Genomic DNA, 72,089 nt, shown 5'->3' on the forward strand with positions numbered 1-72,089 from the left:
AATAAAATCCCCAAGAATGGAAAGAAATTGCCTCTAAGACAGGTCATCTCCAAGCAGCATCGCAGCTCTGGCTCTGAATCATCTGATACTGACCCAGAGGCTGAAGAGCAGTGGGATCTACTGCTGCTCGGGCCCTTCATCCGCGCAGCCTCCTGCCTCCTGCGCAGGCTGTGGTGCCAAAAGTGAGAACGTGCCTTTTAACAACACACTGATGTTTAAGAAAAGTGCTGGATACATTCTATCTTTTCAAATAGTCAGGGTTAAACCTTACCAAGAGTACAAAAAAACTGGTAAGGGCCTGAACTATCTCACTTTTTTTGCAAAATCTGTAAAACGGGGTTGAAGAGGAGAACTCTATAAATATAGTCATCTTGGAAAGGTGCTCTGCAAGCATTTCTCTGGTGGGGTGAGAGCAGCCAGCATCTAGCATTCCTCTTGAGCCTGTTCATGCTGCTGGGAGTCAGCAGCCCATTGCTCTAAGGGCCTCTTCCTTGAGGAGATTAAAACCCTCTTCATCCATTGATATAACAGCTTTTGTTAATGACATTAGCTGAGATATTGCACAGGTTTTTCACTTCAAAGCTGAGTAAACCTGCTTCTGATAACCAAAAATAAGGAATAAGCAGAATTAAATCATTTTCCAAGAAGCAAAAATATGGAATAAACACTTCCATGTATCTGGTTGCTCAGAAGTCAAGGACTCCTGCCCCAGTGAGGAAACACCAATATCAGTACTTTTATAATAAAACTTACTTTAGTCATTTTAATCTCTCTGTAGGGTTACAGAATTAACTTTAATCTGAGGTCTATTAGCACTTAATGCACCGCTTAATATAAGAAAAGGTTTTACATAAAATATTTATGTATTTGCCTTTTATCTGACATTGGTGATAGCCGTTACAGTTTTGCTAGCTACAGGAAAGAAGGACAGGTTTGTGTTTTGATGAATTAACAATACAGTGAATCATGGTGTGCTGGAAACTCCTTACAGCCTCCGAGCAGTAACTTTTGAAACCTATCAGCTAGGATGATTCAATATTGGTAGGCAGTCTGATGTAGAAATGGTAGACGAGAGATGGAGAAGAAGGCAGCAACATTCCTGGCAGAAACTGTTGCTTTTCAAATGTCATTAACTCTTCAGGATTAGGATCATTATTTTAGAGTTTGCACGAGAGAGGAATAGCAAAGAAAAGGTTATATCCTGGGAAGTCTGCAGCTTTGTTTATAGTTCTCAAAGCATGTTTTATACTATTTCCTTTCAAATGCATGACTCCGATCATCCTACGTTTGATTTGCTGATTTGCTGTGCTTTGGAAACAGTTTTGGGGACAAAAGTTTTGGTAGTCACACATAGAATTACTGGATTTATGAAGAACTACCCTTGGGATGGAAAGCACTTCAGTCCGAAGCAGGATGTTTTCCACAGAGGGGTGCATGGCCTTGGATTTCTTACACGTGCCTAGCTTTAAACCTCAGCATGTATCTTGTCTGAGCAGAGTACAGGTCTGTGTTCGAACGTGTCTGCTCAGGAATTCTGGGCTTTTGTTGAGGAAAGAACACGTCAGTGACTTCACTGTTATATCCATATCCTGTGATTGCTTTCACTTATCAGGGTTCACTATTTTCCAAGCTTTCTAAGGTTGTATTTAGATAACTCAAGCTTGATTATTTACAGACTTAGAGCTAAATTACTTTCTGATGAGATTCCACCAGTACAAGTGGACTTCCAGCAGGGCTGATGGATTTAGCTGAATTATTTGAGTTTTGACTGTGGAGAGCTCTTAAGATACGAAGGGAGCATTAAGGTTTTCATGGCTTTCCAAGGCTGGATGCAGACCTAAAGGAAAAAGAAATGTTCTTTTATGGACTTCCATCTCCAAGACGTGTTATATTCTGAAAAGGAAAAAAAAATTCTCCAGTAGTTCACTGACTAAAGATTTCCCTTTTGGGGACTTTTTTTTAGTGTGTATGTCAGGGAGAAGGCAAAGCTGTCACAAAACCAAGTGCAAAAGTACTTGGTGCAAAACCAAGCTAAGCAATACAAGCCCCGGCGACGCTGATTGCTGGTCAGTGCGTTACCATCACAGACGCTCTGGTACATGACCAGTGCCTCCTACCCTGCCCTTCACTCCATCCATAACAGCTCCTGCAAAATTGCAGCCCTAAAATTGATCATTCGGCAAAGCCAGCCCCTCAGCTTCTCCTTTTTCCTTGCCACTTGCCCTTCCCCTCCTTGCTGATTACTTGAAGTTTATAGCACTTCCGATGGTGTCATAATCCTGCTGAGCATGAGGTCACCATCTCCCTTCTTATCAGCGAGGCCACGGGAGAAGAAGAGAAGGTGCTGCCGTCCGGGCACTGACCAACACACCCGAGACTGGCAGCTACCTGGGGCCTGGGACCATGTGCAAAGCAAGATCAGAAAGCTGAAGCCAGCAACGGGTGGGCAGACCTGACCGCTGCTGCAGGACACCAGCATCTGCTTAGATGCGACACTACCAAAACTGAGACGGTCTCATAAAGAGTCATGTCACTCCTGTCCTAAGAAACTTTTCGTGGGGTAAGGATGACATTCCTCCTTTTTTTTTAAAGTTGTGTATGACTCGAATTTTTAAGCACCTGCCATTGAAGACAGTGAGAACAGTCAATCCCAGGAATAGAAACAAAGCAAAATCAGCAGGACAGACAAAATTGGCATCAAAAAAGGGCTCAAAACATTTTAGAAATCTGTAAAACTAAATGGCTTTTTGTTGTTGCTGTTTTCATGTTTTTAAGAAATTCTCAAATAAGAAAGGCACTAAAAACCTGAAAAAATGCAGGATTTAGACACTAACCAGCACTACTCTGAGATGAACCAAATGAAGGACAAAAGGTAGTATTAGACCATTCTGCTTGAAGAGTTGAAGAAAGGGAAATTTGAGCCAGACAGAGGGATTCAGCAGACGATCAAAGATACTATATAAGAAAGTCTAGTAACTTGAGTTAGGAGAATGACCATTTTTTAGGTGGTTGGACATTTAATTAGGCAACTGCAAAAACAGAGACCATTTGTTTTCTAGCATTTACAGTGGAATGAAAATAGATCAAGCAGCTGAGCTACTCTGGATTTCACAGGCTAATGCAGGGACTGTCAGCACCAAATTCTAAAGCCATATATGCTTATGAATTTACTGTAAATTAAAAGCTTATCTTCCGTCTTTAATGAATCATTTTCACATGCACAGTGTGCCTGCATTGCCAGTTGCAATCATTCACAATCCAAGCACTCTGTGCCTGAGGATGAACTCCAATTTTAGTGGGAAAAATGCCGGACATTGTTGATAATGCATTAAATAATTAACTTTTTGGTTTGCGTAGACATTTTGCTCACTAGCAGAATATTTGCCAGGAAAATCTAGTGTCCCACGTTGGAATCAAAGGGTTTTGTTTTAATTTTTCTATGAGTGTATGTACTGCTCTGCAGTAAACTACCTAAGCTTTGATAAAGTTTTCTGTTCTTTATATTTTTAACCTGGTTTTACTATCATAAAAGTATGCAGTTTAACTTTGTTACCATGCATTTGCATGGTAATTATGAACTTAGACCATAGACAGGAACTCCACTGCACCAGAAACTGTGCAAACACAAAACGAATAGATAAATTACAAATTCTTAGGAGAGGAATCAAGAATTAGGTGAGAAATAACAGTTGGATACACACAGACCACTGCAAGAGTCAAAGAAAAATGCTTGGATGAGTAGATGAGCAGATTTTTTTTATGTGTGTGGAGTTTGAGAACCCAGTCTTTGGAAACAAGCCAGTGTTGCCCAACACACTGCGTCCAGAAGGAAATCAGGCAGAGTAGGGAACATTACAGAGTGGCAAAACTATGTTGGTTCGGGATTTCATCATTAATGAGCAATTTTAGAAATGACGCTATCATGGACCGCTCTCTTGCAACTGCATGGAACACGTCATGACCACAGAGTGAGGCCTCTCAGCCACCTAGTTTTGTAGGTAACTCCAAACTCTCCTAGAAATGGTCCCTGGCTGTGCTATTTTCCACACTGTGCCCAGGCACAGGACTCGGCCAAAGCTGAGCCAGGACCATGCCAAGACTTGCATGGGATGGCAGATGAAGTACCAGAGCTTAGTACTGTAGCTACGTCGAGCTGGTGAGAGCAGTTAGGAGCTAAGCGCAGTACAACATGTGGAATTCAGAATCCATGGGTAGATTGTTCCAGGGAAGTCATGTGAGGACTCTCTCCCTGTTGCCACCCTGTCAAAAAGAACAGAATATAAAAGAAAGAGGAAAATAGTGTCCTGCTGCTAACAGAAGGCTGCAGTTCCTGTACAAGCATTCGGCCTTCTCCATAGCATCTTATCTGCATCATGGCCACACTTGCACTGTAAAACAGCAAAACATGACCTAGCACAAGGAACCATAAAAAATGACGAGCATTGTTTGGTGGGTTATTTTATGTTGAGCAGCAGATGGTTGGATGTGCTAGACAATTGAACACAATATAGAACTTTCTGAAGCTAAGAATCTAGTTTCAGGATTTCCTAAGGCAGAGAAAGATGCATGTTGTTGAGACCACGGAAAGACAGCAGTTCTGCTTCAGTCTGTTCTGATTATGTTTTTATTTAAGTAGAATAGTGAAAGATGGTAGTGAGGCAGTATATGAGAGCAGTCCTGGACTGTTACAGTGGGAGGATTTGCACAGATACCCATTTACTAAGAACACACGATACAGGATTGTATTCTACACTAATGCATTAAAGGGAGCGCTGGTCAGAATCTGCAGCCAGTACACAGCCAGCTAGCTGTATTTATCTGTATTTATGTGGACAGTGAGGTGGATTAGGAATTGGCTGGACGGCAGAGCTCAGAGGGTGGTGATCAGCGGTGCAGAGTCTAGTTGGAGGCCTGTAGCTAGCGGGGTCCCCCAGGGGTCAGTCCTTGGTCCAGTTCTGTTCAATTTATTCATCAATGACCTGGATGAAGGCACAGAGTGCTCCCTCAGCAAGTTTGCTGATGATAAGGAACTGGGAGGAGTATCTGATACCCCAGAGGGCTGCGCTGCCATCCAGAGGGACCTGGACAGACTGGACAACTGGGCAGTGAGAATGCTTACAAAATTCAAGAAGGCCAAGTGCAAGGTCCTGCACCTGGCGAGGAATAACCCCAGACACCAGTACAGGCTGGGGACCGACCTTCTGGAGAGCAGCTCTGCGGAGAAAGACCTGGGTGTCATGGTGGATGACAAGTTGACCATGAGGCAGCAGTGCCCTCGTGGCCAAGAAGGCCAATGGGATCCTGGGGTGCATTAAGAAGAGCATCTCCAGCAGGTCGAGGGAGGTGATCCTGCCCCTCTACTCAGCCCTGGTGAGGCCACATCTGGAGTATTGTGTCCAGTTCTGGGCTCCACAGTACAAGGGGGATGTGGAGCTGCTGGAGAGAGTCCAGCACAGGGCCACAAGGATGATCAGGGGCCTGGAACATCTGCCCAATGAGGAGAGGCTGAGGGAGCTGGGCCTGTTCAGCCTGGAGAAGAGAAGGTTGAGAGGGGATCTAATCAGTGTCTATAAGTACCTCAAGGGAGGCAGTGAGGATGGTGCTGGCCTCTTTTCAGTGGTGGCCACTGACAGAACTAGAGGTAATGGCCACAAACTGAAGCACCAAAAGTTCCACAGGAACTTAAGGAAAGTTTCTTAACAGTGAGGGTGACAGAGCAGTGGAACAGGCTGCCCGGAGAGGTTGTGGAGTCTCCTTCTCTGGAGATCTTCAAAACCCACTTGGACGCAGTCCTGTGCCACGTGCTCTAGGTGACCCTGCGTGTGCAGGGGGGTTGGACTAGATGACCTCTAGAGGTCCCTTCCAACCCTAAGCATTCTATGATTCTATCATTCTATGTCAAATATGGCATTATTTGCTACGGCCTCTCACTTCCCGGAATGACTGCCCAATGACAAGAAATTGGATGTGATATGCCTGGGAAACAAAACTGCAAGTATTATCAGCAATCCCTGGGCTCGGTTGCACGTTGTTTTCTCTTTGGGATTAGTACCCATACCCTGATAGCAACTGCCTTCACTGGCTTGGTTTTTTTTTTTTTTTTTTTTGCTTTGTTTTGTTTTAAAACTGCAGTGAAATTGTTATTGTGATTTTGTAATCGGAAATGCAGGAGAATAAAAACAAACAGGAACTCAAGCTTGAGATCGTATCAGGACCAGCCAGACATTTTGCTTTAGTTGTGAATGGTACAAAAAGCAGGACATGGAGCGAGGAGAACTGCAGAGAGACTTTCAAAATATAACTGGAAAGTTAATGCAAAATAGAAGGATTAATTGCCAACTGCTCTGAAATGAGCTCCTGGCTGGGCTCTGCTGTGTGTTTGTGCTGGGGACCAGCCCATGTCCCTAAACCAGCTCTGAAAACCTGCTCTTGAAGCCTGCAATTGGCAGCCTCCTCTTTAACTTATTTTAACCAATTCTCCTTTATCCCTTTTCTTGCCCATTCCGCCCTCTTGCTCCAGCACTACTTTTGTTACCATTAACTTGTTTTGAACTAGCACAGCCCACTTCTGCTTTCTGTGAAGAGACTTCAAAAGTGTAGCAGTCTTCCTCAGTTCATTTTTATCCTGGTCATGCACTTTCCTACTGTGCAAGGTAACAGGTGTAAACAGGTACTAAAATACAATTTTAGTGGAATCACTGACAGGTGGAAATAAAAAAAAAAAGATTTCATTACTTTTAATTACAATGATAAAACAAACAATGCTGTGTACAGCATTGCTGTTTGAACTGAGGGGCTTTTAATTCCAGGCTCTTTACAATCACAAAGTCCTTTAGAGAAACGGAGTCCCTCTCCCGATCTCTGGTTTTCCAGTTTACAAAACAGACTAGACACACCCTTTTGGCACCTACTGAAAAGAGTTGGGGGCCAGAAAAAAAAGCGAGGTATTTTCCGAGATTGTCGTGTCTTGAAATGACGGTGTTAGACTACGGCAGGAGCCACGGGCGGCCTCTCCCAGGGCTCCGCGAGGGGAGCGGAGCGGAGCCGAGGGGAGCGGAGCGGAGCGGGGCGGGAGGGACCTCGCGGCCGCTGGCGCAACCGCCGCCCGCCTCCCCATTGGCCCGCGGCGTCACCTCAGCGCGCCGCCCCCCGCGCTGAGTCACGGCCGCGGGGCGGGGCCTCCAACGGCTGCCAACGGGCGCCAACGGCTGCCAACGGCTCCCGCGGGCAAGGACCGCTGTGCGCGCGTGCGTGAGGCCGCGGCGGCGGCTCCCCGCCACGGCCCTGTGCGATGTGAAACGCCCGCGCACCCGCCCCGCGCTCTGTCCGCCCCGCCGCCTCCCGGCGGTCCCTCCTCCGGGGCGGCACCGGGCGGCGGGGCGCGTCCCGTCCCCATCCGCGTCCCCGTCCCCGCGGCGGGCGGCGCGCACAAAGGCTGCGGCGGCGGCCGAGGCAGCGCGGGTTCTGCTTGCGGCCCCGGCAGAGGTTCGTGACCAGGGACGGTGGGAGAAGCGGCGGGGCTGGCGGCGTGGGGTGGCGGGAGGGCAACACGCCTGAAACGCCTAGTGACAGGCTGGCAGGGGTGGCCTTTTCTGTGTGACAGTGAGCTTTCATATATGTATATACATAATATGTTTATATGTGATGAGTGTTATCTCCTTTGAGAGGTTTTTGAATTATTTTTCAGGTCTTCAGTAAAAGGAGTTATATTTTGTAGGGAGGAGGAGGTAAAGCCAAAACATCTGAAAGCTTAGTTTTACACACTGAAAAGGCTGAGTGGTATTTTTATTATCTCTGTCAAAAAGAGAAATGTATTTTATGAGTGGGTAGAGGCCCCTGCTAACAGGAGGGTTTCAGTGTTTATGTTCCCGACTAACCAGCAAATCTCTCTTCCTTTCCCCTCTATCGTCATCACCTCAGTAGACCCATTAACCTCTGATGTGGTTCACAGTCTGGAAGGAATTTTGGGGTGGTCAGTTTGTCTGTTGTTATTCTGTGTGGTTTTATCAGTGTCATGGCTGGCTCAGGAAGCTAAAATTGGCAAATGCTTCATATGTATAGTTAAAGTTTTGCTGTTGCTTGTGTACCTGGTCAGAAGTCAGAGGGATATGCACCTATTACAATAAAAGGGGCCTAATTCCCAGAAACCAACCTAGGAAAAAAAGTGGAGAGAAGGTGAAGGAGATAACATAATTGAACTGAATCTTTTCCATTGTATGATTTTAGGCATAAAGCCATGAAAATTATATCTAGTGATTTTACTACATTCCGTTTCTCTAGTAGCTGTGTTTCACTAAGGTAGGGATTACCTGATAACATCTACTTTCTGACTCAGGTAAGGGAGTTGGGCAAGATTTAGTCTTTGGTCTTTTTCCATAACTATGGGTAAGCAGGTATATCTAATATATCTGTATATCTCTACAGTAAAACACGTATGCTCAGCAGTGATCAAAATCACTCCAAATAACGTAAAACCTTACTTTAAACTCTGAAAATGCAGAAAACATAGAGTTAAAATCTAAAGAAGAAATTTATTTTCTAACCCACTGAAAGAAAGCATGCCAAGTCACACAAATGCCAGCACAGAGCTGAACTGCATCTGTGCCTCCACTCTGATTTATGTTCCCTCTCTGACATCAGGACAATAGTGCCGGGCAGCCCAGTACATCACCTGCCATATATTCTCCTGTTCTTTCAGTAGTTCCCAGATTTCAAGCATCAGTTTGTACTTTTTGATTCATTGTAAAGTTTGATCCTGTTTGTGTGGTATGAGTCCAAAGGGATGTCTGTCTTTGTTTGACTTCCTTAAAAGTACCTCTGTGAGAAGGGAAGCATTGTACAGTTGAGTACAGTGAATGGTTGAGAGGTTGCTGGCAGACCACAGGCTTAGAGAGACTTAAACTGACCATGAAGGGGTCTCCTTCTGAACCTGAGAATTCATTACTAGCAAGTTTTGAGTCTTTGTGATTTCAGCTGCTCTCAAGAAAATATTAATGAAAACCTTGTGGGGAGTTGGACCAAACAGTGTTTTGCATATTTAAAAGACAATAATGAGAGCACTTTTTTTACCATTGCTTAAGTGAATAGTTACCTGATAGTCATAGTTTGTATCCGTATAGTGTGTAAGTGCATGTGTGAGTGGATGAGTCGTATTGGCAGATATTGGAGGTACTGGCAACTTGGAAGAAATCAAGTTAGACGTTTGATCCATTTGACGCTCTGCAGAAGCTCTGTTTTTTGCCACTGGCCTTCGTTAATGAGAATAGGAGTCAAATAACTCCTAATAGAATCAGTAGTCCCAACCCTAAAATATTTATGGAGATATGACTGGCAGGAAGCAAAATGCTTTTTTTGCTGGGTGTTGAGCCAGACACATGCTGCTTGTTGCTTTCTGATTCGGGATGCTTTCTGATTTGGGTTTCCCAGAAGTATTTGTCAAATCACCTGCAGGCAGGTGGTCTGTCTCATACTGCTGCAACAGTGGGAAGGTCCAGAAAAATTATGCTTATAACGAGGTTTGGACTAGGTCCAATAGCTCCATGGTCCTATTTACAGGACTGCCAGAATCACACAGCTCAACACAGTGCTCTGGAATTCTCTTCTCACAACTGGTCGCAATCAGGGACATGGCTGCTCATTGCTTTCTTCCAGCTCATGTGTCCAGGTTTCCTTTCCCAGGAACATAATGTGTGGGCAGGATGCTTGTCCATCTCTGTCTCATGTGCTTGGCATGCTGAGGTTCAGATACAGCCAGACTGACAGAGCCCTCTTGAAACCAGACTTGGTTGACTAACCCTCCTTTATGTTTAAGTGTTAGTGACTTAACCAAGATCATGCACCTTGTAGCAAAGTATGAGCAGAAACCAAGGTGTTCTGCAGTCCTAACATAGTGCCATCACTGCTCCTCAGCAGAAAGACTGAGTGTTTGATTTTGCTCTGAGAGATGCACGAGCAGTGACTTTGGGGTTCTGATCAGGAGCTTGCTCAGAAAACTGTGATGGGGGTTCATGGCAATGGCCCTGGGATGGACTGATCTAGGAACTAATCAACAGGTAAAGAGCAGGACTTCAGAACTTAGTAATGATTTTCAGTATCCAGCTTGAAATGAGTTAAAAAGCCAAGAGATTTGAATGTGCTGGTCACATAGCATTATGTGACTGCATAAAATGTTAGCCATTTAATAAGAAGTACCTCAGTTAAAGATATGGAACAATATTTTTTCTTGAGCTTTTGTAGTTAATCATTTCTGTAGTTGCTATACAGACATATAACATTAATTTTAATTGGAAAATATCCATCAAGGGAATCTTCATCTGAAATACTTCCTTCTCTTCCCTATGGTTTTGTCATAAATCTTCCTGGAAAGCAAATGTTTTTCAAGACAAAGAACAAGTCAATGGAAGAATGCCATTAATTACTGTAGAAGGAGTTGATGTTTAATAATGCAAACAATATTGAATTGCCCTACAGTCAAGAAAATAAATGTTTGATGCATAACAAAACAGTAGTGGTGAGTCCTCATCTAAGAGCTTTTGAATTGCCAACCATTACTTTCTTGTGGATTAGGAATAATTCACTTGAAGGCCAAAATCTGATCTCCAGGGGTAGTATGGGTTCCCTTTTGTATCTTCAAAACAGAAGCTGAGGGCAGTTCTGGATACCAATGGATCAGGTTTTCAAAGTTGTTGCGGTTCCAATGTCAGCAGCAGTACTGCAATGATATATTTTAACGGAGAACCAGCTTGTCAGACTTTGGCTGTATACCACAATTTCACAAGTTGTATGGAGAAATTTTTAGGAAGGTCTATTGGTTTTATGCTTATGTCTATCAGTTCAGTCATGGACCAGGGTCTTAGCATGATGTCGGGTATTAAAAGACATAATCAAAAAACATGTCTGTATGGATAGGTTTTCACTGTGCTAAGCATGTTTGGGTTGTGTCACGCTTAATGTTGCTGCAGATCTTCCCCTAGGTGGCTTGCAAAACTAATCCACAGTTGTATCTGTGGAACCCTAAGAAAAGGGCTGGAAGGGACAAAAACCATCACATCCATGTTAATAAATAAAACAGTGTCCAAATCCATTCTTTGGGGCTGAGACCAGTGAGAACAATCTGTTCTCATCTGTTCTGTAAAGCCTTGAAGACGGCCATGGGAATTATCCATATTCGATCTTCACTTAGGAGCTTTTCCTGGGCTTCACTTAGGAGCCTTTCCGCATGTGAGAGCGCTGGCTGGCCTGTGCCAAAAATGTACCAGAAACAGAATTGTTAGTTTAAATAGATTCAGTAAAGATAACTGGATTTTAACAGCTATATCTTTGATGTGATATGGTTTTAGTACTTTGGATATAGGATCACCTGTTCTTAAACAGTTGCCAGCGCATGTCTTTCTGCATGTGAGATTCTATACCTTCTGAAGGAGATCTTTGAAAACTTATAGTTATCCTAACTAAACCAACATCCCAAAATCCCACCATGGAATGTAAGTCATGGCTTTTCAAAAACTATCTGTCTTTGGAGTGTGTTGGATGGAACTTTTATCCCTAATTAACTCCAATGTTTTTGGATATCTAACCCATTATTCACTGTGTTGTGGAACCCAGAGAGGCACCAAGTCTTGCCGAAGCAAGAGAGATCTTCACCTATAACAACGTTCAGCATTTTATCATACCAAAAACTGTAGATAAGGATGAAACAGGGAAGAGCTTGGGTATAAAATATTTATTTATTTTTTAACTTTTTTTTCAAATAGGTGATAATTTCTGAAATATGATGTCTGTCTTTAACAGTCATAAGAGTTGCAAATTTTCAGAGCCTCCTGGCGTGGGATGCTGGTTCATCTGACATAAAAAATGCTGACAGAAAATACCAAATACCAGTAATTTCTTAATAGATGCATAATGCAGAGTTGGACTGTGTGTTCTGGCAAAAGAACAAATCTTAAAATTCTGACTGAAGACTGCTGAAGTACAGGTTGTTCTTGCTGCAAGCTTAGATGAAAAGGATTCTGAATTCTCTCAGCAGCAAAAAATACCATATGCTGGGTCTGATGGGGAAGCTTGCTTGCATGGCATGAGACAATAATTTTTACTGAATTTATTAAATAGCAAACAGGCATTAAGGGTTAAACTCATGACGTAAACTCATGTTTACTGCTGAGGTAGCTGCCACGTGGCCAGTAAGTGAAAGACTTCATGGAGCAGCCAAAATGTTGTTCCAAACCCACATGCAGCCTCCCTGGGGTTTAAGGAATGTTGGTTTCCTGGAGTACTGGCCTGGTGTGTAACTGACTGCAGGGTCAGAGTGTAAACCGACAAACCTCAGGCTCCAAACAACTTCAGCTTTGGTTGGATGAACTCTGGTGCATTTTTCCTACCTTTGAGGGCAATTTCTGAACTTGCATCTCGCATTGTAACTACGGCATCTTTTATTCCTTAACACTTTAAAAATAAAAGACTGGTTTTTATTTTTTTTTTAATAAAAGTCTGGTTTTCTGGGAAAATGGGGTTTATGTGATTAGTCCGTCAACCTGGTTTTTAATTCACTAGTGACTTTATTCCACATGGTTCAGCCCAGCTTGGAAGAAGTATCCATTACCAACTGGCAGTTTGAAAATGGTCCTTTCTTTTAGAGCATAAGAAGTTTTTACTGTGTAGTTGCCAGCTGTGTTGTGCCAGTTGGCCTCAGAGCTTGAGGACAGTGTCTAGACCTCTTACTTTACTAGCAGAAAAGTAATCATAGTGTCCTATGGGAAGGCAGACAGTATGGCTAACACTTGTGAGCAGGAGTAGTTGTAAAATTCTCTGTTTAGGGATTTAGTGGGGCTTCCAGTGATTAGGTAGTAGAATGTGAAATCTTGTTCTGTAGTGGCCTTCCTTGTGGAACTTGTTGAGAAGATACATGAGTCTTCATATCCCTGATCATTTATTCTTAACCACCATAAACTGTGGGGCAAGTGTAATGTCCCAGCAAGTCCTTCCCATACAGGAAAAAGGAGGTGGCAGCTCTGTTGCACCTACAAAGCGTCAACTAAGCATTAACTGGCGTGAACTACAGTATGTAATTTTGAGACTAAGTATAGCCATTTTTAAATTTAATCTTAACTCAGAAATGTGTTTTTTATTATACTTTAAGTCAGAGAAATCACAAGTAGAACTATTTCTGAAAGGCCAAAAAAAAATTACAACTTCCTGTCAACTTGGAGGCACACTTCTGAATTTTAGTTACATTACGCTGCCTCCTTTTTAAGGAGATCAGATGAGGGCCACCAGGATAATTAGGGGCTTAGAATTCATGACTTATAAGGAGAGACTGGAAGGATAACTGGTTCTGTTCGGTCTTAGGAGGCTTCATCTACCGATTCAGGGGGAGTGTCAAGGAAATGGAGCCAGACTCTTCCTTAGAAGTGCAGTGGTAGGACAAGAGGCAACAGACACAAGTTGCAAGAGGGGACATTCTGATTAAATATTAGTTAAAAAAAAGAATCACTGTGAGGATGGTCAAACATTAAAATAGCTGCCCAAGTAGTCTAAGAAATCTCCATGCTTGAAGATATTCAGAACTCAGGTGAACAACGTGTAGGGCAACCTGGTCTAAGGTGGCCCTTCTTTGAGTAGACTTCTGGACCAGAAGACATCTTGGTCTGTTCCAGCCCAAGTTCTTTTTAGATGTATGACACAGTTTAGGGTGTGTCACAGATTTAAAGTGTAGTTTTCTCTGAAACTTCTTATCTTTAGGTATGTATTCAGGAAGTTACACGTCTGACACATCTGTAATCGGAGCCCAGAAGTGCTTCTTCGGGTTGAATGCTGGAGAACTGATTATGATTGTTGCCTCCATTGCAGTGTGTCTCCTAAGAGTGTGTACGATTGCTCTAACAGTTAACTCCTTGTATAATGTTAAATATTTTTAAAAAGCCAGTCGGGGTTGTGTCTTGATGCTCATGTACCACAACAGAAACAGAGAAGGAAACAATGGACTGGTTAGTGTCAGGAGGTGATTGTTAATCAATTAGAAAAATTATGCATGCAGAGACAAATCTTAATTACAGCATTTCCTAACTTTCCAGTATTTGGTTGCAGTGCTTTCACTGTATTTGTTAATAGTTATTTGTTTCTAAATACAAGTTGCAGTTAAAAATTTGAACTATTTTTATAGCACTTCACATTTGTGGGCTTTTGTTGTTTATGGAAGAACAGGGCTGAAAGAGAGTCTCTGTTGCAGCAGACGATGCTGGTTAGTACAAGCCGTGCAGCTTGGGTCGTGTGACAGGCTCTCAGTGTCTGATCTCAGTCCTGTTCTCAGTGGCCATGGGAGTTTTACCATTGACCAGCCCGGCAGTGCTTCTTTTCCTGCTGCTATCCCATTGCCCTGGTGTACAGTACAGTTCGGCAGAGAGCTCTGTGCATGGAGGGCATTTGTACTGTGTGAACACAACTTGTCTGAAATGAGCATCTTAGTATCTGCAAGAGGTGTGGAACAGGAATTAAAACAACAGATGTTGAAAGTCCTCAAAATATCTAGTCTTTGAGACATTTATACTTTGAGAACGCTTAAGCCCTGTGTAGGGGACTAAATCTATTAATAGAAACTGCCAAGTAAATCCAGTAGCAGGAGAGGTAGAGCCAACCAAGCGATCACTTCAACCATCAACCCCTACCCAATTTTAAATAAACCTTCTCACGTTGAAAATGTGTTTTAAAAGAATAGTAGAGTTGCAGTAGGAAGCACTTCAAAGTTACGAAGTTGTGGAGTGAAGGTTTTATGTCAAACATTAATGCATATCTATTGAACAAATGTGGTAGGACAACCTTTTAACAGCGAAAATTCCTGCAAAGTAGGAGAATAGACTTTGACTTTAATGTAGTGGAAATTGAGATCTACTGTCTTGCCTTGCCCTTAAAAGCCCTTAGGAACCAATGAGAGAAGTGTTTTCAGTGTTGAGAACAAATACATGATACAAGGAAAGACGTTATATTGGAAATAATGCTTTTTGCAGATAATTGGAAGCATATTTATGAGCTGCAGAGACTGAAAGGCTGAGAGTGGTTTTGAATGCAGCTAATTTTATGACCTTTTGAATCCTGTTGTAATTCTCCAAATAACAAGGTCTCTTGTTATCGTCTTCTAATAGTGCTGCTCCATGCTGTCAGTTGTAACTAAATTAGATAGGATATACCAACGCTAAGTTGTGTTACTAATTTGTGAAATAAGAGAATAACCGACTCCTTGAACTTAAAATGTCTTGGTCACTCAAATGTCTCTACAATATAAAGTAGTGATGAAAATTTGTTTTTTCTTTTCAGGTTCAAACCATGAATTACGTTGGACAGTTAGCAGGGCAAGTGTTTGTAACTGTGAAGGAACTCTATAAGGGACTAAACCCTGCCACATTGTCAGGTTGTATAGATATCATCGTTGTGCGTCAGCCAGATGGAAATCTTCAGTGTTCTCCTTTCCATGTACGTTTTGGGAAGATGGGAGTTCTGCGTTCCAGGGAGAAAGTGGTAAGAAATTGAACCTTTTTTAATGTTTTCATAGCATGAAAATTACTGCATATTTTTGCAGCCTGTCAGGCAAGATTTTCTTTAGACACTCTTTAGAAAATGCCCAAAGAGAGTCAAGGTTCAGTTAAATTTGTTGCTACTGATCATTGCATTTCAAAGCATGAGTTGTAAATCACTGACTGTAGTAGCAACAAAATAAACCATTGATTTTGTAACATTTTTTTTCAGTAGAGTAAAATTTTGAATGAGCTGATTTGGGCTTATACTAGATTTTGTTAATGACTAGGTACTAAGACCCTTCTGTTTAACATGTTTATTGATAGTTACAAAAGAGTTAATTATGAAGAAATATTTTCAGTTACAGGATGTAACTGAAGCTCAAAAAGGCAGTGAAGAACTTTAGGGAAACATAACCAAATTTAATGACCTGACAGTGTGATATGAGAAATTGCCAGTGACTAATACAGGACAGATTATTTTAGGACCTAACTACATATAGTCTATGTTCTCATATAGCTATAACTGTTCAGATGAAGCACCTGCATGCCATATGCCTTGTTATATATACCTATATATCTGTATATACACATACCTATATGCCTTGTTCCATTCTTATCTGAATCATAAAGAAATACCAATGTTTAGGAAGGGTTGAAGTTGAAAATATTACCATAGCTATAATATTCCTTATAGATATATATACCTCATAATATGCCTAGAGAACTACTGCATATATCTAAAGTTATCCTAGTCTCAGAAAATGACTGTGAAAATGAAAATGGTGACAAAAATGGTCAGAGACAAAGAGAGAGCTCTTCATGAGAAGAAATGGAAATGGTTGAGACTGTATGGAGTTCAGGTAAACATTCAAAAGAGACAGACAGCAATTGTGTAGAGATTATAATCTGCCAAACTCTTGGTGGTGGCCAGTGACAGGACAAGGGGTAATGGGTACAAATTAAAACACAGGAAGTTCCATCTCCATGTGAGGAAGAACCCTGTGAGGGTGACAGAGCCCTGGCACAGGCTGCCCAGAGAGGCTGTGGAGTCTCCTTCTCTGGAGATCTTCCAAACCCACCTGGATGCCACCCTGTGCCACGTGCTCTAGGTGTCCCTGCTGGAGCAGGGGTTGGACTAGATGATCTCTAGAGGTCCCTTCCAACCTCAACCATTCTGTGATTTTGTGTGAATATGTTTAATGGTTTTGAAAGGCAGCATATTAAGAATTTGCATAGAGAATCACTTTTCACACAGTGCACAATTATCTTTTGAATTAAAGCAAAGATATACGAGGCTACTGAAGCATCTAGAATTACATTTAGAAAGATACTGAAGTTTATATAATGGGTGTGCGTGTTGCTGGAGAAGGAGCAAGCCAGGTATGAGCTGAAGCAATTAGAAAAACATCTGACTAGTAATTTGCAAGGACGTAGGAAAAAAAAAAAAAAGAAATGAGTTCCACATTTAGTGTTTGAATGGTGACAGATACAGGAGAGCTGAACAGGAACTAGATAAATAACTTTGTTCTCCTTTAAAAATACATTTTTTTCAAGGTTGACATAGAAATTAATGGAGAAGCTGTAGATTTGCACATGAAGCTAGGAGACAATGGAGAGGCCTTTTTTGTACAGGAGATGGATAATGATCAGGTAAGAGTCAAAAATAATATTAGTTTGTTAAAAATTTGGTGCCTACTTTTCCAACTTAATTTTCAATTTAGAGATTTTGTAGAAAAGCACATGTATATCCAGTTTATAATTTCAAAAGTTTCTGTAAATTTTTCTCCTATGAAAATTTGTTAATAAGCAGTTATTTCACTTTTTTGAGTCAATAGGATTTGAAAAAATATCTAAAGGTAGTCATCATAAACTCTAGTGTGTTTTAGTTATTGTGCATGCATGTCTGTGAGCAGCAATACTTAATGCACAGTTGGCATGCTCCAGAGATATGTACAAAGGAGGACCTACTCTTTGCAGAAATATTTAGTTGGATATATGCAGCAAGCAGATTGTGAGTATAGAAGTGCACGTCCTCTATACATCTGTGCATACAGTAATGATAGAACTCATTAAACACATGATTTTGCAACTGCTCTTCATGTGGAATTGTAATGAAATGAGAATGCTTTGCTTTTGGGCTCTGTGATTAAATACTAGTTAGCATAAGTTCTAGTCACACTCATTTTGAATAGTCCACCTTTAACATATTATCCCAATATTTAAAAAAAAACAAAAACCTTTTACGGGCATTTCTCTTCAGATATCCCCAATTTTTATTACTTTTTATAATTTTAATAATTTTTATTACTGTCCAGGATTTATTGGACTTTAAAGTTCTTCCAACTGAGTATTGTAATATTAATTTTAGGTGATAATTGAGTTTATGTGCATTTTTCATCTCTGTGTCTTTGTATTTAAAACCTTTATAAAGTAGCAGTTATTTGGTGACTGAAAAAATGCTAGAAGTAACTTCCATGTGTGTATCTAGAGATGTGTTTATATTACGATGTTCATGTGACCTAATTACAAGTAGCTGATCTATTGGAGCAGAATTTTTTGTCTGAGTATGAAGATTTAAAAAAAATAATTGCAATATTTTCAGATTATAAACTAGGATTTTATTTCAGCTTTGTATCTAGCATCACTTCGATAGAAACTTATGCCCTAACATTGCCAGTATTAAAAGCTCTGAGGATCCTTTTAGGAGGGTATCTTTCCTGGCTTGTGTAAGGAGATGCTGCAGTTGAAGAACTTACATGTCCTGTGGGATCATATTGAGCAACCAGTTCTGTAGACTATATTACTTTTCTAAGGATCAAATGACTGACTTCTGACTAAATTCAGAATCATATTTATGACTTTCTGAGGAACTAATAATGTCGTGTGGCTTGATTTCTTTCTCAGGAGGTAATTCCTTATCATCTCTCTACATCCCCCATTCTTTCTGAGGGAACTGCTTTAATGGAAACTCAGATGAAGAGGAATTCCGTAGACAGGATAAGAAACCTGGACTCCAGTGCATCCTCACAAGTACCACCCCAAGCCCATGGATCCCAGCCTACTATTGAAACCTCTGTGGCCTGTAGCTCCGTGAAAAAAAGGAGGAAAAAGAGGAGGAAATCTGCTCATAAAATGGACAGTTTAAAGAGAGAAGACAATGGAGATACATCAGAAGATGAAGATATGTTTCCTATAGAGATTAGTTCAGAAGAAGAAAAAGAGCCATTGGACAATTCAAGGTACCACAGTGGCATTGAGATGTAGAGTGGAGACCTAATACTGGGTTGATGTTCCATTCCACATTTTCTAGAGTAAATTGTGTCAAGTCAGTACACATAATTAAGAAACATTGCTTCTCTAAGCAAAAACTTTAGGCTAGAAAGCTGTCAGGAACATACCTATCAGAAATAATGAAAATGACACTGAAAACATAGCAACAATCTTCAATCACTGCTGTGAACTAGAATATGGGGATCAGATGACACATCTCTGTCTCTACTTAGTTCAGCTTAGACTAATTCTTACAGGCATTACTTTAATTAACTGGAATATATGACATTTGGATAATGAAGTACAGTTTAACTTTCACATTTTTCCTTATACCTAGAATCCCTGTTCCAGAAGTGTGTGTTGATGAAGTATCTGAGGTAAAGACTCCTGCAGTTGCTACATTTTCTCAGTCTGCATCTTATCCTCATTCAGATGGAGAATGGTCACCTCTTCAAAGGTAAATTGATAGTAAATTTCTAAATTTTCCTCTTTGCTTCAATTTCTTACATACAAGTGCTAGATGAAGTCCTAGTAAAAGTTCTGGTATCAAGTGTAATCACTGTCAGCTTCTAGATGAATTCTTTCTATATTTGAAATTGGATAATGCACAACAATTTCAGTTTAGCTTTGCCTCTCTCATTTCAAAGAATACAAGAGCACAAATGCAGGTATCCAGACTCTGAGGAATATTTAGATCTACTAATGTCAGTGCATGCAAATAAATACTGTAGAGAGCATAAACATTATATGGAAGATGAATCTTTCCCTAAATGCACACAATGTGTAAGGACTTCTCTTAATTCAGACTTATATCTTCACTACTGTGGGTATAAACTGTCTAGGAACTTGCAAATTCCAGAATTCATGTAATAAATGCATAAAGAGCTTAAATTAATAAACATTTGTTGTGAATAATGACACCTTTTTTTTTTCCTTTTTCCTAATGTGCTGTGAAGTAGGCCTGTAGTTTGCACAGGGCAATCCTCTCTTCTTACTGTTCCAGCAGATGGAGGCCTATCTAACTCTTGTCCTCATCAATCTTCTCACTTTTCTCCTCCAGACAGGTAGAACAGTTGTTCTCCCTCTTTTCTGGGCTGCTCGTTAATCCTTTAACACATTAACAGTATGGGATCTTTATTGTAATTGTACTTACTGCTAATCCAGACACATAAGAAGAAAGTGACATTTAAAACCACTTCCTCTGCTTGTTTCTTTTGTAGGCACTGCCTGCAGGTAAGTTGCCCCAAGGAATTAGGCATTGAATGGCCATATCTAAAATAAAATCAGGTCAATGAAAACCACAATTAAAATTAGAGTTAGTGATATGAAAATTTTCTGTTCAAAAACTTAGCTAGTGAAAACTTGCATTCCTATGCAGATTGAAATTTCCATGCATCTTTTCAGAGTTAATACATATTTCAGTGACATGCCTACCCCATAATTTTCCTGAGGTGTTTGCTGTTGTACACAGTACAAAAGTAAACACAAGAAGAAAGGCCTCAGAAATTAAGTGAGGATTAAGGAGAGCAAAACTTCTAGAGGGAGGGATCCAGTGCCAAAAGTAAACTTCTGTTGGCCTGTGGATAAAGGGAGGGGAAGATTTAAGCTTTCCTGTAGTATAGGCTTCCTCTGACTGAAGTCTCTCTTATACAGAGCTGAAAGTGAGTACAGATGTTCTTTATGATGTCTTAAATTCAAGATATTTCAAGAGTCATGACAGGAAGATCTGCTGCAGCCAGATCCTCTCTCTGCAGTCAGTGGAGAGAAGTTGTAGCAGCTAAGTCAAGTCATCTAATGTAGGTGTCTGAACATGCAGAACCTCTTCCATTCTACATTAATGGTTCAATAACAGTCTAAATTGCTTGTTGCTTATCTCAGTGCAGATGCCATGTGTAGGTACCTAAGGCTGTGTCTAAACTGAAAATCTCTGGGGCTTCCCAGAGCCTAAACTGAAAATCTATGGGGCTTCTTGGATTCTGCTGCTGAAACTTGGCCATCTTACAGCACCACGTCAGGGTGAGGCCCTGGGGCAGTCGTGGCTGTTCCTGCTAGTGCTTTTTATGGAAAGGAGCTGTGATCTGGATGGCTTGAAAGTGCACCTGCCCTGCAGTCTAGATGTCCAGCTAAAACACTCTTAATTCTTGTCTGAATATGGTCGTCTGCATCTCTGCAATTGTTTTTCTGTGTGTGAATTAAGAAACCCTTTTATGGTCACTCAGAGATGGCTCAGAGGCTCTCAGCTCCCGTTGTGGCGCATACATGACTTTTTTTCTGACTACCCTTCCCCCATTTATCTGGCCACAGGGCACTCGGGTAGGACTTTCTCTGAGGTCACGCTGCTGCTCTCTGAGGACTTAGTAGGAAGTACTGCCAAGATCAATCTGGTTTGCTGTTGCAGAACTGCCAAACACAGGCCAGATTCCTTCCTCTGTAACATCAGATTCCATTTGGTGAAGTTACAGCTGCTAAGTTAAGGAATACATAGGATCTTGACACAAATATTGCGCTGTTTATGGGATGTGCATCAGATTTTCTAATCTGAACAGATTAGATGAGTTCTGAGAGTTCAGCTCATAGATGAGCTGAATTTTCTCTTCATTCATGTGCAGTGTCTTTTATATAAACAGAAAGTAGTATTTTATATAAACAGAAAAATAATTCATCTTGTTAGTCTTGTGGTTGAGTGTATGGTATGTGTATGGTATTTGTGACAAAAATTTAGGTGATATATTCTCTGTTTTGGAAGAGTGAGTATTTCTCATCTTGTTCCTTATGTCTCATGGTTATACTTGAGCTATATCCTCCTAGCTATATCCAAACCTAGACTCATGTTTGGATCATGGAGTAATCTGCTTTCACGGTGAGAGTGTCCTCAAAACAGAACTCTGCATGCACTGACATACTCTCCTTTTCCAGCACTTACATGAACATGTCTGAGCAATCTGGGTTTATGCCACACTCCATTGTGTATACAATAAAATAACGACTTTCAGAAAAAAGATTACGAGAAAGGCAATTTTTGGGGGGGAGGGAAAGGACTTAAAGTTGCATTAAAATTAGTATTATCATAATTATTGCCTGTTCAGGTTTCCTCGGTGCCCAAGCTCATAATTGCCAAGATATCAGTGGGTTTTAGATATGCGGAAAGTATTGTAAATTTTACAAACTTGTCAGTGGGAGATGTAGAAAACATTGAAAATCCCACTAGGCATTGCTTGAATCTTGAGGTATTGATTCTTTCATATGTGAAATGGTAAGTGATGCCCTAAAAACTCATAAATAATTGAAATCTTTGGGTTAAAAATAGATCTTCCACACTGGTGTCCCTTACAAACTTAATAGCTTAGTTATCTAACTTAATTATCTTTATGTAAAAAGTCTTAGTATTTGTCCATATTCAAGGCATATCTAATTGCAACACAGGATAAAAGAAGGAATAATGTAGGTGATTTAGCAGCTAGTTTTCAAATGTGAAATCCACAGATGTTTAAAAGCTTCTTGTACGAGTGTAATTGCTTATGTGCAGTGAATTCCTTACTAAAGAGGCCTGCACTATGACTTCACATTGAAAGAGTGAAGGAGGTCTGAGTATTCAGTTTATAAAGAAGGTAAAGAGTAAGTCGAATAGGAAGAATTAAGACTAGACATTGTCAGTCTAGAAACCTTTTTCTTTTTATGCCGGTTAAGATAAATCAACCCTTTTGGTCCTTTGATCTAGAAATGCTGTGTATTTATTTGTTGCTTGTAGTTGTATAATTTCACAGCATCACAGAATGCTTAAGGTTGGAAGGGACCTTTGGAGATCATCTGGTCCAACCCTCCTGCACAGGCAGGGTCACCTAGAACATGCAGTTTGCATTATGCAGAAAGGCAGGATTAATCAGAGTTGTTCCGTTTGACCTTGAAACCAGTGTGTCACTTATTAATGGCAGACTTGATAGGCTTTCCTCCTGAGTTCATCACATAAATTGTTAAATTTTCATTTTGTAGCATTTTTAATAATTAAGTATGATGTTTTCCTGTATTCAGTGAGACTTTTTTTTTCCACTGGAGGACTCAAATTCTACGTACAACTCTTCTGCTGGTTAACATATAAACGTCTATCCAAGGTTAGAACTGGACAAGTCAGAAGGAGGAAGTTGTTGACTGGGTTCCTTAGACTATCTTACTACCTAATCAGGATCAAATGGCTTGTCGATGCCAATGAATCATTACTGCACTTTGCATCCATCGTGGCAGTACTGACATCCATTCATCTACTGCTGCTGGTGCCCTCTCTATTGCTTTTTCACATGCAGAAAAACAAAAATATTCCAGAAATACTCAGGTCAACAGTTTTCTTGTCCTATCTCTTTCAGCCTCTCAAATCCTGCCTATATTATAGCACTGATTAAAAAATTGTGAGTGGTGAAACCTCTGAGTGCCAGTTTAAGAGGATCCCAAACTATTTCAGCTGGTTTATTACACTTTCATAGTCTCATTTGATTGAGTATTATTTAGATTTTTAGTGTTTCGAATTGATGGTGTTTGGAAAGTACATAGTGCATTATAGTTACTTTTGAAATACAGATGCTGTATGTCATATTCTGGGCTTCTGTTTTTGTAGTATTTTTATAAAAAGTTCTGTTTCCTTTTGTTTATTTTTCTCCAGCCCATCAGGTTCCCGCCCTCCTACCCCTAAAAGCGATTCAGAATTAGTCAGTAAACCTATGGACAGAGGAGGACTGAAGAATAATCCACAGATGCACTGGGCTTGGGGAGAGCTTCCCCAGGCAGCAAAGGTATCCAATGCAGTTTGTTTAATTCTTGTCAACATCAATTGTTCTTTACTGTGGCCAGTGTGCTTATTCTATTGCAGACGGCTGAAAAAGGAGTCAGTTTTGTTTTTACGTAAAAGTCTAAAATGTTATATAAGAAAATTACATCAACGTTAGGATCTGAGCACTGGAGAGACTTGAAAGAAGTCTCAGAGGAAGCTAGTATGTATTGCATTGAAGAAGTAAGACAAAATGAATCAATTTGTGAGGCCAAGCTGATTTCATGATGATTTAGAAAGTTCTAGAGAAGGTTGTTTGAGATGAGGGCTAAAGAAGAAAAACTTACGGTAACAGGAGAGGAGAGGACAGTAACTTTATTATTAATTCAATTTATTTAAGACTGTACATTTTCAGATTAAATTTCTAAAATATTTCTGTAACATTAATTTTGCTATTCTTCACTATAGATAGCTTGGTCACTAACCGTGCCTTTTAAGAGGTGCAGAAAAGTCCCACAGTTTCTCTTAGGACAGGTAGAAAATTCAAAAGTACTTGAGTCTGTAAAAGTTACAGACATAAATGGTCTAAAAAATAAGACCCCATCTGTTAAGTCACTGGAAATTGTAAAGGGCCCTAGGTGGAAATCAGTAGTTGGTGTCAGCAGTGTGATTCACAAAGATGAGGATTGGCTGCTTGGGTTCATGAGCACCTGCAGTTCTGTATCTCTCTCCCTTGGCCGAGCTGACTGGCTCAATGCCATCTCCTGCCTGAAGCCATTTGGCTTTTCAGGACACAGTTCGACAGCAGGATCTCTGGTTGGGCTGCAGCCTCGTCTTGCGTGCGGTGCCATAGCCCTGTGCAGCTGGGTATACCACGGGTCGCCTGCTGGCTTCTTTGGATAGCCATTCCATTCAGGAGAAGGGAGGCTTGCGACATCCACCTGCCTCAGGATGAAAGAAACGAAGTTCGAAGGATATATTTAACTGCCTGCATGGGGATGGTGCTGCTTTTGACACCTTCTGTTGAAGCTTGGCTTCCCTGTGGGAAGGACTGCAGGGGTGATAGGGACAGGAACAGAGTAAAAAATCAGAGGCCTAACTTTGCAGTCTAGGGATACAGATATCCTCCTTGGAAAGAAGACTCCTGTATTCCTGTTGCCAGGTTTGAGTGCTGTTTATCTATTAATGCACTATCAGGAGCCAGTGGCTGGGAATACACATTTCTGGTTTCCTTCAGTAGAGCTCAGGCCTCTTGTTTAGTAGGCAGAGGATGAGCTGTCACGTTATGTCACATAATGTGTGTTACCCCACATTATTCTTCTCATGTATTTTACAAGAAAATGGGGAGTCGTTTGCTATACACAGAGAACAGATTTAAGTGCAGAGAACCAGGTCCAGGTAGCAGTTTCAAATTGGCATGTGTAGGGGTTACGTTCCAAAGAACACCTAGAAATTAGGGTGGAAAGGGCAGAGAAGAGAGCTGTGGGATGCATGTATATGTCTGTGTGTGTGTGTGTGTGTGTGTGTGTGTGTGAGTAAGCAGTGGAACAAACCTTTCCTGGGCTTGAGATGCAAGTGAATTGGGCATCCTGTAGTCAAGCAGAATGTACAGTGGATTGCTCTTCTGTGCGCTGTGGAGTCCAGCTCACTTAGCTGTGGCTTTCTGCTCATTGAATGGGCAAATGAATCATCTTAACAGCCTTAGCCAGTGTCTCAGGAAATGCTGGATTCTTTTAACTCCAATAGACCTTGAAATGAAGCAGGAATGTGTGGAGCAGGTAAAGCTGTTCAATCTTTTGCGTTTTATTAAGAACTTTTATTTATACCAGTCTGCTTATTTTTCCTCACAGGCCACTTCCCTGCTCAAAGCAAAGGAAGCCAGTGTGGTAGATGTAAATCCTTCTGAAAACACTCATTTTCGGGTCATCCAGAGTACTCCTACAGAGGAGTTTAACACTGTGTCTCCTCTACCTACCCTTGGACAAGCAGATGCAGCAGCTGCTGATGAAACTGAGCCCTTGCCAGCTGAGACACAGAAGTTAGAGACAGAGTCTCCAGTAGCAGCTGTACTGCCATTGCCTGCCAATGAAGAAACTAAACAAGCTACAGCTTGTACAGCCCAACCAGTTGGCAAGACAGATTCTCCTTCCAGAAAGAAAGGTAAAGCTGTTGATTCTGCACTTCAATATACATGCTTTTGGATTTCATAGTGATAAATCACTTCACTTTCATATAAATTAATCTGTGCCCTTAGAACATTTTCAGATGTGGAAAAGAATAAGCAGCTTTGTACATATTAGCAAGACTGCACTTGCTCCAAGTTCGCTTGATTTCACAAATTGAAAGTTTTCAGTTTTTTGGTACAGGCACAGTGTAGATCTGCTGGGTCAACTGCTGTCCTGATTTCTGAGTTACTCTGTCTTGCTGTTGCTTGTGGAACCTGCATACACCAGTTCAAAATTGTAATATGTCTTTTGCACAAACAACAGAATGAAAATAATACATTTTTTAAAAAAGTAGTTTTGTTTCAATGAGCAATTTCAGTTCTGTTTTATATGCATATTGTCTTGAATTTATGAAATATGACAAGTATCTCTGAAATACAGTATATAAAAGTATGCTTTTCTACTTGCTGGCACTTGGGATCTATTGCATACTATTTTATTCTAAGTGTCGGAGTCTTCACATTAAATTTCTTCACTCACAGATATCTGGAGGCTTAATTATTCCGTAATTATTTTAGCCCTATATAATTTGATTTGTGAAGTTGTTCTTCCTCAGTAAACATATGAACAAGTTTCTTAGCTCCCATGTGTTCTATGTCTTTATTCTGCTTACTCTACATACTCTTTTTCTTCTTGCTTTTCTGACTTTTCATGTTGGAAATTCAGACAATGCTAAGCTGAGAATTTCTGAATGAATTCCAAATGAGGTTTTTGCCTTACGGGCGTTTACTTTGCTGAATATAAAGGACAGAGATGACACTGTGTGTTGGTAATAATCTGAGATTTGGGAGGGCAGGTTTCAGGTCCCTGCTGTCTTACTTGTCTCCTGCAAGGCTGCATGGGTTCATGCAATACATGCATTTTAGTAGTTTAACTGTCATTTGTAGTATATTACTGTGTTTTCCCCCTTACGGAAAGATGGATTGAAGATTTTTTTTTTTTGAGATTAAATGATCTGATAATCCTGGTGTGATGATAGGCCAGAAAGTTTTCGTTTTGCTGTTTTGTCTATGGTGACCACAGCCTTCTAATTCCCATCGTTTTTCTCTTGTGTGGCTTTAGCGCTTTACAAAATTAGGCCTCCTTTATCTCATTTTGTGCATTCAAAGCATTAACAGTAAGTATTAGTGGCCAGTTTTTAAACTTGTGACCTTGCTGTTTTAGCCAATTGCGCTTCATGTAATGTTATACTTACCTGCTTTTTTGATTTTTCAAATAACTAGTTAAGTAATAATAGCAATTCGGCTTGTTACTCAGATAATATTAATTAATAGGCTTATTTGGGCTGTCCCTTGCAGACAAACGAAGCCGGCATCTTGGTGCTGATGGCGTCTATTTAGATGACCTCACTGACATGGATCCAGAAGTTGCTGCACTTTATTTCCCCAAAAAGTATAAGTTCTTTGCTTAAATTTTTACTATTCAAATGGCACTGTTGTTCTTCCATATTTATACCAAACTGTAAGAACAAGATAAAACTTTTTTCCTTTTTTTTTTTTTTTTTTTTTTTCCAAATATAAGCTGAAGTGAAGACAGAAGGAAAATAAAGGAAAACAAAATTCCTGTACATAGGAATATTAGAACTTTTGGAGAGCTCTCTCTTTGTGCTTCAATTTGATTTTCCATTTTGGGTGATTAAATACTATGTATTGATTGTGGATTGTTATGTAATGTACAGTGATGTTTGTGAGTATTACTCATATGTCCTGGGTGAGCAGTTGGCCTTGGGAGATATATATATGTGTATATATATATATACACAGACACACACACACACCCCCATGTCCTTGCTTATTACCTTGAATAACATAGTTGTCTGTTAATAATAATAGAATGAAATTATTGCAGTAATATTGTTCTACTGTAGGTGATCATTTATAAATATGAATGCTAGAAGATCATTTTTGGATGAGATACAATTTTTGAAAATATTTCACCTCAAATATATAATTTCCTATCTGTTTTCATCTTTGTTAGAACCTCTGTTCTTCTTTCCATATGATACGGAAAGATTCTAGTCTTCTGATAAAAGTCATTAAGCAACAACTAAAGTGGCTTGCATAGTTTTCTATTTTGCTTGCTTGCTTGCCTAAACTCAACTGTTGTAATATTAGCATTTCAGTAAAAAAGAGGAAGATTAGTAATATATATTGAAAAAGGTTAGATTTCAATTCTCTTCTCAAATGCATTTCTATAAATCTGGAATGGAAAGCAGAATTCAATGAGCCTGCACATTCTCATAATTATCGGTAGGAAAGGAACACAGGTTTTAAACTGGTAGAATTGATTAGGGAGATTTCACTACATTTTATTTGTGTGTAGAATCTTTATCTAAATATCTATATACGTGTGTGTGTATGTATCACATATAAACATAAACACACAAGCATATACATTCTTTGTTGTGAATTCTGCTGTCAGTTTATATAATTATTACAAGTTTCAGAATAAACTATTATTCTTTTCCTTTGTAGGAATAATTCTATTGGTATAAACTCTGCTTACAATGGTGTTACTCTGGCTACTAAGTTTGTACAGTTTATTGTTTTATTTTTCCTGTCTTGTATAAATAAATGAAGCTGCAATCATATCTGTCTAGTTTAGGCAAAGAATTAGAAACAAACTATTTTTTGAGTGTACAGTGAGGCCTCTTTACTCTGTTTAAATTTTATGGCAAAAGTTCATTTCTTTTAGATAGCATATGATTTTCCTACGTATGTGTCAGGTGTAAATTCTGCTCGTTGAAAGGAAGGTATTTGGAGATGAAAATATGAAGTCTGATTGCTTGATTTTTCTTTTTCAGTGGGGATAATGTCCAAAGCAAGAATACAAATGAAAACGGGCCACGGTCAGCCAGTCAATCCCCTCAATCCTTTGGGAGCTCAGGTGTTGACAGTGGTGTGGAAAGCGTCTCAGATGGAATTAGAGATCTGCCCTCCATTGCTGTTTCTCTCTGTGGAGGTCTTACTGACAATAAAGAAATAACCAAAGGTACAGAATGACCTTCTGAATTACAGCGGTGTGCTGTCAGACAAGCCTTAGCTTCAGTGACCAAGGAAGCAGTGCCCTCCTGTGGCTGTACCATAGAACTTGTTGAGAAAACAGTCCTTGTTCAGAAAGAAGAAATTTCCCAGAATTTCTTAAAATAGTAAGATGATATGGCACTTTGGATTTTGACTCGAGTCACATACTGTCATTTATAGGAGCTATTTTTTGTTCCGAAAATTCAGTCCACTTATGAATCATGGATTTTGTGTAAGGAAGGTAGTGAAAAGGGTGTTTGTTCAGACATCCTTATTTTGCCGTAGTCTTTACAAATGTCCATTAGATTTTTTTACTATAGGTTTGCATACATGTTGAGTCTATGAATTCCTGCTCCTGGCTTGGGCAGAGGATCACTGGAAGGGTTGACAAGGCACTTTCATGACTTGCTTAAAAGCATAATTTCCACCTTGCCCTCCAGAGTTGCATCCTCAGGCTTTCTCTTAGCTTCTCTTCTGAAGATACCCAGCAACTTAGAAAGAAACACTCAGGGTCTTCTGAGAGGCTCTGAACATGTTACTTGCATATTACTGCTAATGTCATCACCTCAGTAATAAAGGTGTGACCTTTGGGTGTGAAACCTGTCTGAGATATGTGAAGAGGTTTAGAATGATTTTGGTTTAGATTCATCCATCCCAAATATTTACAGGTTCAGACTTCACAGATGTATTTTTTTTTTCCCCAACAGAAGAGTTCTTAGAACATGCAGTAACATATCAGCAGTTTGTGGACAATCCTGCTATCATCGATGACCCTAACCTTGTGATTAAAATTGGAAATAAGTAAGTATATTTTAAGAGAAACATACTTTGTTATTTCACCATAGCTGAGAAGTAGGTTTTGAATGTTCATACCATAGATTCATGCAGAAAGAATCAAATCGCCTGTGAATTCAGCCTCTTAATTCGCTTGTCTGAAGTGAAAATGAAGAACTGTTTCAGATGAGTTGTCACAGCTAAGCAACATGATTTGAATTTTGGGAAGCTAGTATTAAATTCTAATAGTGTTCACTCAATTAGAAGAGTAAAAATGAGATGGAATATTAATTTGCTAAGGTTTGCTTTGACCAATCTCAACAATTAATATTTGCAGGGACATGCCAGTCTGCTTGCAAACATGCTGTACCTATCAAGGTGTCTGTGTGTGCTGAACACCTTGCTTACAGGTCTCTACAGAGGCATCACTTTTCAAGACTTGTCAAGCCTCGCTCTCTGAGTATGAGACACTCAGCCTGATGAGGCTAAGATTTTATTTAGTGTGCAACATGTGGAGCACTATGAATCATGACAACAGTGGTACACTACGGTATATGCCAGATGCAGCTGTTTAGAGGATATTTTAACTGAATATCCCCTGTACCTGGCATATTGTGTTACGGACTATAGGGGAGATCATGGTACTGTGCTGCAGTTAGAGGTTATTCTGTCTTTAGTCATGTAATATAAATTTGATGTGCCACATGCATCCTTATGTGGTAGTTACCACATATGTGATGGCATATGATGGCCTTGTCTTATTTATCAGAGAAGGAGAACGTAAGTGGTGTGTAGCTGACTCTCTCAGTGGCCCCTCAGGGATGGTAATATTTACCTGCGTACTGATGTTTGGGAAGAGAAAATTAAAACAGCTTGTAAAACACATTGCTCATAATCTGATAGTGAGATGTAGTGAGGACAGGAAGAATCAGTGACAAATATCTCTTTTTAGTTAAGGATTTAGCTCTTCCTGCATTTCTTGAGGAGAAAATTTCTTTCCATAAATGCCAGTAAAGGTACAGGAAGTTAGAACAGGGCCTGTTGTTGCTGGTCTGGGCTAGAGTTTGACTCGTAAAGGGACTTCATGGCTCTAACCTACCAGATAATAAATACTTGGTTGTGAATTAAGACTTGGGACTACAGAGTACTGTAACCATCTCTCTTGAACGCCTAGATACTACAACTGGACAACAGCTGGTCCCCTTCTATTGGCGATGCAGGCATTCCAGAAACCTTTGCCAAAGGTGAGATTGAACATGGAAGTTAAAGTGGGAGTTGTGACATAAGGTGTATAACTCACTAAGGCAGGGAAAATGGCTGTTTTACAGAAGAATCTGCACATCAGTGTTAGCTCTTCATGCATAACCAGTCCCCTGGCTTGTAGCAAAGTAGTTGAATAAGCAAGATTCGATTTGTTCCAAGAGTATTTATTTGCTAAAATCATTACAAATACTTGAACACTTGATCCTTTACCTTCTCCTTTCTTCTTTTATTATGTGTTGTAAGAATAAATAGTGTTTACCCACATTATAGAGGCCAGGGATTTTATCGTTAGTGAATAAATTTTAAAGTACTACATTAGAAAGGAAGTCTATAACTTATTAGTTTTCTCTCTCTAGGTTGTTCGTTTGTAAACAACCCATGTGGATAATGGCAGATAGTTATCACTATGTGACCGTTGTATCATCTTATATTAGTACATTGATAAACTTAGTACAATTCCATGTGACCAGATGCCATATAGATGCTCAGGACAGAAATACACCCCACTGCATGTGTTTATAAAGAAATACGTATCGCCAGTGGCACTAATTTATGTTCCAGTTAGCTATGGATTTAATAAGTCTTGTAGCCTGAAGTTTGTCTGCCATTTGCAGCACTCAGCTTTTGCTTTCCACACACGTGACATCACTGAGTTTAAGGGAATTCACCTACTATCACTATTGCCATAAAGTGTGGTGAAAATTATTCTAAAACCCAGAATCTCTACCACCATGATATTCTGTTGTAGTGTCATTGAAACAGAAATATATGCAAGCATGCATAGTGGCACTTTACTATCCTAGTGTAAAGATTATGGAAGTTCCAGTCATCTGGCAAACCTGGCCTGAGTTTCAAGGATGTCAGAAAAGCAGATACGTTTCATTTACTGCAAATCTTCTACTAATAATCAAAAGTGGGATTTATCTCAAATAATTCAGCTGGCTGCAGTAGGAGTATGGTTGTCCTGCTTTGCATTTATGTTTGTTGGGCCCTTCCACAGAGTGATCTGGATCTTGATATATGCCTAGTGTGTCCCCCGTGACAATAAAGAGAATGTGACAGAACTGCATTTTTAACTAAACACTTAAAAGCCAAAACATCTCTCAGGGATCTGACTTTGAAAGAATCCGAATGTAGTATTTGCTCTATTGTAGTTAAGGAAAAATTGAATGCCTTCAACAGCACCATGGTTTCATCATTTCATAACCTTTGCAAATGGGTCATCAATTCAGAAAAGTCTTTTATGGATGTGACATCCACTGTGTTTATTTTTTACAGCTGCATTATATTCTAGAATCTAATAACTTTCTAGATTGTGCTATTGAACAATATCAATTGAATGGACAAGTCTACGTAGTTAGAATAGTGTAGACGATCAGAAAGAATACTTGATCTCTACCTCTTAAACTGCAATTACTTGTTTTGCTACCACTCGTCCTACTTGTTTTTTCAATTACTCGTTTCTTCATTAGAGTTTTGATCTGCTTCAACAGTGATCAGGATTATCACTTGAATATTTCAAGGAATTGAAATTTTAAGACACTTTATCAATATAGATTTTAGGAAGTGATTAAAAGCTGGAGCTGTTGCAGAAATTCACCCATGTTCAGCAAAATTTAATGATAACCATGTTGGTTATCTTATTAAAAGTCCATGTGGCGTCTGCTTGAAGTTCTTCATTTATTTAAGAACCTCCTTAAATTGTAGCCATTGTTCTCTGCAATTTCTTTCCATTCTCAATAGCTCCATCTGCTTCTCTCTTTTTTTTAATATTTCTGTTAAAAAAAACTTCTCAAAACTTACTTGTTCAACTTTATTCCTCAGTCATTTCTTGCTTTTGTGATATCCTTTAGATGCAGTCAGTGGGAATCTTTTGGAAAGCCTATATTTCACTGTCTCATACATTAGCTGAACTCAGTTTGAGCTCTCATTGCTGCTAACAGATCTTGGAGTCAGTTCTTTTTAAATCACTGATCAATATAGTAGTTTTAGAACAGTGGAAAGCAATGTTAAGTCCTGGGAGGCTGCCCATAAAAAGAGCTGCTGAGTAAATCTAGGGCGTACTGAATGCTGTTGCCACCTTTATGTAATATTTCCCACTTGGCTTTGCTTGCTCTCCAAGCAAAAGTATTTAGCTTTCAAGTGAAAGTATTTAGCTTTCATTGTTATAATGCATAAGGCTCCAGTCATTTTGAATCACAGAATCACAGAATGGTTGAGGTGGGAAGGGACCCTTAGTGATCACCTAGTCCAACCCACCCCTGCTCCAGCAGGGACACCTAGAGCACATGGCACAGGGCGGCATTCAGGCAGGTTTGGAAGATCTCCAGAGAAGGAGACTCCACAACCTCTCTGGGCAGCCTGTTCCAGGGCTCTGTCACCTTCATATTGAAAGAAAAAATTCTCTACTGAGATCCAGGGTGTGTGACCAATGAAAAGTGGTCAAGGCTAAAAAGTACTCCTAACACTACCAGTTGAATCGATGCCATCCTACTAAGCTCCTACAAATTGATAACTTCTTTGCTTCCCTTTTGCATGATTAAATATGAACTTTATCAATATTTTTAAATGTGAGTTGATAATTATTTAAAAATGAGAGTTACCATCTTGCATGCTGATTTGTAACTGTCCTGCATGAGAGTTCTTTTAAAACCTGGTCTGCCTTTTAGTTTTGTTTTTTTATGATTTGCACTAAGCAACTTCAACTCAAAGACTGTAAGCTCTCCATTCTAGACATTATACTAATACGTTTTTATGCTTTTTTTTTCTTCTTTGATTTTTATCTTTTTTCTTTTTCTTTTTTTCTTTTAAACATTCCATAAGTATTCATGCTTAAGTTACTTCAGGGCAGCTCTGGATACCATTAGATTTTGCTTTAGTAGAATTTATGGTCCACAGACAGTATGTTTCCTTTTATTCTATTTATCATGAGTTAAAGTTGTGTGTTGGCGCTTTTGTTCATTTTCATATATTAGGTTGTCCTTTGTTTGGGGGTGGTTTTTTTTTTTTTTTTTTTTTTTTTATGTTACCACTCATTTATCACAGGCCACTGTGGAATCTATAATGAGAGATAAGATGCCAAAAAAAGGTGGAAGATGGTGGTTTTCATGGCGAGGGAGAAACAGCACTATAAAAGAGGTAAGTTTGAAAGCAGTTTCTTTCTGCGTGCTGTTGGAATGCTGGATACTTCCGTGTTCAATCCTTAGAGCTTTGCTGCTGGGGATAGTTCAACACTTGCTCACTGAAAACATTCACATTAAAAGATAAATAAAGCAGAACGAGCTCCCGTTGGCTTCAGAAAGCCTTGGATTAGGCACTTACCTGAAACATTTGATTATGGTATTTTGATTCTACCTTTCTGTTTGTTACATAGACTTGAGGCAGTGTGATCTTATGGGTTAAATCTGTATCTGGGATCTAGAACTGAAGAGTTGTGCCACTAATTTGATGCCTTTGTGCAGGTTGCCTATGTTTCTGCTGCTTTCTTTTGACAGTTGAAAGTCAGAGATATTTATGACTAGAGTGAGCTGTAAAATTCAGCAAAACCTAAGATGGAAAAATGACTATATATTAGTTTTAATATTCTTCTGGAATTTCTTTTCTGGGCATTAAAAGTTTGTGGTAACAGCCTTAAACCCATGGATGAACATTTAAAGCACAGTGAAAAAAAGCAAAACTTTATATGAAGTATTGATCTCCTGTCTAGACATATTTAATCTTTAAGCTTGGCTAATAAAATCTCTCCATATTAATTTATAGTATTGCAGTGTTAGAACTTGAGCAGCTAATATGACTTCTAATACATTTTTGTGGTTGTGTTTCAGTAGATGAACTTTTAAGGTTTGCATGAAATAACCATTGTACTTATCTACAGGTGCGAGCTTCGGAATATGAGATATTTACAATTTGTTTACAATTATTTACCATTTCTTTCTGATTGAATTTATTTGCTGATATATTGATTTCCGGCAGCTCAGTAGACAAAGGGAGGTGTTGCTGTCATTTGTTTCTCTCAAAATGATTCTGTATTTAAAAATCTTTTTTGTGTGGAATAAAATTTATCAAATCTTAGCATCTGTTCAAGGTAAAGGCAGATTGGAAAGTTTTATTGGATTGGATTATTTTTTTGATTCCTTGGAATGTAATTCTAAAACTTTGCAGAATTATACTTTGCTTTTTCAAGTCAAATCTAGCTATTTGAGATGCATGAGCTGAGGTAGCTATGGGATTGATCCCACAACGTCAACAGTGCTAGCCATCTGAAATCTGATATTTCTATACCTTTTCCATGCAAAACCAATTCTTCATTCATCCTCTGAGTTTTATACTTGCAGCTTTTTAGTTCTTTGTGCAGCCCTATTTCTTAAAACCACAAACTTTTATTTTACAAGCAAAGAAAGAAAACCATCACTTTTTTTTTTTTTTGCATATACTGTTGGTTTTGCCTACTCAATCCACCACAGACCTTTATTCTCAAATGTTCTTTTTCTAAACATCTGCTCCGAGCCCAATAGGCTCAGAATCTTTTCTGACCCACAGAATCTTTTCCTTGTATTTTTACAGGAAACAAAGCCAGAGCAAGGTATGAGTGGGAGTGGGCTAACAGGACAAGACTCTTCACAGATGATGGCAAACAGGTACCCAAAAAACTACTTGCACCTGAAGTGAGCAGAAGTTGCTCTCTAAAAAGGAGAGCAAACTTTATTTGAACAAAGCAACATGGCAACAGTGAAATATGTCCAGTTTGCTCTTCCTTTCACCAAATAATGCGGATGGGGAGGCAGTAGCCATGGCATGGTTGCAGACCCTGCAAATGTGCTCTAGCATTGCCGCCTTAAGATTTGGCTAGCAGCTCTGTGGCAAGTATTCCAACCTTCCGTGTTGAACAGATATTCCAGTCCCCTAAAAACAAAGAATAATGGGAACAGTTCTCCAAAGTTATTTGTATCTCTCTGAGTTCTAAGGGGACATCATAGCTGGCTCCAGGTTGTTGCATCTTCCCAGTTGCGAAAATTTCTGATTTAGTCGTATTAGTGACCTGATGTCTTAATTTTTTTCCTGCATATCTTAGAACTTCAGAGCGCCTAAAAGTTGTCAGGCTTTTTTTTTTTTTTTTTTTTTTGAATTTTTCTGAATTTGTGAGATCCACAGAATGAATCAGTGATTGATATTGCTCTTTAATGACGACAAATGGTGTTTATGTCTGTTGCGTTGGTTAAGGATAAGTTTTAAAGTGGGATGACACTTAAAACAGGCTAGATGCTGTAATTAGCATTCTTTGTTTAAACGGTCGAAATCTGTCAGTAAAAATTTGTTGCTTATAAGCACAGTGCAGTGACTGAAATGCTGAATAGCACTTTTGAGATGTGATCATACAAAGGATAATAAAATGGAGTTTTAAATATTACCAGTTGTAAGAAATGATATCTTGAGATCTTGATACTGGGTCAAGACTTCCTAATGTGGAACATAATCCAGCTGTGGTAGAAATAAGAGGCCAAGTATACTGATGGTTTATTGATGGGATTTGTAGGACCTTAACAGATATTTTAACTGCTGCCTGAGGTGATAGTTTTCTTTTATTGTAGGAATTTTCTGAAAAAAATATGCTTAAAAATCTCTGGAAAAGAGACGTGTCATAAAAATATTTGTATACTGTTGTGTATTTAAAAAGACATGCTGTAAAGGAACTCCTGTCTATGGCTTTTCATTGTCACAGCCTGAACAGGGTAATTCTGCAAAATGTCTTGGAAAATAATAATCCGATGAACAAAAACTGTTCACTGAAAGATGAAGAGGGAGTTCTTTTTTGTTGGGAATATATATATTTTATAAATAATTGCTAAATTGTATGGGGAGAAAAGCCAATATAACAAAACATTTATTTACTTAACTATTGAGAGGTTTTTTTTTATAGTTGTAGTAGTTATAGTATCTTACAGATATTCTTCATCAATGAGATTTTTGAGAGTCAACATGACATGTTAGTCTGTTAAACTGAAGTGATGAGAAATAGCATAGAGACAACTGAATGACTAGGAGAATCCAAGTGTGTGAATAATGAGAAATAAACATGAATGAAAATTGAGCACTTCATTGATATGTTTACAGCCAGGTTGTGAATGACCTCTTGAGAAGCAGTATGTAGGAGCAAAAAATCAATGACTTATTGAGTGATTCACTGTTAATGCATTTTTAATGGATGCTGAGATGCACTTACTGAGCATCATTTTCTGTGTGTGCAATGTTGCAGAATAAAAGATGAATCTTCGTCAAGTGATGAAGACCCTAGAGCTGCCAAACAAAACCTTGGGTCCCTACAAACCAACTCCAGTCATCTTTCATTATTGTCTGGAATCAGTTACAAAAAAACCCTTCGACTCACTTCTGACCAGCTTGTGAGTTAATTTTAGCTCCTTGTCCTGAAATGCCATTTCTAATAAAACAAGAACCGTGCTGTTACTCAGGCTTGAAAGGCTTCATTAGCTCTTGCTGCTCAAGTCCTGTCTTTCATTACATTTTCAATTTTCTTTTTCCTTCTCTTTTCAATATTAAACATAAATGTTGTACCTTGCAGTATGTGTTGGGTTTCAGAGATTGGGAGACATTTAGATAAAATTAAATCATCAAAATTAAATTCCAAAGTCTGTGCTTTGGGAAGTGACCAAGTATAGTGCAACCACATCCTTTCTATATTATGTATCATGTACTTATTTGAGTAGATGTCAACATGCCTGTGTTATTTTTTCCTTTTCCTTCATTCTTAGGCATACAGGCACATTTTTACACAAATACAGCCTTTGAGTAGCTTCTGAAAGAGCTGTTTATTAATTTACTCTGAGGATAGGTTATTAATTTATTGGGAGCCAAATCTCTTCCTCTGTGACAGAGGTGTTTTGACTAATAGTGGCAAAACTTGCTGTTTTGTGCTCAGTATGTTCCTGTGTGATTTGGAAAAAACGACTGCTTAAGAAGAAAATTTTTTGTCTTCTTATCTACAACCTATTAATTTTCTGAAGGAAACAGACACAGGAATACAGCGTTATGCAACCCATCACACATTGGCTAAATTGTTAGCAAGAAATGTGGAATTTGTTGGAAGAGACAGATGGGTTTTGTTTGTTAGTATCTGTAGCAAATGGAAAGCAAGCGTTACACAAACATATTGATACTGAGTTTTCAGATTGAGAAAGTTTAGGGGCTTAGCCCAAACTGCTTTTATATAGGTCTCTTGAGGAAATGCTAAATCTCATTGGTTACCTTCAGCTGTTTAGCATTCACATCTCCCTGCAGCTATTAATCTTCTAACTAATTGCTGTGAAATATAGGAGAGGAAGAAGAGACATTTAAAGTATTAAGCTCCTTTAACTCTTGTGAAAATGAAAGTCTGGCTCCACAAGTACATCCATCATCACTGCTCCTCTCGTCCACAGAGTAGCTAAGTGACAGAGGAGGCTGTGGAAGGTCAGGGAGGTTGAAGAGTTAGGGAAAACTGGTGAGGACTAGTGCTTGGTAGGTTGTACGATGTCAAACATGGGTTATTATAGGTAAAGGTGCAGTACTGTAGAACATATATAAGCCCTCTTCATTAGTTTCACTGTTCATATAACTTCTTAAACTCTATAAACACGTCACATGGGAAAAACCTCTGCTGACATTTAGACAATAGGTCTGCTGAAAGCAATAAGATTCAGTGTCACCAAAGCAATGCTCATCTGCGCCTTTGTGCTTGTACTGTGTCATTTCACAGTTTGTTGATAATCTTACTGATAATGTCTTTCAGAAAAACTTAAAGCTCAAGAATGGCCCCAATGATGTGACCTTTAGTGTTACAACACAGTATCAAGGCACTTGTCGCTGCGAGGGCACCATTTACCTGTGGAATTGGGATGATAAAGTCATTATTTCTGATATTGATGGAACAATCACACGGTGAGTTCATGAACAGGATGAAGTTTTATCTGCAAGGACAAGTTGTCCTTTGGACTAAAGCAAAAAAAAAGTAATGAAAAAGTAATTAACAGAGAATTAAAGCAAAGAATGATCACATTTCAGTATTTATTAATGAATTAATTCCCCGCACATGCTACATATAATTATTATTTAAATTTTAGGAAAGTGAGAAGTGGTCTGCTTCTCTGTGTGATGCTGAGATGCCTGGACAGTTACTGAAAGACTTTATTTTATAGTATTTCTTCAAATTCATCTTAGGTGCCTGCCTAGTCTTTTATTCTCTAAGATACAAGGCATTCAGGATGTGGATTTTTTGCTGCATATTTGTATCATGCATAGTCAAGTGAGATATTCAGTTTTTGGAATTTCTAGATGTTATTACCATGTAAATAATCTCATTTTATGTAAAATATACTGAAGCCAGTATAGCTGTCTCATAATACTTTGTACCTGATCAGCAGGCTTGTCTATGTGGAGAAGTTAATCTGATAGACTAGAATAGCTAGAAGGTGCCTTTATCTTGTGCTTGCAGTTTCACATTAATTCCCCTTATGGATAGTTTTAGTTTATTTAGAAAACATTCAACCTGAACTTAATGAAAGTATGCTTAGTATTGACCCGTTACTGCATACCTCTGATAGTTAAAACTTCAATTTTTCCCTGTTGCTCACTCGCTTGTTCATGAAAACGAATCTTGGGGCGCAGTGTTAACAAAGCTGCTTGGTGAAAGATGGGCATGTCAGCCTATCCTAAAAGAAATGGGAATAAATTCTTCTTCAGATCACAATCGACACCTTACAGAAAACCTGTTTTGTGTCACCTGTTTTTGTGTACAGAAAAGTGTTTTGTGTCATCAGCCAAGTAAACAATCAGGGTTATTTGTATTAGCCCCATGTCTCATTATTTAAGGAATTTAGGATTGGTTTTGACCTTTTTTACGTTTTTTTTCAGTTCATTTTTCTTCTTTTTCCTTTTTTCAGGTCAGATACTTTAGGCCATATTCTGCCTACTCTTGGGAAAGACTGGACACATCAAGGGATTGCAAAGTTGTACCATAAAGTGAGCCAGTGAGTATTCGGTAACTCACATATCTTTGACTCTCTGTGTTTATTCATTTGCACATAAAAATCTGTAGACTTCTTTTAACCTATAAGTGACTATTTCATCACTATCTCATCATTACACATCTGCTCTGGAGTATCCTGAGGAAAAGCTGTTTCATAATATGAGAAGTAAAAGCCCCTTACCAGTGAGCCGTGATAGCTCTCCCAACCAGATAGTTAATTATAGTTTAGTTCTGAAAACTATAATATTTGAATAGGTTGTGTTATCATGTAAATAATGATAAACTTCCAAGACAGACATAGTTGTACAGTTTTTGTTATTTCCTTGTATATCTTTTTGTTATTCCATTATTAAGTTTATGCAGATTCAGTCTTAAAATATTTTTTTGTCCCTGGCAAATTTTTAGAGAAGGTATTGAATAAACATTGCTCAAAATGCAGTTTAAAAACATCAGAAGTCAATGAGACACATGCTGTGAAAAGCCTGTGGGCTTGTGTTATATGGAATAATCAACTACTGAGCTATATCTCAGGTCACATTGATCTGCACTAGGGCCTGTTGGCCCACAGAAATAAATACTTCCTGTGTATGAAAGGATTCATCACACTTAACTTATGACTTGTACACTTGGTTTAAGTAATGAAGAAAGATGGGCACCTTCAAAAGGACATTTGATATGCCTGAGATAGATGCAATGGTGATTTGAAATAATTTTCCTTTGGCTATTGAGGAAGTGTTTGACAGGAGTAGATCGACAGAGCTTTGGGTCAGTTAATTTCATCAATTAAAAAAAATCCTAGAATAAGACAGTACAAGATATTCCAAAAACACAAAACATGGGGTACTTGCTCTGGTGTATGTGAGCAGCAGAAGAAACGGCCATGCTGCACGAACGGACATGGGGTGTTGGTGTGGGAATGTTTCTGTGCGCGAAAGGCGAAGAGTAGAGAGACAGTGCTGGTTTTCCAGGTAGATTGGGCAGTGTAGTTGAGCCGTTGCTTACACTGGCAAATCAAAAACTGAGAGTATGGTGAGGTTTCTGAATAGTGATTGAGCGGAATTTAAAAAGGAAATGTGAAAAAATAACTGATATCCGAATGGGGTTGGGTGAAGTATCTGTCGTATTCTGATTTTAGGAATTTAAATTTTAACGTCTACAAAAAGCATGCCCAATTGTTCTCCAGTTATTCAGGTTGATACTTCTGCCCTCTACCCAAACCCTGTTTTCCCTTACTTCATGAAATTTATTTATTCTTACCTAGTAAAATTGACATGAATGCTTGAGGAGCCTATGGTATGCATGACAACTCTTCTTTTAGTTAATCTGATTTATTCCATGCCCTAGGGTTATGTTGAGGTTAGTTTATTGTTTATGTTGTTGTTGTTGATGTTTTTAACAGGGATAATAAATTATAAATTATGGATGGCGGAATCTAAATTACGCCAGGGACACTGATCCAGGCTTTTTCTCTGCATAAGCATAAATTATTATAACCAAAAAAAAAAAGGCAGGATAGCCTGCGAATTCACATGCTGAGCAGTATTTAGTTCAATTTTTAACCTCTACATTACATTTGGTGAAATTGTTAATTGATTTTTTTTAATTGTTGTTATTTGTATGCCTGTCGGCATCGTCTATTGTTGGAACTTTGGTGACCATAAACATGAGGGGAAAAAAGATTGAGGCACGTTGTTGTTTGAATTACTTTAGTGATATAGCAGCTACATATTATAGCAGAATGTGCTGTAATTATGCAATAGCTAGATTAATGCCCGTGATGTAAGTCTGTTTAACAGACATGATTTATTCATGTAGAAAAATTCACAAAATTATCAATAGCAAAACAGTTTATTTCTACAGCTATTTTTGTCTTTTTTGTTTTCCAATTTGCAGAAATGGATATAAATTTCTGTACTGTTCAGCACGTGCTATTGGAATGGCAGACATGACCAGGGGGTACTTGCACTGGGTCAATGAGCGAGGAACTGTGCTGCCTCAAGGGCCAGTGTTACTGAGTCCAAGCAGCTTATTCTCAGCTTTTCACAGGTAAAGTTACTTTATGCGCAAAGAAGAGAGGTTGGTGAGTGATTTTTTTGTGCATTTTTTGTGAGTGCTAGAAATCAATCATAATGCAAAATTTAATTAAGAGGAAATTTGGTTATAGAAAGACCAAATCTAGTAAGATAGTCTCAGTGTTTATTTGATCCCTTAGGAAAGCCTCACTGAATATATGAGTTTATTGCTTAGCCATAAACTTGGCCATAAGCTTATTGGCTTAATTGCAGAGATTTTATCTTGTTACTAGTGTGTAATATTTAGATGTGGTAAAAAAAAAACATGAGCAGTTTAATAGCAAAGACTCCATCTTGACTTGTAAGTGCTCTACTTTGCATATTTTTTTTTTATGGTAGAAGAAACTCTGGTGGGTTTTGAGGAAATTCATGTGAAAATGAACTCTCTGTGCTTTTGACTACATCGTGGAATTATGGTTGGATGGGGTTCTGTCTAGGTGTCGATGTATACTAAGTGAGTCATAATAGCCCAGATTGTGAATTTCATACCTTCCTCCTAATTCAGTGAAGCTTGTCAAGCGATTACTGAAAATATTGTACACTGCTAGAAGCTGCTGTGACAGGATTTATTTCATTAGAATTTTTAATGAAAAGTTGTTCAGATGCTCTCCTGATTGAGTGACATGCTGCAGACTCTCTTGCCAGTCGTGTTCTAAATATAAGGAACTCTGCAGATATTACAGTGCAGTTCTTAGACTGATTAAATAATAGATGAAATGAAGGAGTAGCTACTGTTATATTATCTGTATCTAGAAATACATTTAAAGTCATACTCATTTTGGTATCATTTAGACTAAAGGATATCAAGTATCATCATAACTACTGTGATGCGTGGGCAAGAAATGGCTTCGTTGTTACTCATAGATTTAAGTATGTGGTTGGAAGGGCTCAGAGATCAGGTGTATGTGAACTAGAGAAACACTGTTTTATACCTCTTTTGCGTGTTCTCAAACTTTGATTCAAGTGCAGAGAGGCTGGGCCAAAAGGCTGTATTGTTCCTGTGAGGCTTCTTTACTATTCACATCTTCCCCTTTGTGTGTGCCTGGGCTGAAACCATCTTTATGTTTCTGTAGAAGCTCCCTTGTTTCAGAGGTTTATTGCCTGTGCACTTTGGTGTAAACTTGGGAATGTTATTTTGTTTTCACAAACACTTTGATTTCTAAATGAAAATTTACTGGGAGAAGAGTGGGGGGCCAATAGCAGAATCAGTTCAGTGAAAAAAGGTGAATAAAGAAAATAAAATGCATTATGCTGTATTTCATATGCATTTGCTTAATACCTTTTTTCATCATTTCAGAGAGGTGATAGAAAAGAAGCCAGAAAAATTTAAAGTTCAGTGTTTGACAGACATCAAAAATTTGTTTTATCCTAACACTGAGCCCTTTTATGCTGCTTTTGGAAACAGACCTGCTGTAAGTAATAGCTAAAATTTATTTCTGTTGCAGGGAATGGAAGAGTTGCTCTTATTTCATGATTCTGTTATATTAGAGCCTAGAAGTCTCAAATGGTAGTTAAGATTGCATTTGATTAGGCCCTGCACAAAGAATAATATAAAGGTTCTTTCTTAAAGATACCATAATTTTGGATGCAGGAGGCAAACAGAGAAGGAAGGGGCTTCCAGGGCTCTTAACTGAAGCGCCTGTGGTTTGTGGAATGAGCTTCAGCCCTGACTTCTCTGTGCTCTCACAGTTCAGATACGTCCAATAGCTGAAACATTGATAGCTGGGAGAAATTAGCACCATGAATGTGGACACTGGACATTCACAGTATGAACACAAATGCTGGAGGTTAAAACTTATAGATACCTAAAAGTTGGACTGAGGTGCCTGACGATATAAGAACTTCTTTATTCTGAGAGTGACAGAGCCCTGGCACAGGCTGCCCAGAGAGGTTGTGGAGTCTCCTTCTCTGGAGATCTTCCAAACCCGCCTGGATGCCACCCTGTGCCACGTGCTCTAGGTGTCCCTGCTGGAGCAGGGGGTTGGACTAGATGATCTCTAGAGGTCCCTTCCAACCTCAACCATTCTGGGATTTCTGTGATACGTTGGCATCTAAGGGATTTTTACAGGAGTGTCAGTGTAAGCACAGTGACTTCCTTTTGTGATCGTGTCCTTACAAACTACCCACTGTTTTAAGAGTCAGTTATCTTTTAACCACTGTACAGTGCTGTGAGATATTCAGTACAATACACTTGGGAAAACAAATATTCTCTGAAAGCCAAAAAAAAAAAAAAAAAAAAAAGAAGAAAATACAAATACGTTTATACCAATATATTGTTAGTTTCGCTTTTTATTGAATGTTATTTTTGTGTCAAGGGAAATCACTGATAGAAACAAAACATGATTTCAGTCAATAGGTTAAATTAAAGTAATAGACTCCAAATCTAGCTGTAACTCGTTTATTTCATGAGAACATCGTTATGCTGAGCTCACTTTTGTAACGTTCTAGGATAATTTCAGATGTACAATAATTAAGTAAATTTGATACCATGCTGTGCAAAAGGCAGAATCATGATTTTTTTTTCTTTTTCCTTCTGTTCAGGATGTTTATTCATACAAACAAGTGGGAGTGTCTTTAAACAGAATATTTACGGTTAATCCCAAAGGAGAACTTATACAGGAGCATGCAAAAACAAACATCTCATCGTAAGTAATCTTTTAGCCCTAGCACCATAGAGGCTAATTTAATTCCTGATATAATTTGACTCAAGTTGCCCAAGTGTGAATATGATTTTACTAACGAAAGATTCTTTAGAGTATTTAAAGTAAAATAATAAAAATACTGATTTTCTACCTTTCTTCAGTTTGAAGAACGTTTTCAAAAATAAAATAAAAAAATAGTTATATATTCAATTTACTTTAATCATGTAGAGGAATAACCTCTAAATAATCTGTTAAAAATGAGATAAATTTGTTTTCTAAAATAATTTGCATTTTTGTGGCCTTTAAACATATATTTCTCAAAATTTCCCTTTCCTGGAGCTCCAGATTAGAGGAGCCATAAAACAAAATCTGAAGATATAGGACTGAGGGTTTCCAAAAAGACACTTAGGTAGCACCTAACATTCAAGAGAAACCACTTTTTAGTTAGGTTAATACTGCACTCGATGGAATAGGTGCATAGAGCATAAATATGCACTTGAGCAGGGAGCTGTTTGAACAAAGCTGGACAGAAGCAGAGAAGCAAAATATGGGGCTTGGGTATTTTAGCAGTTGACCTGAGCAGATGATGTCATCTGTTTCTTATTTGTCAACTATCTTTTTTAGCTCAGAATGAAATGATCTCTCCTATCTGTGTTGTAAATCCTCTCTGGAAGCGAGGCACTGGCATTAAGGTTCATTTCATTCGTACAGGGAAGATAACTTGTCCTTTTAAGAGCAGCCATGCCTTGGTGGTTGGGGATGTGTCTTAATTCAAAGCAAGAAGATTTGGATTGGTCTAGAATCCTTTTTTTTTTTTTTTTTTAATTACTTTTCAGTTACGTCAGACTGTGTGAAGTGGTTGATCACATTTTCCCTTTGCTGAAAAGAAGCCATTCTTCAGATTTCCCTTGTTCTGATACCTTCAGTCAGTTCACTTACTGGAGAGAGCCTCTACCACCTTTTGAAACTCAGGATGTACATCCAGCCTCATCGTAATTGCATCTCCAAATTCTTTGCTTCAGTTCAAAGTGTGAACTGAATTGTACTGAAGGGACATCACTTGGCTTTGCAGTTGACAGTTCATCTGGAATCTGTAATGTGTGAGCCTTGTATTCATTGCTGTGAGCAAACTTAGAAAAGCTTTTTCATACTAAAAATCACATTTCCAGATGACAAAGGTGAGTCTTACTAGGAATGGAAGTTTTCATTTCTAGCTGTTCACGTAACTGCACAAATTGTGCCATGCGGTTTCATTACCTAAGGTCAAATACAAGTGTAGTGATGTAGGAGTTGCAATTAAAACGGTTCAGTGTCTTTTCTGCATCAAGAAAATCTTTCATCTCATTGGAACCCTGTTCCTAGCAAGGGAGCTAAAGTCACTCACCATTCCTGACATAATTTTGCAACATGGGCAAGGACTGTAGTCCATGTAAAGTCAAAATTCATTTGTCTGAAAGATCATATGATTCCGTCTCTTCACCCCCTTCACTTGATGAATAAATGTTTTTGTAAGGGTTAGGTACTGGTCAGATCCATAACTGCCATCAAAGCCAGTGGAGCTGTTTTGATTAATTCTAGTCTGTTGTTCTGACCTAGTAGCGTCTGATGTGCAATCTAAATGGAAAGCAAGTGAAGTAATAGAGCTGGGTTCTGCCACTCACACTCTATTTGAGAAGTCCCTTGCTTCAAGAGGAGCCAGGTGTGAAGGTGGAACATGTAGGCCAGCGTGCAAAGTGCCCACTGGAGTCAGTAGTTCAGCTCCGATGCTTTCCCGTAAAGTTGTACGCTGAATATCCTGAATTTCAAGACCATTGCTGAGCCAAGAACGCTGAAGGTTTTGCCAATGGAGCAGTTTTATTTGAAGCATTGTTTTTGTCTAAATTGTGAACTTTGATGCTGGTGAATGATGCATCTCAGGTTTTTACCATATGAGTTTTTTGAGTTTTATATTGTGAAGAGTGGATGTTTTTAGTATAATTTACTATCTTCAGAGATAATGAGATCTCCTCTCTCACCTTCAGACCCATCCCCACAAGTTTTTTTCCAACTATTCAGGCACAAGCTGTAGATACCATTTTTGCTACTTGCTTTTGACTGCCTTAAGATGTAACTGTGTGTGTTAAAAGCAATGCTGCAGATCACTTGATAATGTTTTCCAAATGGTCTGCCTTTATGCAATGTGGTACTTCAATTTCAAATGTAAAATGTTAAAACTTGTAGCTACAAAATTGACTTCTTTTTTTTTCTTTAAAAATATATTTAAAACTCTGATTGCTCTCCAAAAGATGGAAAATGGCATCGTGGGATTCCATGTGTGTTGTATTTCAGTATGGTTAAAACAGTGGTTCCCCAGGTGGTGGTCTCTGCCTGCTTGTGATCTGTGAGGCTGTGGTACAAGTTTCACAGCTGCTTTGTAATGTTTTCAGTTAAGAGTTTTTTAATAATAGGAAGGCAGAGCGGTCCAGGGGAAACTTTAAGATGTGATTGTGGTCTGTTAGTGCCCAAAGATTTGGGAACAGCTGCTCTGTATCCCGCTTGCTCCGTATCAATGAATTATGATTTTGCAAGCCAAAAAAACCATAGGATGGCAATTCTGCAGGAGTTATTTTCTAATTCTTAGTGCTACAGGCTTTATCTAGGATGCCAGGGGGGCAATTTGTGGTTCCCCTGTGCTTTTAGTAGTAATTCATGTAAATGCAGGCCTTCATGCAGCTGCAGCCTTCAGTGAGGAGTCCAAGTCTTCCTTTTCAGGTGAACTTTAGCAGTTTGGGTGAGGTGCGTGCCCATTTTGAAGGAGTCAGAATAGTAACCAAACACAAGAGGAAGAATCTGTGTTTAACAACCCAAACTTGTCATGAAAGTTTAAAGAAAATGCCAAAATCTTTTTACTAACAGACTGAAGACATTTAGTACAAAGTTTCTTAAAGACAATCAGTGGGGATCTTGGATTGCCAAATTGAGTGGGCTGCCTCTCTAAATACAGCCACGCTTCCTTTGTAGGTATTTCATAATACTTGTCATTAGTGATTGAATTAATGAGTGAACACGCTAACCACATCCTATCATAATCTATTTATAGTAAAGGCCTGTTTCAGTCTATTCATTTTGCAAAGAAAACCCCAAATCCACCTTCTCCTCAGCCATTTGGTAGGAGACCACCAGCTTTGTTGTCCTTTTATTAGTGAAGATTTGTTTTCCTGAGTTACTGCACACTACAGTTTCCATCACAAGAAGTATCTGAAAGTTCTGCAGAACTTAAGCCTGTGATGTATTTATTTATGGCTTAATAAGTAGCAAATCCAGTGTTTGCTGTTGCCGTTAGTATTTCAGACCCAGCGGTAGTGTAAATGAGTGGTCATTTAAATTCTGTCCAATTTTTTTTAGTATAGTGCAGCACTGGTCTAGGTAACCCAGAGAGACACTGTGAAATACCCATCGTGGATCATTCCGGACTGGGCTGAGCAAAGCCATGGCCGACTCGGCTGCAGTGTCGGCCTCGAGCTTGAAGTTGGACTAGGCAACCTCCAGGGGTCCCTTCCTGACCAACATTTCTGTGATTCTGTGAAGCTGAGCTCCTTCCTCCTGACATGCTGTAAAGCCCTCGCTATCAGAACATTTAAGTGTAGCTACATAAACACATATTTTTGAGTTAATATTTATCAGATTTGCACACAGGGAAGACAGGTACGAAAATCAAAGTTTTGACTTGACCTGCTAGAAATGTTGCTTCATTATAGGTTCACTTTCTAAAAAGAGAATAAGACGATTTGGGGGCTGATCATTTTTCTGCAGTGTATTTAGATTGCTTTGTTAATTTATAAAGAACAAAAATGGAATGGTTTAACAAATTCCTACTCTTTCTGTGAAAGAAAAAACTAAACTTTGCTTTCGATGTAATGCTGGTTTCTGTTACAGAAAGAATATTTGGCTAACATAATATAAATATGCAGGCCCATTAGATAAGTGTATATTCTATTTATACAATATGCAAACTACCAATATGCAGCAGAGAGGAGTGACTAATGTTTATTTTCATGAGCCTGATGATCGTACCACTCCAGCTGTGTCATGTGAGGGAAAGAATACCATACTCTTTGCATTAGTTATGTTTTTGCTGTAATTTTTTTTTGGGGGGGGGGGAGGTAAAGAAGGGATTGGGTATTTCATGTGTAGATACGGATTATCATTTCAGAGACTATTTATATGCAGTATTACCCTGTAAATGTATGTGCTACTGCAATGATGAAAATCATTTTAACACCTCATTTTGATCTGCTGAATGCAACAAGAAAAGAAATATATATTGTAATAAAGGCAAACAGATTAAAAAATAATTTTCTGACTTCATTATTCTCTGTGCTTTGATATTGGCAGAGTATTTTGCAGCAGCACGGCTGCGCTGTGTGACATTTACCGTCCAGTTTTAAGTGCTTGTCCTTCGCAGGGCTACCCAGTGCAGCTTCGGTCTCTTGCAACACTTTGGCTGTTCGATTAGAGTTTGACATGGAGCCTCCTTGGGCAGAGGGAGCCGCGGCACGTCGGGGCGCTGCTGCTTGGGCCATCAGGACAGCACTTTGCAGTCAAGAGCAATGAGACGGAAACGGGGCAAACTGAGCTGGGTGGGAATCTTATCCCACCACACTATCTTCCTCCTAGTGTGACCTGAGGAAAAAGTAGAGTTTTGCTTTAAATGGGCATATTGTCATTGGCTGCAGAGAGACCGTGTGTTTTAAACGTTGGACATTTTTGCTGATGAGAGGCAAATGACGTTTCCTCCTGTCAGGGGCAATACAGAGCTGCTTTCTGCTCCCTCTGCTGGGTTTGCTGGGCAAACTAGCTGCAATCTGAGAGATGCTGCCACACTGGTATCAGTTGGAGCAAAAAACAAAGATGTTTGGGCTTGATAAGGCCCTGCAGCAACGATGGTTCTGTGTTAGAAATAACAAGAGTGCTATCTGGGCAGCCCCCAGTGACTGCAGGTTTCAGGCTTTTTTATTTTCTGTATGTCCCATGGCTTGTATAAACATTTACACTACAGCTCTGGAGACAAGCTTAGAAATGAAGGTGTTTTTCTTTCTTTTTTTCCTTTTTTTTTTTTTTTTTTTTCTTAAAGAGGACTAATGTTTTTGCTTCAGCAAACAGACTTTATAAGGACATACTCATTACCCCTGGGATATCCCATTAACACTGGAGGCATAAAGGTCTGAGGGAAGAGAGTTCCCAAGGAGCTAAGCCCAAGGTATTTCTTGATGCCATAGAGAAAGCTGGGATTATTCCCAGCATACTACATTAGTTGTTTCCTTTAAAATAAATGCTCTTAATTCTGTGTGTGTCCCAGATGTCATCAAATACCTTGGGATGGATTATGGCAAATGACAGAGGACCTTTTGTGCCAGCTGCTAGTGCTCAGAAGTGTGACTCTCAACTCTTCTATTAATGCTCAAAAAGGGAAGAAGATGAACTGGTTTCTCTAGAATACGCAGAGACATAGGGTTTTGAGGAAACACTCTCACAGTACAAAAACCCAAGGTAGTCTGATCTCTTCTGTTTGGAGCAAAATCCAGCTCTTCATATTTCTTTCTGCAACATGTTTGGGTTCTGCACGAAAAGAACTGGTTGTAGCTGAGCACCTGAGACACCAGCGGTGGTCTCAGGGGAAGATTGCTGATGATACCAAACTGGGAGGAGTAGCTGATACCCCAGAGGGCTGCGCTGCCATCCAGAGGGACCTGGACAGACTGGACAACTGGGCGGTGAAAAACCTCATGCAATTCAACAAGGCCAAGTGCAAGGTCCTGCACCTGGGGAGGAATAACCGCAGACACCAGTACAGGCTGGGGACCGACCTTCTGGAGAGCAGCTCTGCAGAGAAAGACCTGGGTGTCATGGTGGATGACAAGTTGACCATGAGGCAGCAGTGTGCCCTCGTGGCCAAGAAGGCCAATGGGATCCTGGGCTGCATTAAGAAGAGCATCTCCAGCAGGTCGAGGGAAGTGATCCTGCCCCTCTACTCAGCCCTGGTGAGGCCGCATCTGGAGTATTGTGTCCAGTTCTGGGCTCCACAGTACAAGAGGGATGTGGAGCTGCTGGAGAGAGTCCAGCGCAGGGCTACAAGGATGATCAGGGGCCTGGAACATCTGCCCTGTGAGGAGAGGCTGAGGGAGCTGGGCCTGTTCAGCCTGGAGAAGAGAAGGCTGAGAGGGGATCTGATCAATGTCTATAAGTACCTCAAGGGAGGCAGTGAGGAGGATGGTGCTGGCCTCTCTTCACTGGTGGCCACTGACAGAACTAGAGCTAATGGCCACAAACTGAAGCACCGAAAGTTCCACATGAACTTAAGGAAAAATTTCTTAACAGTGAGGGTGACAGAGCACTGGAACAGGCTGCCCGGAGAGGTTGTGGAGTCTCCTTCTCTGGAGATCTTCAAAACCCGCTTGGATGCAGTCCTGTGCCACGTGCTCTAGGTGTCCCTGTGTGTGCAGGGGGGTTGGACTAGATGACCTCTAGAGGTCCCTTCCAACCTTAAGCATTCTATGATTCTATGAAGGCCAGCAGTGGCACAAAGCTGGATATTTTGGTGAAGAAACCTTCTCAGTCACTTCGATGTGAGGGAGAAACTACAAGGCAGAACAGAAAAAAAAAAAAAAAACCTTTTTCTAGGAGAGAACTAGAGAAAGGGAACAAAAACACAACACTATTTCTAGCAGAATAACTGACCTGCAGCCAGAGAAGCTTCTTGTTTCCAGTCACGCACTGAACGTAAGTGATAGCGACTCAGGCACTGGGCTCTGCTTATGGTCTCATGAACAATCTTGACCAAAACCCCACGTGTCTGCACTGAGCAGAAGAGGTGAGAAGTTCGTTCTGGCTTATTGCAAACAAGAGAGAGTAACATTGACAAAAAGGAAATCTATATTTAAGTAGCAAAGGGATATTGTAAACAGCAATACAAAGCTGCGCTTACAGTTACATTTTAAGCTGAAGTAAGTACTGTGTACTCTTTTCATTATTTATTTATTTTCAGGGGATTTGGAAACAATACTGTCACCTGTGAGATATGTGCACCCCTGTGATGAATGCGTGCATCCTTTTTATAAAACTTGCCCCAGAAAATAAAAGCAGACATGATTTAAAAGGATATTTTAAGCGTTCGATTAAGTCCCCACCCACTTCAGTGAAATTCATGCATATTCTTAAGCACTTTGCTGAATTAATCCAACTAATGTCGAGAAATTAAGTTGTGTACTGGAGAGATGCAGTTTGCAAGCTAAAGAATTGATCTCTCTTCTCGAATGGCCACTCTTGGACTGGTTTTAAGCCTCTAGCAATGTCAGGTGTTCCGACTGCCGCCAGAAATCTATTTATTGATACAGGAAATCCATTTTGCCTTGCCTTACTTTTAATGAGTTTTGCAAGCAAGTGGCCCCTTCCTGTGACTCATTCTGTGTTTTCTGAGCGGGAGATTGTGGTTTTAAGTTTCATATTGGAAAGTAACTGCTGTGTCTGCTTTCCTTGTCTGCTGGAATCTCAACAAGAGGAATACATTTTGGAACAAAGAAATGTAAATGGAGTAGAACAGTTCACATTTCTTTGCAAAATTGTATAAACATCCTTCTTTCCAGGATAGTTAAAAGACCCACGCAAAGTGAAAATAGGTCATGTTTTAAAATAACAGCTTTATCTTAGAACATTGCTGTTAACACAGACAAAAAAGACATTCTCACTTATCTCTCAATATCTGTTGGTCTTTTGATTTATAACCAATAACTATCCAAAAATTAAACACTGGAGTCCTTTCTCTGATCTTGCTGACACAGGAGCAGCACCATTAGCATCTGGGTGACTATTCAGATCCCCACAGCTATAACTGGAACCTAAAGTGTGAACAACCCAGCAGGTTTGTGTTCACTTCCTGATCCTTCTCATTGCTTTAGGATACTGGAGGCCAAGACCAAGGAGGAGCTGATCTATTTGTCTTTCTATTTGATCTATTTGTCTATTTGCCAAAGATATGGAGCATGAGGAAGAGAATCCTCTACAAGCTTTCACCACTGCCACCAAACACCTTGCTATTCACATAATTAACTTGTGTGTGTGCGTGTGTGTGTGTCGGTGTGTGTGTGTGTGTTAAAAGTTGGCTGAGGAACAGTCTTAAGTATATTAATTATACCTATTAATGTACAGAAAATTGTACTTTGGAGCATATAAAGATGATGGGAAAGCAGAAATTCAACCTTCATGTTACTCACTTCAGCTGTCAAGGTTAAGGTGACAGACACACAACTGGAAGAAAAAAACGGAACTGAGGAAATTCAGGAAAGTGCTGAGATGAAATTGGGATGCACAATGTTATCATAGTTACATAGGATCCATGTCTCGAAGATGCAATGCTCTGTGCATCTGTGCTCTGTGTGACTTATTTCTGTTCCGTGTATGGCATGATGAGAAATAATATGAGAAAACTCCCTATTTTGGGGTGGGGCTTGTTTGTTCTGGAATAGGTTGAAATAGAAACAGGTTGTAGAGAGGTTGGGTGACTCGGGAGCACTGCCCCCTAGCACCGGCCCTGCACAAGCTCAGCGTCCCCACAAGTATTGCACCTCCCTGCACGGCTATTTCATCTCTCATTCTGCGCTGCTCCTCTGCACATACCATCAGCACAGAATCACTTCCATTTTCTCTTGACCTTGTAAGGTCAAGACTCGTAAACCAAGGCTGTGGCTTCATGGGCAGCTGATGTGATCTACTGGTCTGTTTCTGCCTACATGAAAAACAGTCACTTTCCCTCATTTCCTCCTTTGCTCCTGATTAGCCTCTTCTTTTTTTCCCATCCTGACCCCCATGAATAGTTTTCTTTGGGATTTGGAAGTTAAATGGACTGATGGAGGGGTCTGACATAATCCAGATTCACACAAACTATGTGGGGGAATGCCTAAATAGGTAAAGAAAGAGGTGAGTAAGACCATGTGCTTTCAGCTGTGTCCTATATCCTTTTGAGTTTTCTTATGTGCATCTCCATCTTATACATGACCCCTTCATTCTTATAGTCATCCTCATATGATTGAGGCAGACCTTACAAAGTGACATTGCTAGTGCCTTCTGGTGAATTTGAGAACATGGATATTACCACATGCAGATGAGATCATATATGATATGCACAAGTAAAGAAATCCCAGGCTCATCCCCCTTCCCGAGAAAGGAAGGTCCATGGGTTTAGGAAGCAGGAAACTCATTCCAAGGCAGGAGTCATGCTCCAGATCACCCTGATACAGATGCCCTGTGTCTGATGATAGCCTGGATGGATTTTGCAGTTTGCTCTGTACCTCAGTTTCCCATACATAAAACAGGGACAATGTCAGTTCCCTGTGTCCCAGGCACGCTCTCAGGATAGGACATTAATGCCTGTGAGATTCTGAGATATGATGCTGAGAGGTTATGCAAGAAAGACATTTGAACCGCTCACCTTGTGAACACCCAAAAGTAATGTTGAGTATTATCCTCACTGGCCTATGGGAGGTAGAGAAATATTTTCTTGATTTAATAACAGGAAACAAAAAGTCTTGGTAGCCTCAGTGACTTCAACCTCAATTTCCTGAGTCCAACGTAAGGGCTTCCGGTGCCATGTCAACCTTTGGTACGGTCAGAAAAAGGACTGAGACAAAGTGGGGAGATCAGAGTAGACCTCAATTTGTCAAGCAAAAAGCCTCTGGGTGTTAAACTAATTAAGTTGCTTTGCTAATTATCATTAGTACTGTTGTAGCATTTAGGATCCAGCTTGAACACTGCAATAAGGTACCTGAAGAGAACTACCTCCCAAAAGAACCCAGAAAACCAGAACTGCAATATGAGGCTATTTGGATTCACTGCAAACAGGCAGGAAGTGAGGGCAGTGCATAGGAATACCAAGTTAGTATTAATCATCCTGGCAGAAGGCAGCATAGGCCAGGGCAGCCTGGCTTCTGTGGGTAAGTCCAAGTGGGTAGGCGATACGCTCTTGGGGTCACCGCAAAATGTTTTGCCTGTTTGCTTGCTGGTTATGTCTCCAGCTAATTTTGTAATTCTAAATCCTTCAACAGCACATCCAATTTGTAATTTAAGCCTGCATAATTTTATCTCTTGGTTGCTTACACCCACTGTCTCCTAGTTTACATAGGCCATTGCTGGTTTCTGTAAGAACTGCTGCATTGATTGATATGCGAAACAGGAAGGTAGGATGTTTTAATGTGGAATGGTATTTAGAGAGATGCAGCATCTGTGTCTAAAGCGAGAGATAGTTACAGGGTTAGACAAGTAGGCCATCAATTACAGGAGACTGAGGTTAGGACCATCTGGCTGCTTGAAACAACACCAGGTGTTAGTAAAAGCAAATTTCCTGTGTTGCAACAGAGGAGGAGGGTGGCAGGCAAGAAGCAGCCCTCCAGAGTGAATCTCAGTGATGCAGGAAGCAGCTTCTCATTTCCATTTTTAATGCTGCCTTGTGGGGAAAAAAAAAATCCTTGAAGAGTCTGACACACCTGTGCCGCGGGCCTGGTGCCTCCTGGGCCTGCTGAGGTACAAACGCTGCGCAGTTCAAACCCAGGATGGGGCCCTTTCCCCTAATGAGAGACAAGAGGGACTTACAAGCCCTTCTGCTGGGCCATGTCCTGCCACATGTTGCTCTTTTTCCCTTGCTCTGCCCCTCTTGGCTCCAGATATGAGCTACAAGCCATGCCTCCATGCCCAGTTCCCCATGGCTCATCCTGTGCACAGCAACCTCAGGGCTCTTCCATGCTCCTTCTTGCTACACAACATAGCTCAGGAGCCCTTTTTTTCTTGGCCTTTCTGGCATCTTTGGTCACCCCAGAGGTGGTCTCCTTGGTCAGCTCCCACCAGGGTCCGCCCTTGCAACCACGCTGGAGGCAGCTTGTGAGTGGTTACAGCACGGAGCTCCACACAGATACAGGGGCCGTCTATAGTGGCTTGCTGGGGAGCAGCCTGCTGGTGGAGAGGGGCCAGCAGGCAGGGGTGCCCGCAAAAAGAAGAAAGGGAATCAACTATAACAATATAATTAATTCAAGCTAAAAGTTATACTGATATAAATAAATCATGAAACAATCAAATGTTCCACTAAGATTGTTCTCGCTGTACTCTAGCATAGCTCAGCCTTTAGTGAGCCTTTGTCAGGAGGCGATATCCAAGCCAGTTGCTCCAGGCAAGCCCCCTGCTCTGCTGTGTCCTTTCACGGCAAGCAGACAAGAGGTTAAAAATTAGGTGAACGCAGTCTCAGTGACTGACAACAGGACCTTAGATCAGATTTTCCTAGTTTCTATTTCTATCAGTGAAAAAAAGCCCTCATGGGTTTAGTTTAAACTTTAATTATTATACTTTAATTATCTGGTGACAGAGGGAAAGGCCTTTGGTTTGGTTATAAATTCCTAACTTACATGAATTCCTCAATAAAACACTTCATTTAGGAAATACAGCAAAGGTTGCTAAGTGACAACAACTCGGTTATGCATTACGGCACGTTCAAGCCCTATCGCTGGGAGGAGGATGAGGAGCTGGGGGCACCGGCGTGCAGGCAGGATGGGGAGGCTGAAGGGCTACGGGTTCTAAAGCAAGCTGGTGCCTGGGTATTTTTAGCCCCCTATTAAGAGCAGGATAATATTCAGGAGCTCTGAAAAATTATAACAGCCACTGAATAATGGAAAATGTGAGGTGTCCAGGTCTCTGCTACACAGGTGCTTTTGTGCAAGGGTGTAATATGGTGCTGGCTCCGGCTGGGTTTGAAAACACTGGCCATTATGCAAATAGGAAGGGCTCACGTTCTTCATTAAAATGCAGCAGTAAGAGTGTTGACCCAGGGATAACATTTTCCAAATGTAACAGTGACAGGCACAGAGGTAGACTTTGGGCTGATCTGAATTTCTAAATATTCCCTTTGAAGAGAGAGTGCTCAGTGGGGAAAACTGCCAGGTAGTATCAATAACTAGTCCTGAAAATAATGCAGCAACTGCAATCTGGTATAAAAAAAAACATGAAATTCTAGATGTCTGCTCACATTATCTACCTTCTGATTGACCTATGAAACTGATTTACACATATCAGTAGTAAACACAAGCATGGGCTTGTTGTCATGGTAAACAAATGCTCTTTAAATTCAGGAGGTCTAAGCACATAAGTTAAATAAAATCATTATTATTTTCAATAATCAATTTTATATCCCTTTTTGAGAAATATTTAGTTGTGCATGAATATTTCATATTTTGTGGAGAATGATGAAAAAATAGTATTTATTTTAACAACAACCTATACACGTACATTGTCTCTTAATCTCCTTAACTCTTTGAAAGATTTTTTAAATTTTATGTGACAATTTGTCTGGTGTGGGCTTAAGTTTTTATTTGCAATCATTTTATATTAAAAAAAATGACTTTTACTTGCAAAGGAAATGAAACTCCAGCTTCTAAATGAGATAGCTGTCTGATCTGACTGTTCGATGTATGCATGAAAATAACACATAACCACATAAGTTCATAGATTGGGCTACAAAGAAAACTTTCAAAAAATGTACGGAATGCATCTACTCAGGATATTTGCTTCCTTGTTTTGGATGAATTGTTGCATACTTTTCCTTTCTTCCTTCTTTTGCATTTGCCTCTCCTGCCTTCTTTCCTGGGGAATTGTGCCTGGTTTTCAAATTATGCTGTCTTCCTCAGTGTTTTATTCTTGTCTTCCTTATATTTCTTAAGGTATTCTTACCTTAAGGTCCCCCTGCTTTGTGTGCCACTGTCAGAATCCAGGTATATTCCAAACTGGCTCTGAAATGGGGCTATTTAGGGCCTGATCCTGCCTGTGCTCGTAGGCTTCTCCTTTGCCAGTGGATTCGGCTGCAGGGCTGTGGAAGGAACATGATGAGAGCTGCTCAGACAGTCAAGAATTTTCTGCAAAGATTTCACAAGGATGTATTCTAGTGCACTGCAAGAGCTGGTGCACCTAAATCAATACAGTCTGCCTAGTCCAGCAGCCCATCTTAGCGAGGAGCAAAGCTGCAGTGGGTTTGTGCCGAAAGATCATCTCTGTTACAAAAATTCTGTCAGTGATCTCCTTAAGCAACCACATGACAGCTCCATTTGCAGCTCAATCCTGGCTTTGTGCATACTTTAAACCTCATGTAAAACTGTTCAGGAAACTTGGCCCCAGATAGTAAAAATTCTGTGGTGAGAGACGTGGAGTTCAGTATGGATTTGGCTTAGTTTGGAGGCTTATCTAAACCACGGAGTGGTGGACCTGGCCCAGACCTGCTGCACTGGAGATGCAACGTGGCCCTTCTCAGGCAACTGCCCATGCTTTGGCTTTTTTTGCATCATAGCCCGACACTGGGGCTTGCTGGCCCTGAAAGGCTGAAAGTTTTGAACTCAAAAAAGCCAGACCTGTCTGCTGAGTAGGTACCGCTGTTCTTGACCAGTGTGAGTGCATGTACGGGAGCTCTACCGGTGACAGGCAGCCCTGGCCAAGCTGGACAGGCCAGCTGGGATACCGTGCTGGCCTATTCCAAGGGAGCCCGCTCCTGTCGCCCATCCAACAGTGCCCGTGATACTTCAGTGCCCCAGGCTGAGTGGTGCTAAAGGTGACCTGGGCCCCGTAGCTCAACAGTCTGTGGCTTACGGGCTGGATGATGCCTTGGGGCATAGCCTAAATAGCTGCTCTGCAAGCAGGCCCAGGAGATGTGGAGCTATCATGCACTTCCTAACACCTTTTGGCTCTGAAGGATAGGATAGAAAACCCGATGCTGGCATCAGTGATAAAATCTCCTTCCCATCAGGGAAGTTACATAGGAGAAGCTAAACAAAAGCAAGAATGAAAACATGACACAACTGTCTTTGAACTTAGTAAGAAATACATTCTCAGCAATAATATGCAAGAAAAGCATCATAATTTCTGACTGTTTAAAATTTCCCATTGTCTTCTAAGGAGCAAACACTTTGGTGTATATTTTGTTTAGCTGGATTCTTTTGCTATGATGGTCTGTCTACACAGCCTAAATTCTTGAGCTAATGGCTCCATGATGCTGCATTTAAAGATTACAATACATTTTTAGCTCACTGATAGAAAAAGCTGTATAAAAGCCAGGTATTAGTTATTATTAAATAAAAATAATTTACAGCTTACCACAGTCACAATGAATGAGTTTGACTCACTCATGGGCTTTAGGACATTTTTTTCTTTCCTAATTTTTGTTTTACGAGGCTATACATGAAGGATGTTAGCTCAGTTGGAGATTTTCTCTTTTACTCTTTGCCAAGGTTTTCAAAAGTGACTAATGACTTTGGGTGCCTGACTGGAAACATTATAATAAGGCCTGAATTTCAGAAAGGCTGAGCACCCATCATCTGAAATTTAAGTCCTTTTATGGTTGTTTAAATTCAGCTCTGAGGACTGAGATCCTCTCATTCATTAGTAACTCTTGAAAAGTTTGCAAGTTATGGAAATATATTAAAATCTTTAAGAGGCAATTTCCTATTGAAAAGCTTCCCCATACTCAATTTTTCCACATCCCAACTTGGTGCAAAAATAGAAAAGAAAAAAAAAGAAAAAAAAAAAAAGGTAATTATCGAGAGAGTTTTCCATTGTAGAAAATATTGAATTCACACCACGGTGTGGTATCTTTGTTTTTTGATCAATCTCAGTATCTACAACCATGGCACCAAAGTGCCATGTCAGTGTCATGTTGGTTCACTAGATGCTCATCAAAAGCAGATGAAGCTGTTGTTGCTCTATCCACCACCTGGGGATTCAGTCGCCTTTTTGGCAAGGCAGGAACAAGTTGGTTGCCTTTAATGAGAGGATTCTCAAGGAAATTGCAATAAGAAGAAAAATTTGGGAATACCTGAGGATGAAAGTCCCATACAAGTTATAACACTCCTTATTCCATAGACTTCCTGGTCTTTGTGACCATGACCCATAGTTATGTAATGGACAATCCTTACATTTCGCTGTCACAGCCTTTGCAGATACCAAGTCAGATCTTTGATATCCAGTGATGCAAGTTATGTTAAAGGAATTGACATCAGCTGGGTTTAGTATTTCAATGCCCACAGGGAGGTGATATCTTCCCTTAGATAACTGGAGAGCTGTGGCTGATTATCTCATAAAAATCAGCTATTGCTGTCTCTTGAATGAATTGTAACTGGAAGTTTTAACTCTGTCCAGCCAGGCTGTTACCCACAGCTCAGATTAGATCTGATCTTTTCCTGCTTCCCTACAGGTTTGCTTTGATAGTCTCCCCATTTTCCAATAAACACTTTAAGATACCACTGGGCGATTATTGAGGAAGTCCCTGGGAACAGTTCCCGGCAAGGCTGATACGAGACATGGAGGGCATAAAGCACTTGGTTGGGATCACATGCTCCAAAATACATGGGGTGCAAGGACAACTGTTCCCAGAAGAGGCTGCCAAGAAGTGAGTTAGCGAGGGGCATGGGAACAACCTTGTGACCGCAGTGAATGGCAGGGGCGGGAGAGAGAGTTACAGCTCTGCTGTGAGAAATGAAGCAGCATGTTTGGTTTTGTGAGAGTCCTAGTGAGAAATCCCAGCGCTTGTCTAAAACTGAACATTACTGAGCACCCAGCTCTTTGGCAGCAGTGTTGCACAGAGGTACAGGGAATCCTTTCTTCTTGATCCACCATTTCATCATCTGGATGGCCATAAATATGGGGCCCCAGGCTAAGACTAAAAGATAAGCTTCTCTTTTGCCTTTTTTTTTTTTTTCTAAAGAGCTAAAGTATCTGTTGTTTCCTGCTATGGCTTCCCCATGTCCTAGCTCCCTGTGGCTGGACCTTAATCCCACATTCATTCCTATACCAGAGTTCCCTTCTCTGCCTTTATATGACCCAAGGATGTCCTCTCCCTGGCTTTGGCTGGGTGACCTGCCAGGTTTGTGTTGCTCACAGTGCATCCAGCAGCCCCTTGCACATTTTACTGTACCTGTTTATTTCTTTTTGTTCAGGTGAGCCTATTCCAGGTTGCAGTAACAAAATCCAGGCAGACCCTTGGGGATTCTCCAGGATGCAACCATAGTCATTGCTGGGATCCGCAGGACCTCGACACCCACTTCTGTCCCTCCTGCGGACACTGTGCAGACTCACTCCTCTCCTCCTGACTTTGCAGGCTGCTGAGCACAGGACCACCCAGCTGCAAACCCTGACCAAGAGCAGCCAGACCTGTTGTGCCTTGAGGACTACATCATCCTTACTCCCAGCGCGTCAGCCTTTCTCCTCCTCTGCTGTCCTGCAAGCTGTTCAGAGGTGTACGAAGCCATCTCTCTCCTCCAAGTCCTGAGTGAGGGACACCCCACAGCACTAATACCAGTTTAACAATAGGAGTGTGCTCGTGTGTTCCTCACATGTTTTACACTGTTCTCCCTCTCCCTTCATAGGATGTGGCATTCTGGGAGGGTTTTCGGAAAGAAAATAGGAGGCCAGAGAAACCTACTGGCTGCACAGCTGCTTCTGCACCGATGGAGAGCAGCAGACTTGACAGCTCATCCTCCTAGACATACCCAGCTACTTCTGTTCATACCTAGACACTTCTGCACATTGTACCTATGGCATCTTCCTAAGACTAAGGGTATCTTAGCATCAAGCATCAAAGGACTTGGAGTCTGCAGATACAAAATGAAACAGAAGTGATTTTTAGGTGAATCCCAAAATTTGAACGGCAACATGGAACGGAGAGAATAAATTAAACTCTACTTGTCCTCAGGCACAAGCACATTTGAACTGGGTAGAAAAGGGAAGGCAACAGACTCTACAAAGAGGATCTCAGAAACAACACTGGAGGCATAACCAAACCAGCAATCTATTGCCTGGCTCATCATCAGGGAATAGAGTTTATCCTACTTACAAGGAAATGAATAGAGCCCTGGAGGTATTTCTGAAGAATGAGACTCTGTCATCTGTACTAAGCATGACTTGGTATGACCTCTAACTCTCCCAGGCCACATGGCTCGTTCACAAGGATCAGAGTCTACCCTGGCACTGCAATGTGTCTGAACACCACCATACCTGTGTTATAGCCATGCTGACAAATCCCAGGTCAGCAAAGTCCCCCTGGCAGAGCTGCAGCTGAAGGGAACATGCCTCCCTAGCTGTGCTCCTTCCCATACCACGCTTGCTGGCAGAGTGCTTTTGGTTTCTTTCTGAGTTTTCATTCTCCAAGAAGATAGAGCTCTGTGAGCTGAACTTTGTGCTGTTGACTGACACTAACAATAGCTATTTTCATATTTACTTGGCTGCTGGTTTTACAGGAGCTCCTATATCTTTCCATGCTGCGTATATTGCTGATTCTGGCTTTAAGGTACGGACCCCTAACGGTCCTCCTGCAATAATTTACCCCGAGAAAATGCCATTTGCCCTGTCTGCATTTTCCCTGGGTCCCCAGCAGTTTTTTCCATCAGGATGAGAAGTGCCTGCTGAATTCAGATTGCATTGTGGTGGCTTGGTGAGACACCGGTTTACTGCTGTGAGCATAAGGACTGCAGTGGCAGCGAAGGCAGGAAACTCAGAGGCGGCGGATGGAAGAATCTTTGCTTTGGACCATCCGACACACAGATGTATTGCTGTCCACGGAAAATATGGTAAAGCACAAGGAAAGCCACAATTCTTCTTCCTGGTTCTAATTTTAATGCTTTCTTTTTTCTTCTTCTTTTTTTCTTCTCTGCCCACCAGCACTGTGCTGGGAGCAGCACGCTGGGATCCATCAGCCACTGAGCTCTCCCCACCGACACAACATTCCTGAAACTTCTATTCCAGCTCCATCCTGCTCCAGCCCAGCACCGCCACCCCCTTCCTTCAGTTACACCCTCTCTGACACTGAGGCGCCTGCATTTAATTGAGACGGCGGCTGGTTTTAATTTGAGGTTTGAGCACTATATATAATACATATATTTCAGATCGGAGATTGCTTCCAAAGGGATGGTGCACCATTCTGTGCGGCTGGGACACTCTTTGCAGCCTCCAGGAGATGGTGCCCTGCTGTTAGGAAACAGCGCTGGGAGCAGCAGTTACTCCAGTTCACTGGCACAATGTCATACAAAACGCTTCGTGTCTGTCAGCACATTCCTGGAAGGTCACAGTGAATGATGAATGCTCCTGTGTAGGAGCTGAAGAACTCTTTTTTTCTCTTCCTTTTTTTTTTTTTTTTCCATGAATTGCATCACTTGGCGGCCTCTTGGCTTCATTCATTTGACTCCTGTGGTTACAAACCTTTCCCAATTGTTGTGAGCCTGTTTCCTCCACAGCCCCTCTGTGGCCAAGGCAGGATATTCATGACTGACTGGCCTGGGGAAGCTGGATAACTTCCAGCTACTTTCCACAGCAGAGTTGCTCACTTCCCTCCCCCCGAGGTCTGAAATATCCTGTGGTTCTGGTTAGCTTTCTCTCCGGATGCACATCAATTAAAGCATATGCATCATCATGTGATACCCAAGGTTGTTTCAGCATAGTTAATTATGACAGCTGCTTTATTTAGATGCTATGTATAAAAAAGATGAGCAAAGCTGTCCAGCATGAAGTCAGAAGGTTATTTGACTTGATTCTGAGTGAAAGCTGGTTTCCACTGGCGTGTAGCACTGAACTCTATTGAGCTTTGCACATATGTCTGAGATGTTTAAATAATTCCAATAAACTATGATGTCATCTTTGCAGCTCTGTTGCCATTTCCTATGGTTTGGTACATGTTTTTTTTTTTTTTTCCTTTTCTAAGCTAGAAATTGTTCGTGAAGCTTGTGCAATTGAATGGGCCTCTTCTGTTTTCCCCCTCTCCCCCTCCCCACACAGTAAGCACAGAGCTGCTAGTTTTAACTGGGAACAACACCTCGAGCCAATTCTGCATTTTTTTCTCCATGGGAGAGTGTCACTAGACACAGTCTAACCATAGGGTATTTAATGGAGATGCACTCAGTGGTCAAAACAGATTAGCAGCTTGCAGTATGTGCCCTTTTTTATGGTTTTGGTTGCACAAATAGAGCCAGGCAGAGGGAACACTAGGATCCTACATGTATGTCGATGCTGAACCATGCCAGGTCTCTGTTCCTGGAGCCTCCTGGCGATAGCTGTGCTGTTAAACTTGCTTCACCTTCACAACAGGTTGTTGCATCTAAGCTGGCCAGTGAGTAGTCCCTGGTCTTTGGCAGACCCTGCAGTAGGCTACGCTGTTTGTGCCCAGTACCTGCCTGGAGGATGCTGGCTGTGCCAGGAATGGTACTGTCATTGTCATTGACTGGTGTTATCACTGAAGGGGATCTGGACCTGTGTCCTGGCTCTGCTTAATCTATTAGATATGGTCATGGCCAGGCAGACCTGTGAGCTACCCAGATTTAACCTGCACAACTGGGGATCTTGATTTCAGACAGAGGAAAAACATCTTTAGGGAGGAGAAATGGGACTGGAATCTCACAGGAGAAAGAAGATGGAAAGTTAATCCTCTGTGGGAAAGAGAAAAACATCTAGAATTCACTATGAGATGAAATAAAGACAGAGAAAAATAAATCCAAAGGCCAAATGGGTCCTTAGGAGTCTAAGACTATGAAGTGGGGTAGGAAGTATTTTATAGAAAGTTGCAAGGAAGTACATGTTGCTGCCAGTTCATGAGAGGGTAGGGATAAACTGCTGAAACTTCAAGGGGGATTTGCAACAGCAACAAATAAGGACATTTTGCAAAAGCTTTGGTGAAGACAAGCAAATTCCAAACTGCCACCCAGTAATGGCTACATGTTGCAAAATGTGGGATGAAAGAAAAAGATCTCTGCACATGAAGACATTTCACGCTTTACATATTTCCATAGATTTCATCAAATCTTTCAAGTTGTCGAAGAAATGTCAGGAAGTGGAAAACCAGAGGTTTTGCACAACTTATGGGGTCTTTTTAAAGATATTCTTGATTCAGAGAAAGTAATTACTACTTGGTTTCATGCAGTTCCTTGGTGTTATAATTTCTCTTAGCTCCCTGTGCGCATCTGCAGGCTCAGAGGTCTTTAGTGTTTCCTGTTGGACAGTCCAAGGGCTGTTCTATGTATGGGCACACAAATAATGTCAAACCCCTCTTTGAGCAAAAGGTCACTTTAGGTCAGGTAAGCTCTCTGTCGGCATCTCTGACAGCTGGATAACAACATGAAGAAGCAGATTTGCCAAGGGGCCTAGCAGCATTTTATCCACTTCTTTCTTTCCCTCAGCCCTTCCTGCCAAAAGGAGCTGCTGGCAGCACCCTCATCAAGTGTATTGCTGTATACAACCATGGTGGGTTGTCTTATGTGGGATTTTTGAAAAACACAAGGAAATAGTGATGCCAACAGCAGAGTTTTACATCGGGAGCTGCAGGCAGGAGTGGTGATGCTCATCTCTGCAGCAGCGACCAGGGGCACTGTGCTGTGTGAAGCGAGGTCTGCAGTGCACAGCAGAGGGGTCATGGACTGCCTCTCAGCAGGGTTTGCTATACACAGCCACCAGTAAGAAGGGAAATGGTGTTGTCTCCAACAACAACACCATTGGGTTGCTTCTGTCTCCACAGTCTCTTACAGAGACATTTGTGAATATTTACAGAAGGAAATGATTGTTTTGGCTCTGCTGACTGCACAGGAGAAGAAAGGTTCCCAACCCAAGAAAATGTCTGGGTGACCTGATGCAGCCAGAACAGCCTCTATCATTTAAACATATTACTCCTAATTTTCAGTACAGAATAGTCTGAATACTCACAAGTCATAGTTATTTGCTCTCAATCCTGACATGTCAAAGGAACTTGGGAGAAGTAAATAAGGCCTCTAGGAGTCTTCTCAAAGTGCCGCGACATGCACACCGCATCTTTTGAAACTGAAGGACAGCAAAACTCTTACCTAGCACCTGCAGAGTGACACTAATATGCACTCATCATTGGGATGGAGGGAAGGAAGCGATGTAGCACAGACAGGAAAAAATAGAACTTCTGAAGTTCTTCAGAGAAGATGATTTACTTTGAACTTGAAGGTCTGACTCATGCAGATAAACTTTCTCGTATATTTTGTTCCAAGAAAATGGCACTTGCATACCAAGGTGCTACACACTTAGAGAGTGAGGTTCATCTCTGGTCGTGTTTGCTTGGTCTATCATGATGGACAGTGGTAGGGACAGGGTGGTTTTCTAGGCCACAGCCCATGGCCAGTGCTGGCTCAGAGGAAGGCAATGCCATGGCTGTATCCTCGGGCTGGCCCCCTGCAGCCCTGTGAGGACACAGAGGTGAGCAAGGCCAAGCCTTCCCTACGTGTTCAGCAGCTCCTTCCTGGGCGGTCCTGGCTCTTTCATGTATGTACCACAGACAGAACTCATACCTCCTATCAGTTTTGTTCTTCTGAGGCTTGTGAGAGGGAAAGGCCAGCACCATGTGGGATATTTGTAAAAATTATCAAATGCAATTGTCCATTACCAGGGCCCCAAATCTGAGCGAATTCAGCCCTGAAGTCAACAGGGGTCTTTTTAAGGACTTTAATTGGGTTTGGATTCTTGCTCTAATTGTGTATCTACCTGAGGTTTGAAGTCTGGGATTCATCCACCTAAATACAGGCATTTGTTTAAGGTGTCTAAGGCAGATTGGTACAAACAGATAGATGTTGTCAGACTACAGGAGCCCATCCCATTCAGTTAAATGTTAAGAGCAGTCAGACAGATTAATCTTCTGGTCTGGTATCTTGAAGTAATCATAGATGCCTAAAGTTTGTGGGAAGAATGGTCCGAAGAATCTAAATCCCCAATTAAAATAATATGAATAACATATTTTCCCTGTGAAATGCTTTAATTAGGGTTAGGGTGGAAATTTGCACATGTTGCTGGGTATGATGGAGGGGTAAAGAAAGAAGTTAATAAATCAGAAAACTAAAATTAAAATAAACTTTTATTTTTATCCTTCATCTTAACGTATCTAGAATGTTAAGAATTTATCACCTGAGATAAAAGACTTAATCATTACTAAACCCTTTGGCAATTGTTTTAATAACATTAATTAAGATGAGCTCATTTTGTGTTAATGGGGGTGTTTTAAGTACTTTTATAGGATTTTCACTGAAATTCAGAATTAAATAATTGGGCCATTATTCTAAAGTGTTTTCGTCATCCCTCAGGGAAGTCCCAGATTCCTGCTTTTCATCTGTTCAGTTTTATTTCCTCTCAAGCATTAATTCTGATTGCCCTTGACAATTTTTGGAGTATCCCCTCCGAGTTATTAATCTGACCCTCTTCTGGGCAGTCTGAGGTTGGTTGCCCTTGATAATCTATTTTGTCAAAACAGTCACAGGCAGGAAAGATTTAAAATACTGCTAAATGAGTGTGGTGATGGATGATGAGACTGGAGCAATGGTGATTGCCATGGGCTAGAGACTCTAGTGAGTTGAGTTTTCACAGTGCACAAACTGGATGAGTAGCTGGTTAATTAGTTGTCCAGTTCTGCATTTATTGTTATTTTAAGCATGCTTAATTCTTATTAAGGGCATTTACTTTTTCAATCTGAAATGCAGGGAGCATTTGTTGAAGAAATTCTAATGTAAATGTTGGAGGGAATCATTGTCCAAAATGCTGTTCACAGTGAAAATCTCCATGTGTTAGCATGACTTCAGCCAATGCTAAGTGCACTGGTGTTCTCTTCAGCTAGAGGTAAGAGATATGAATCAGATATTTCTGCAATTCATTACTCTCACGAATGAAGGCAAAACATTACATACTTTATTCAGATGCTTGAATTTTCATTCTTAGTGCCATCTGAAATTCTAAAATGTGTCTGAAACATCCCTGTGGCAATGGCAGGTATAACACAGGACATACAGTGGATCTTTGCTTTTCTTGAAGAGCAGTTAGGTGCCTGGAATGTTGCCCCAGAGTATGTCAAATGACCCTAAATGTTTAGGCAACTAAGCTGAGCCTTGAAGTTGGGAATCATTTTAAGACTCCACGTGTCCAGGTACACCTGCCTAAACGTGAGTTAGGTATCTAGGTTCTCATTTAGTCAGGGGACGTCTAGTTAATGCAGTCACCAAAGCCCACCAAGCAGTTTGCCTGATGAGCCACAGCTGTCTGCTCTAGGATGGGTTGAATCACCCTCTAAATTTTGTTGACCATACTCTATAGATCTCTGCTGATGCAGGGGGAAAGCAGACTGCTCAGGCTTGGTTTATCTGACTAAATATTGATGGCATGGTAGATGCTCAGATATCTGGCCTCCAGCTATATCTTTAGAAGAAGGCAGGTCATGTCTGCCAGCCCAATGCAGATATCTCAAACATCCTATGACACCTGAAAAAAATTACAAGTATGTGGACATCAAAGCACTGCCTTTTGTCACAGGTAATAGGATACAATCACTTCAATACAAATGCTAAAATTATCTGATTCATCCATATAATGATATGTTCATACAGATGATAGTCATATTAGAAAGGTTTTGTTTAATCTGTTGGGAAGCCTGCATTAATCATTTTTAGTTTTGATAATCATGGGAGATATTGCCATTGCAAACTCATCTGAGTGAATTTTCATGTCATGCTCTACCAAGCATATGCCCAAGCCTGAAGAATAAGAGCAAAAAATGAAATGTAGTACATTTAATTATGAAATAACACAATTTTTTTTCATACTCAACCAACTTTCTGAACTGCTGTTTTCTGATTTTTCACGCAATTAACAATTATTTCACACAATTAACAATTATTTTTTGGTGATTTCGAATTATACACACTGGTAGATTTCTAAATCTGGAGGGGAAAAAAGAAGGAAGATCTTCTTTCTATCTAATCTGGAAAATGAACTCTGAAAATTTCTGAAAATTTCTTTGATTAAAATGATTATTCTCAGTGCAAAGATCTTTACCTAGATCATTGCATCAAGCACAGAAGAAAAAAATACATTATGGATATTATATATAGATCAAAATTCAGCTGTAAAAGTCCCATTTTTCAAGGGCATTATTGAATAATGAAAATCACATTTTGTAACCAAAGTGTGCATATATTGCAGCTTGTATACTTTTTTGGCTTTAACTGTTGATAAATTGCTCAGTATCTCAGATAGACTTAACAATTCCTTCTGTTCACAGAAGGAAGTCAAACTATTGTACAGAGCAAATAACCGAGGATAGATATTTTCAGGATGGCTTAATCATTGGGCAGGATTGTTAAGATATCATTTTTTTTTTTATTGTGCAATAGAAACATCTCTATTTTTGTGTGCTTTGTGTTCCCACAGATGGGTCTCAAATTCTACAGCATGTATTGGACATGGCTCATGGCCATGCCAAATATAATGAGTGCTGGACCCAAGTAAAAACGCATGACATGTATCCTGTTTACACTTGCACAATTATAATAATTTAGTCCTCTACTAAAGAATGATGCAACAGGGTTTCCATTTTAGGCCTTTAAACTCTGCCCACACATATGACGTATGTCCTTTGTTATTATTCAGAGTCTCACTGTTGCAGGCTATAGCTGACTTTTACATTTCTCCACTACAGCTTTATGTTAAGAGCGTAGCAACACTGGATCTGGTCCCCGAAAATCCTTTCTCCTGTTTTCCGTAGGCCTCTTGTCATTAGAGCTTCATCTGAGCCAGATCTTTTAGTGAAGAATGCAGTATTTCAGTTATGTAACCAATACAAAAACAGGGCTGAAAGATCGACACCTCTATGTCTCTAATTCATGGCGATATTGCACAAGCAACAGTCAAAAGCGCCATAAAGAACCGTGTCTTGAGAGGCCAGTTTTTCATGACTAACCCTGTGGGTTAGAGCAAAGGAAAAGCAGCTTGATTAATTGTAACATTTGTTTTCATTTAATAGATTCATAGATTTTGAGGCCAAAAGGGAGCACTCCGATTATCTAGTCTGACCTCATGCAGGACGCAGGACGCTGGGTTTCACTTGGTGATTCCTGCATGGGCTGAGTGCTTCTCTCTTATATAAGGAAACTCTCAAGCCAATTACACGCATCAGCATTACCTCATGCCTTATACCGGGCCATATCCTGAGCTTTTTTACCACCTTGTAAATCCTGAGGAGTTTCATTTGCCAGCTCAGGGTTTACATGGATAAAACTGAAATCAGAATTTGGCTCATTCTTCCTCTCAGATAGCCAGTAGAAAGATTTATTTACTCCACTGAATAAGTAAGTGCAAGGAACATTTATATGTGTTTGTGGTACGCTGCTTTATCCTGCAGTATAACATTTAGACTGAATCTCTAAAGTTGCCGTAACTGGAGTCTTTGGTCCAGTGATGAATCTGGACTTCTGTAAAGGACAAGGAGGAGCCTTCAGCACTTTCACTGAACCTTGTAGTCTGTCTTCTGCCTTGTACATGTCAGATGTCACCCCCAAAATGTGCACTGAGTCCAGCACTTCTGATGGCACAAGAGCAAATCCTCTAAATCCCTTAAGAATCTGCCACATCCTTAAGCAATTATTTTCAAGCACTTTTCAAGCACATGCCTACCTCCAAAGATGAAAAAAATGAAAAGAATGACATTTTTAGACTGAAAATCCCTGAGTGTAGACAAATTATATCTTTTCACTTATTGTTAAAAGCAAGAACAGCATATTTAAAACACAGCTCAATCTAATGTGACAAGAAATGAAACAATTCAATTCAAGTATAGTTGCTATTTAAGGTAATATTCTGCTGCTTGGAAATATTCTACATCTGTGCATCTATTTATAGCAAAATAGCAAACAAATAGTTTTATACCATAGTTAATGGAGAAAGAAGCTTCTAGGACAGCTACACTTGTCAATCAGGCTACTAGGTTGCTAAATATGGGTTTCTGCCAGCCAGACTTTTTAAGGTCTATATTTGACTGAGTGGTCAATAATATTTCTTTTATACTTCCATTTTTTTTGCACTTGTCCAGTAATGTGTGCATTATGTCATAAGCTTTTTCAGAAGAAGACATACTGCATTTAAACATCAAGTCTAAAGTGAATATACAAAAATGATCCATGATACTATTATAGTAACCACCCTTCCCAAATGATACTTTCTAATATCAGAAAAAAATTGTTACCATGGTGACTGGCCTGACCTGAAACAGTTCAGCTGATGCTGAGTTTCCTTTCCATTCCCCAGAAATGAATGACATACATAAAACATTTTGGAGGGGAAATTCTTCTTATGGTTAGGCAACATCAATCTCCCATGACTCCTTGTTGAGGCTGTATTGGCTTATTGACATTCTCAGCCAAAATGGACAAAAGGTGGACTTGAAACTGGACTTAACAGGAAATTGTGAACTGAAGTAATGCCCACCTATCTCAGGACATCATCTAATCTTGCTTCTGCTGAATAGGAGTGGGGATTTCAAACATGCTATTGAAAAATACAAGTGCTCCAGTAATGAGAAGGTGAATTTAGCATCACCTGCCAACAGATGAAGTGGACAGTGTCACACTGAGACATTCTTCACTCCTTCAGAAGATAGCTATTTGGCCTCAATGTTAGTATGTATCTTACTTTAATCCTCCAATGGATTAAGAGGTGATCTTCTTATGATCCTAAACCAATTAAAATTTGTGCTGAAAATTTTGTCTTCTTTGAAAAGGATGTGCCTGGGCTTCCTAGACATAAAGAGCAGTGAAAGAAAGCATGAAGGAAGACCCTTGCCAAGCTGGATTCATCTAGAAGCAGAAGGTCAGTTTTAATGGTAAATTATACGTGTTAGGAGTGTAACCTGTGGGTGATGGAAGGATGGCAGCCTGGCTGAAGTAGATCATACTTCTACATTCTGGATACCTCTGTATTTCTCAGGCATATTTAGTAACGTCAGTCCATAGATGCTGAGCTGTAGTCCCATGGTGGAGTTGGAAGAAAAGAACTTAGGAGCTTCATTGCCAGCTCCTCCTGAATTAGGTGGCACTGTAAATCAGCAAGGGTCTTTATCACTTTCCCCTTATCCCTTCAGTAATAAATTTGTCTTCCTATACTGAAATGCCTTCTATTACTGGAATACTTCCTATTCTGCCTCAGTGCTGCAACCACCATGCCCCAGACTTAGACTTACTTACACTCAAGAGTAACAGCCCTCCAGGTTTGAACAGGGAAACTGGGGACTGAATGCAGCATGATGAGCTTCATTTTGGGGACAGGAAGTACCTAAGAGCTAAGTGTGTTTTTGTCTATGTGGGTATGGGATAAACTAACGTCAGGAGAAGCAGCTAATGCTGCATGTTCTTGACAAGCCATTTCATATTTTTAAATGGAATGTTAAGTTGGGACTTCTACATTCCTCCAAATTTTACCCCTTTTTGGTTAAATAAAATGTTTGGCTTTCAACCATACTTATCTTACAGTACTTCTGCATTGCTAGGTCTTTTTCTAGGAAAATAACTTTCTGAACATCACTACTTATACAAGACACTTCAGAAACTAGTAATGAAAGTTGATCTTGAAGTGCTACAAGTGGTAGTTATAACTGGAGATACTGATAAGGCAAGATTTTTAGGGAGAGTAATGTATGTCAGTCTATCAATTTATATAATTGGGAAAAACAATTGGGC

At 40.2% G+C, this 72,089-nt stretch overlaps 1 protein-coding gene across 3 annotated transcripts; it reads left to right on the plus strand.

Annotated features, from left to right (window-relative positions):
• Nucleotides 1-2,542: 2,542 nt before the first annotated feature.
• On the plus strand, nucleotides 2,543-45,718 carry LPIN1 (lipin 1). 3 transcript variants are annotated; one of them, XM_088536237.1, is made up of 22 exons: nucleotides 7,425-7,485; nucleotides 15,307-15,507; nucleotides 17,061-17,156; nucleotides 18,411-18,745; nucleotides 19,114-19,233; nucleotides 19,733-19,840; nucleotides 23,428-23,557; nucleotides 25,383-25,692; nucleotides 27,056-27,149; nucleotides 28,561-28,748; nucleotides 29,488-29,581; nucleotides 30,729-30,798; nucleotides 33,641-33,718; nucleotides 33,863-33,955; nucleotides 35,381-35,454; nucleotides 37,071-37,215; nucleotides 38,601-38,749; nucleotides 39,751-39,837; nucleotides 41,730-41,882; nucleotides 43,206-43,320; nucleotides 44,450-44,553; nucleotides 45,387-45,718. In XM_088536237.1, the coding sequence occupies exons 2-22, from the start codon at nucleotides 15,316-15,318 to the stop codon at nucleotides 45,544-45,546; spliced, it is 2,895 nt and encodes a 964-aa protein (XP_088392363.1). In that variant the 5' UTR covers nucleotides 7,425-7,485; nucleotides 15,307-15,315; the 3' UTR covers nucleotides 45,547-45,718. The 3 variants fall into 3 exon arrangements, with proteins under 3 accessions (XP_088392362.1, XP_088392363.1, XP_088392361.1); XM_088536236.1 differs by lacking the exons at nucleotides 7,425-7,485; nucleotides 19,733-19,840; nucleotides 33,641-33,718 and adding an exon at nucleotides 2,543-2,560; XM_088536235.1 differs by lacking the exons at nucleotides 19,733-19,840; nucleotides 33,641-33,718.
• The last annotated feature ends 26,371 nt before the right edge of the window (nucleotides 45,719-72,089 follow it).

This window comes from Tinamus guttatus, unplaced genomic scaffold (genome assembly GCF_059628265.1).
Source record: "Tinamus guttatus ecotype Peru unplaced genomic scaffold, ASM5962826v1 Tinamus_guttatus_pri_ptg000653l, whole genome shotgun sequence".
NCBI lineage: Eukaryota > Metazoa > Chordata > Aves > Tinamiformes > Tinamidae > Tinamus > Tinamus guttatus.

What these genes read in the sequence shown, in the direction of transcription:
- LPIN1 (XM_088536237.1), top strand. Translation starts at nt 15,316, where the DNA reads ATGAATTACGTTGGACAGTTAGCAGGGCAAGTGTTTGTAACTGTGAAG. An exon ending in GAATTTATGGTCCACAGACA is followed by an intron (nt 33,719 to 33,862) that starts GTATGTTTCCTT and finishes CATTTATCACAG; the next exon opens with GCCACTGTGGAATCTATAAT. An exon ending in ATTGATGGAACAATCACACG is followed by an intron (nt 38,750 to 39,750) that starts GTGAGTTCATGA and finishes TCCTTTTTTCAG; the next exon opens with GTCAGATACTTTAGGCCATA.